This window comes from Thamnophis sirtalis, unplaced genomic scaffold (assembly GCF_051295495.1).
Source record: "Thamnophis sirtalis isolate CommonGarterSnake01/CBP01778 unplaced genomic scaffold, rThaSir2_p1.2 scaffold_5, whole genome shotgun sequence".
Classification (NCBI taxonomy): domain Eukaryota; kingdom Metazoa; phylum Chordata; class Lepidosauria; order Squamata; family Natricidae; genus Thamnophis; species Thamnophis sirtalis.
The window spans coordinates 54,806,715-54,877,965 of NW_028261385.1; the positions used below are offsets into that span (position 1 = coordinate 54,806,715).

General features: G+C 44.1%; 2 protein-coding genes across 2 annotated transcripts in view; both read right to left on the reverse strand.

Annotated features, from left to right (window-relative positions):
* Positions 1–8,781: 8,781 nt before the first annotated feature.
* Positions 8,782–32,811, reverse strand: LOC148045376 (maestro heat-like repeat family member 5). The gene is made up of 21 exons (XM_087715093.1): positions 32,758–32,811; positions 30,609–30,716; positions 28,522–28,638; positions 27,924–28,046; positions 27,220–27,369; positions 26,236–26,355; positions 24,373–24,452; positions 22,953–23,088; positions 21,519–21,614; positions 21,263–21,367; positions 20,610–20,745; positions 19,654–19,760; positions 19,180–19,329; positions 18,498–18,652; positions 16,373–16,520; positions 15,835–16,016; positions 15,463–15,600; positions 14,670–14,784; positions 11,058–11,201; positions 10,313–10,489; positions 8,782–8,977 (listed from the first exon to the last, which is right to left on the reverse strand). The coding sequence occupies exons 1-21, from the start codon at positions 32,809–32,811 to the stop codon at positions 8,822–8,824; spliced, it is 2,697 nt and encodes an 898-aa protein (XP_087571219.1). The 3' UTR covers positions 8,782–8,821.
* Positions 32,812–52,359: 19,548 nt separating this feature from the next.
* LOC148045377 (maestro heat-like repeat family member 5) overlaps positions 52,360–71,251 on the reverse strand; it is a 24,017-nt gene continuing 5,125 nt past the window's right edge. The window contains exons 5-21 of the mRNA XM_087715094.1: positions 70,785–70,934; positions 69,801–69,920; positions 67,931–68,010; positions 66,515–66,650; positions 65,083–65,178; positions 64,827–64,931; positions 64,174–64,309; positions 63,218–63,324; positions 62,744–62,893; positions 62,061–62,215; positions 59,936–60,083; positions 59,398–59,579; positions 59,026–59,163; positions 58,231–58,345; positions 54,636–54,779; positions 53,891–54,067; positions 52,360–52,555 (exon numbers count right to left, since the gene is read on the reverse strand). Of these exons, the coding sequence (XP_087571220.1) occupies positions 52,400–52,555; positions 53,891–54,067; positions 54,636–54,779; positions 58,231–58,345; positions 59,026–59,163; positions 59,398–59,579; positions 59,936–60,083; positions 62,061–62,215; positions 62,744–62,893; positions 63,218–63,324; positions 64,174–64,309; positions 64,827–64,931; positions 65,083–65,178; positions 66,515–66,650; positions 67,931–68,010; positions 69,801–69,920; positions 70,785–70,934 (2,295 nt within the window). The 3' untranslated portion in view covers positions 52,360–52,399. The remainder of the gene's footprint in view (positions 52,556–53,890; positions 54,068–54,635; positions 54,780–58,230; positions 58,346–59,025; positions 59,164–59,397; positions 59,580–59,935; positions 60,084–62,060; positions 62,216–62,743; positions 62,894–63,217; positions 63,325–64,173; positions 64,310–64,826; positions 64,932–65,082; positions 65,179–66,514; positions 66,651–67,930; positions 68,011–69,800; positions 69,921–70,784; positions 70,935–71,251) is intronic.

A 71,251-nucleotide genomic window follows, 5' to 3' on the forward strand; every position in this document is an offset into this window, starting at 1 on the left:
GACAGATTAACAGCCAGGTTAAAATGATGCACGATTCCACCCGGGGAGAAGCCTTAACTCCTTCGTATCTCAGTTTGCCTGGTTGTAAAAGTTAATGTTTTATGGGCAGAGATGCGGCGGAGCTGTGTGTGACCCTTGCAGAGTTGACCTTTGCAATGCTGATTCCCGAAGCAAAGATAAAATGCACACCGGGACTAAAACACGAGACTATTATCGGGCGATGTTTGCAGGTAAGCTTGGAGTTCCTATGTGGAAAGACAAAACACAGGGTCATTCTCAACTTATGACCCTCATGGAGGCTATGGTTGCAAGTTGTGAAGGCCCTAGAGAAGCTTGGCTTTTTGCGGCGGTCGGTAAGTGAACACAGTCGGTAAGTGAAGCAATGGTTTACAACGGGCCAGTTTTGCAGGGAAATGAAAATAAATGCTGGTTTTGGGTATGTGCATCAAAAATATAGAATCAGGTGGAAGAAGGCGGGGCTTAGCAGTGAGAAGACGGAGTTTCAGGCTATTCCTGAAATTCCTCTATTCCGAAGGATTTTTGGACGGGTTCTTTGAACTCTAGCTGTCCCGGAGATGACAGTGAAGGTGAGGAGAGACCCAGGACCTCAGAGACACCCGCAAAGTCTCTGCGGGGGGGGGGGTATTTACTCCTCGTGCCAATTCCTTTCTGGATTAGCTGCGTGCTAACTGAAACTGCAGGTTGCCCCTAAGAATGGCAGAAGTGATGTCATCTGGTAAGCTGATTTTATTATTCAAGAGAAACTGTCCGCGCTAAAAGCCTAAACTAATTGAAACCATAAAATAGAAGAATCTAGCGGCAAATTGGTCTTTTTTTAATGGATTTATGGCTGGTGGCTACTTTATTTCTTAAATGCTTCAAGGAATGCTTCGGCAACCCCCCTCACTGACTCTTTTTAAGTGGATCGTAAAGTCAACTTTCTACTAATTATCCTGTCACGATCTGACATCTTTACTACCTGGCTGTGTTTACGATCAGATAAGATTGCACAGTTTTCAGCGTGTTTATATTTGGAATTTCTAACTGCGACACATCATGGCGTCTGAAGCCTCATTTCAGATTCTTTCTTCCGCATGTCAAGAGCTTTTTGACTCTTTTCAGAAATTGGAAAGAAAATTGGATCATATGATTTTAAAATATGAAGGAAAAACTGAGATTGTTGAATGTTTGAATGTTCCTGAAATACAAATGGAAAATGTGAGAAATGGCGTCTGGTCTATCTCAGAGGAAGAAAGGAGGGGGGGGAGCCATAAGGAAGATTCATTTAAAGAGACAGAGTGCAGGAGAAATGGAAACTCCACCCTGGAGAATTAAAGTCAATCTGAAAAATTTTACAAGCCCGGGACAACATTATTATTTCATCACTGACATTCAGAGCCAAAAGGTGCGAAGATATTTTTGTCTGGACTTGCTTATAAAAACATTTGGTAAATTTATTCAACGAATGGCAACTGGATTAAGAATATTTTGCTGTTGGAGGGACACAGGCTGACAGATGCAAGAATATAATTTAAAATTAGCTAAATCTGATTATTTTAATTTGTAATAGATATAGCTGAATAATAATTGATATTGATGGTAATGTATATAATGTGGAATTGGCTGATAGATTGAAGAAATCTAGCTAATCTAATTGCTCTCTTTGTAACAGATATAGCTGAATAATAATTGATATTGATAGTAATGTATGTAATGTGGAGTCGATATGATAAATAACAATTGGATATGAGAAAACATTTTTGGATTATACATAAAGAGTATTAATTACAATAACTACCACTATTATAAAAACTAAATAAAATACATACAATCAAATGTTAATCAACACTGGGAAAATGTTATGATATATGATATAACTATATATTATGGATGTTCAGCTAAAATAGGATATGAGGATTTGATGTAAATAGAGGACTTTATAAGTAGTAAATGAAATGTCAGCATGTGTTATGGATTAATTTTTTGGTATAGCTAAGGATGAAGGATGTTTAAATAAATATAGGCAATTAAAACTGGAGGTATAATGATGTTAATATGGTAAACATTTGAGTTAAGATATTTGAATTAATATGAATTAATGGAAGAGAAGCACCAAAGCATGTTGTAACCAGCTGATATACTTCTTTTTTTTTAAATAGATACCTGTGTTTTGTTCTTTTTCCCTGCCTGTCATGTTTGTTTTGTTTTTTTTTGTCCTATTTTTTTTTTTTTGCCTTTTCTTTTTGATTTTTTCTTTTCCCACTGGTGTGGGCAGGTATTGTTCAAGATTATTACTTGTATTAATACTTTTAAATAATAATTACAGTCAAATGAAAATGGATATATAATAATGCTTAAGTTAATATGAGTTATGTTTGTTGACCGTGGAGGATCTGTAATCGATTGATACATTTTCTACAGATGTAAAGAAAGATGCTGTACTTGTTTCAATTAAAATTAAAAAACATTTATTTAAAAAAAATAGAATCAGGTGACCACGGAACGTTGCAAATGGTCGTAAACCGAAATATGTGGTAAATACTTTTGAGGGGGTCCGTTGTAACTTTGAATGGTCACTCAGCGAGTCAAGCTGTAGGAAGCTGTACAACACTGATGATGTACTTGGGTCATGAAAAGTGTGAAACTAAAGAACCAAGTCCAGGGAGAACCAAGGGCCCCATCTTCTTCTTCCTAGCATATTCCCAGAGGTGCAGGGTCCGGTTTTGGGATCATTGAGGGCCACTTTGCTCCGTCACCTGCATCGCCTAGGAGAAGGCCTGCAACTTCCATATCTTTGTTGATGACCTCTTGCCATCCCTGTTTTGGATGCCCACAAGGTCACCAGTCATTGACTTCTAGTCGGTAGGCAGCCTTGGCCATGGTGGAAGATGCTGCTCTCGGGATGTGTCCTTATCAGCAGAGTCGGACTTCTCTCATCTTCTCTGTAATTGGTGCCACACCAAAATGTGGTCAAATGGTGTCATGTGTGATGTGGTCAGGAAGGGAAGTGCCCTATATTCAATGGAGCCTTCACATTTCCATGGTATGGAGAGAGCTTTTGCTCCCTCCTGTTGCTGCCCAGCATTCAGGGGCCCTACAGTGCAACAGGAGGATGGTTCTCTTGTAGGTCTTAGATTCAAGATGGGTTGGCATCCATCTGTCACATAACACATCAGTGAGGTCTCGCCAACTCATCCAGGCTGCACTCATCCTTGCTCGCGCCTTGTCATTTATGTCCCCTTTTGTTGTGGGGCACCAGTGAAACTGGCAGCAGTCGGACAGTGAGGAGGTTGTGGAAAAACATGGGCCAGTCCTGGGGACTGAGGGAAGTTCACTGAAGCATTGGAGGTAGAGAAGGAGCTAGACAGCAGTGAGGCAGAGGAACAGCTGGAACCTGTTCCCAGTGTGTGCGTGCGCAGAGATGCCAGAAGACAAGAACTACTAAGAAAACAGGGTGAACTTGGGAGTAAAGCCACATCTTGGAGGTGATTGGCAAATATTTTCATGTGTAATTTTCTATAAAATTCATCTTGGTTGTCATTAAGAGCATAAATTGCTACTAAAAGTATTTTCTTATTATTGCCCATAATTTCCACCATCAAAATTCTTCCATCATCATCTGTGTAGATTTGTTCTGCTGGGATTGTATCTTTGATATACAAAACCACTCCTCTTTTCTTACATCTTGGCAACGCAGTAAATATTTTCCCTAATTTTGGCTGCACCAGTATTTGTTCATGTTGCTTTTTAATATGTACTTCTTGTAGGCAGATTTTGTCCAATTTTAATTTCTCTATGGAATGTTTTCCTTCTTTTAATAGCCAAATTAAGTCCATTTATATTAATTGTAATCAATTTTTTCTCTTCCATATTTATACTTTATAAGAAGGATTTACTGCTCTAGTAGATCTCGGTTCTTGTTGTTCTCTAAGGTCAATGCTGCCTACCGCACCTTCTTCTTTCTGTACTCCTCTTGGAGTACAATTAGTGGTTTTTCTTTTTCTGTCTCCTCATCTTTCCCTCTCAAATGTTCTGCATAGAATAGTTCTGCTATCACAGTTGAATCTATTCTATATCTTCGTCCTTGCCATACAAACATGAGACCTTCTGATATCAGCCATCTATAATTAACAACTTTTTAAAGTAAAATTTTAGTCACAAATTGGGGGGGGGGGGCAAGGATAGTTGATGCGCCAAATATAGCCTCTCAACTATCAAACGACAACCCGGCCTTCACGTGGTGCCCCCTGTTCCCACCAATCGGGCTCTGTCGACCCTTGGGACTGGCGTCCCCTTGGGTATATCCAGCCGAAACAGCTTCCATGGATCGCCATAAATTTCCATGGAAGTCGCCTATACCCACGTTGGGTGAAGAGGCGTCTAGTGAGTGAGTGAGTGAGTGAGTCACAAATTGGTATTCTATTCTCTTTCACTCTTCTTGGTACTTGTTTCAAAACCGCAATCTCCTTATTTTTTATTCCAGTCTTTTGTCTCTTGCCTTCTCTAATATTTGTCTTAATTGCTTTCTTAGTAAACCTTATATGAACTTCTCTTGGGAGATTGTTTCTCACTGCATATAGTCTCAAAACAACTTGTCTATACCATCCATCATCTTCTCTTGGGTTATCTCCAAGATGTCTGCCAGAATTTCTATCATTATTTCTGCCAGATTTTCTCCCTTTTCTTCTAAATCTGAAATAAAATCTGAAATCTGAGATAAAATTCTGATCCATTGATCTCCCATCCCAGTATTCCACTGTTATCTTTTTCAACCACACTGAATCTGGTATCAATATTTCCAATTTTCTTATCTCTTTCCTCATCTTTTTCTTCAGTTTTTTGAAGTCTGTCCTCATATTTCATCATCATTTGGTGAATATTCTCAATTTTCCCATCTCCATTCCCTGCTTTTTGTTTGATGTTTTCTCTTCTTTGTTCTATATTTTCTATTCTCTTTTCAATGTTATCTGTTCTCTTTTCTATCTTCTCTGGTCTTACTTGTATTTTTTGTATTCCTTGCATAATCATCTGCAGTATCACTTCCTTGTCTTTTTCCTGTTGCAACATTGTGTGTATTGATCTTTGTCCTCTGGATGATGAAGAAGAGGAAGTTGGTATTGCAGAGCCAGTGGCCGTTATCTTTTAACTCATTTCAAAACAGTTGATATACTATATGGTAGTTGAAAAATACAAAGTCTTCAGGTTCTTCTATACCTTAATCTACTTATATAGAGGACAGTTATAATCCCAAGTGACCCTAATAAGAAGAGAGAGAAAAAAGGAAGTGTTAAGGTTGTGGTTAAATAGAAACCAATCAACATTTCCCAAACTCATTGGTAGCCTCACATTGCAATGAAGAACATGCATTCAATTTTGCAGCTACTAAGATTGTTGGCCGAGCATGTACAAAAACAGCCAGGGAAATGTTTGAAGCCCAGAAAACGGGCCCCTTGTCAGTCAACAGCCAATCAGGTACCTATGAGTTACTAATCTCTCTGCCAGGTCCTGTTTCCATGATGTTCCTTTGTGGTCTTTCACAACATAGGAATTATCTTCACGCTTCCTCCCTTTTCCCAAAGACCAGCTGAAAGGGAGATGCCCAGAGAGTCCTTGGTTGCCCCCTCCCCTCTTTGGAAGAGCTTTATAGCTCCTGTTGCCTTAAGAAAGTTCCAAACATCCTTAAAAATCCATCTCCTCCTGGGCACCCATTTTTTGGAACTATTACCATCTGGCAGACGGTACAGGACAATAAAAATAAGGGCAAGTAGACTGAAAAAGAGCTTCCATCCCAGAGCAGTAACTATCTTAAATTCTACTGTAGAGGGCAACACAAATGCAATATTAGGAGTTTCCAATTTCATTGTATAGAATGTACAGTTGTATACAATTGCATAGTGTTATTTTTCATATATAATATACACTGCAGAAGGCACACCTTTGTGGTATGGGGTGCCAAGACAATAAAGTAAAGGATTAAACTATTTAACTATGACAGTTTGGTCACGGAGGTGTTCCGGATGGCATTGGAGAGGAAATGGGTAATAATGTGATCTGGCTTCATCCGATGGCCGCACTGCCAGACGAGTACTTTCATGGACTCAGCTGCAGCCTGAGCCACGGAGGCTTCACAATCCTCTTGCAGATCCTGGAGACCTGGAAGGAATCCAGAAAAGAAATGATTTCCAGGATCCACCTTGAGAACCAACTCTGATCAGCGACAGAGCTTCTGGAGAGAAAGTCTCCGCTTCAAGTGAGGGAACTTTGAAACTCACCCAGGAAAACTTCTTCGATTTGTTTGGAAGTCACCACATTCTGTTTCATGTATTCTGCACAGCAGCCTAGACATATGCAAAGAAAAGGTTGGTGGAGTTGGCAGAAATGGCTAAATCAACTGATTCAAGAAAGAAAATGCAGAATTCTTTTGTTTATATTTGGAAGACTTGCTTTGGGACTTTATGGGATGGTCCCAGGAATTGGGTCTATCTAGAGATCAGATGGAAAGAATTTCATATGACTCATATTTATGATGGTTGCAGAGTTTTTTGGGGGGGGGTTGTCACCTGATCACTTTTTGCAACCTTCGGGCGAGCAAACTCCGGAAGGAAGCCCAATTCACTTAACAAACACGTGACTCACTTAACAACCACAGTGATACCCTTAAGAAACGGGGCCGTGTGTGTGTGAGAGAGAGAGAGAGAGAGAGAATGGTCAGCATGTCTGGCCTTAGGAAGCCCGCCTGCCCTGGTTTTTCCTCCCCTCATTCCAGAGTTTGCATTCGGAGTTACCAATTAAGAGGGCAGCTGCCTCTCGGGATGAAGAATTCCGGCTCTTCAGGAATTTCAGCATCTGCTTCAACATTACCGGCAATTTTTCCTTGCATCGATTGATCTGAGGAACACATGGCCACAAACAAGGCAATGAACTCTGTAGCTTCCTCTTTTTTTCTTTCTACAGTTTCTAATCCTCATGTCCTCAACAACAATGTCTTCCATAACATATTAAATTTTATTATACTGTATCGTATTGTATTGTATTTTAAACTATAAGATTGTTATACTATACTATATTTTATTATACTAAATAATATTATTATACTATATTGGATTTTGTTAGGCATATAATCTAACGGTTGGGTTGTTAATATATGAATCATGTAACAATGCTGTACCTGTTTCTTTAAATAATGGTGTAAATGTGATTGGTTGCTGTTTCCTCAAGCGGCCATAAGATGGAGCCAGAATCACTGTTAGATGCTGATCTGATCTGAGTGTTTGGAAGCTGGCTGTTAGAAGTGTCGTATAGTGATCAGCGTGAGCTATTGTAAGTTTTGCAACTGGGGAGCTTACCTAACAGACTTGACTGGACTGGACTAGACTGGACTATTATACAATGCAATACAATATAATATATATTACATTATATAGTATAGTATATCGTAAGTATTAGTATAATACAGTTTTATATTGTATTATATTATACACACACACAAACACACACACACACAGACACATACACACACAAACACATTTATGTTATTAAAGACAGTTTTATCCAAGTAAAAACCATAAAGGAAAATAAAGAAAAATAGTAGATAGTGAAAAAAAAATAGAAAAAGAAAAGGGAAAGAAAGATGATAAGGAAATGGCTTCTGATCTTATTAATGCATTTATGTTTTGCCCTCTTTACATCGTAATTTCCCTTTTCCACAAACTACCATTTCTGATCCTCAAACGCACAAATCAGTAAGGTTTATAGTCCTCATGGTGGCATGGAACCTCTGGTGTTCCCAAGGGAGCAACAACCCAAGAAGAATCCCTCTAGCCAGTTTAGTCTAGTGGTTGAGGCATCAGGCAAACAAATCAGGAGCCTGTGAGTTCTAGTCCCACCTTTCTCATGAAAGCCTCCTGGATGACTTGGGGAGTTCTAGTCCTGCCCTTAGGCATGAAAGCTGGCTGGGTGACTTTGGTCCAGTCCCTCTCCCTCAGGGCAGCCCACCTCCCAGGGTTGTTGGGAAGGAAATTAGAGGATGGGGAGGGGGAGGAGAAGCATTAGGGACGTCCACCATCTTGAATGATTTATCTAAAGAAGAAAGGCAGGAGAAAAAGAAAATATATTATACTCTAATCCGGAAGAAAAGGAACCAGCTAGGCTCCTACTTACCACCTCCGAGCAGATGCTGGAATACATGCTCTGGAGACTGGTGTAAATCTCGTAGTCAAACAAAGTCTCTGGAACCTCCTCCCACTTCATAAAGGAGATGCAGGAGATCAGGGTGTTCCTGGAGATCTGGGCCAAGGGAGGAAAGGAGGCGTCAGAGGAGCCGGTTCTGAGGTTGTCCATCTTCTGCAGAGAAAGCCCAGCCTCCTCCTTGCTCAGGGGTGGGAAAGGGGATGAGCCACCCCAGGAGGAAGCTATGGCAGGGCAAGGGGCCCCCCGAAGACCAGAGTTCCCCACAATTCAACCCTGATCATATTATATTGGTACCAGGGAAACCATCAAGAAGAAAACAACCCCCTAATCCAAGAATGACCCAACAGAAAACCTACACCCACATCAAAATGATCCAGCATTAAGCAGAGATCAAACCCTCCCCTCCAACCTACTGATGCTGTCACCTAGTTGGGTCCGGAACGGCCTGCTAGAAAACAACCAGGTTCAGAGAGCACCAAGGACCTCACAACTTCAGGTTTGCAGAATTTCTTTGCCTTTTCCAGAGGGTCCACATGATGCAACCACATTGCTCTGAGTAAAGATGGGGGTACAGCGTGGTCTCATGGAGAAGGGAGCATGAAGAGAGCAGGAACTTAGTTGACCCCGCCCTTCAACTCACCTCTCGGGTCCAACTATTAGCCAACTGGATTATGAGAGGAATCAGGTTGTGCAGGATGGATTTGGTCAGATTCCCCTCTGCCCTCTTGACCCCTTTTAAGACCAGGCCAAAAAGGGTGATGGAGGTGTTGCGCAACTCGGTGTCCTCCTACAAGGAAGAGAAATGTGTCAGTCCCTCCAATAGCATTTAGGAAGTGGGAGGTGTTGTGAGAACCTAGAAGAACAAACTGCAACACACACTTGAGAGACCGCCTCCTGCCAATTACCTCCTCGAGACCTATTAGATCTCATAGATTAGGCCTCCTCCGAGTGCCATCTGCCAGCCAGTGCCGGCTGGCCACTACGCGGAGGAGAGCCTTTTCTGTAGCAGCTCTGACCCTTTGGAACGATCTCCCTGTGGAGATTCGTACCCTCACCACCCTTCAGAACTTCCACGCAGCCCTCAAGAGCTGGCTATCCCGTCAGGCCTGGGGGTAAAGATTATAATTCGCCCCCACCCGAATGCTGAATGAATGTTGTTTATTCTTTTAATTATGTGTTATGTTATATGTTATTGTATGTATCCCTCCCATATAAGTTGTTAGCCGCCCTGAGTCCCCTCAGGGAAAAGGGCGGCCTATAAATAAACTTATTCTTATTCTAATTCTAACAGTCAGCTGAGCAAAATCTGAGAGCAGAAATTTCAGGCGAGAAAACGTCTCACATTTGATTCTCCTTTGTTTCCTTAAAGAGAAAGGCAGGGAGGGATCCACTAAACCTACAATAAAAGCCTTCGTAACTCCCATCCTCTTCATCTGATCTGCCTCAGTTTCCCACTCACGAGACAAAGCAAGGGGAGTCTGGCAACTGTTTCTCTAGACAAGGCCATGCCAATGGTTGGCCATGGGTGTAAAAGGCTTGCAGACCAACCTCTATGGTGTGATCGAGGGGTTCCCATCTTTGCAGCTTTCAGATGTGAGGACTCCAACTCCAGTATGCTGGCTGGAGAATTCTGGGAATTGAAGTCCTCACCTCTCCAAGTTGCCAAGAGGGAGAAATACTGATGGAGACCAGAGTTTCCCAATCTGAGCAGCTTTCAGATGTGGGGACTTCAACCTTCTCAGGCCAGCAGAGTTGAAATCCACACACCTTAAAGTGTCTGAGATCAAGCAACACCAATCGGGATTTTTAATAAATATGGAGGGTGATTGATGGTGGTTTGGTGAAGCTGAAGAGAGTGGCAACCTTCATTCTCTTCCACCTCATCTGGCACTTCTCCAGCTCTCTGGAAGGGCTCAATGATAATCTGCAAGCTCACACACTCTTTTAGATGAGAACAACACAGTTGTTGCTGAACTATTTCTAAGACTTTTTGATAAAATTAGAATTCTTCAGATGGTACCCAGGCGATCTTTGTGGAAGAAAAAGAGAGAAGGGAGGGAGGGTGGGAGAGGAAGAGAGAGAGGGGGTGGTGGATTAGTTTGTTGTGATTTGGTTGACGTACATCAGCAAAATAATTCCCCAGGACCGGAATAAGGTTGACAGCTTTCCATCCATAGGTTTGAGCATTCAGATGCCGGAAAAGGAACTGAAGCGTCCGGAGTGATTCTTTTGCTACAGACTTGTCTGGGTGACAAGCACAGTTGACCACAGGGACTAGCACCGGCTCTAACATCGTATTCTGCAGGAAGGAGGGAAAAGAGGGAACGATTAAACATGGTCACTGGAGTTCTCTGAGTCTAGGAATGACAAACACAGAGAAGCCCACAGAACATAGAATAACAGGGTTGAAAAGGAACTTGGAGGTCATCTAGTCCAACCCCCTGCTCAAGCAGGAGACCCTACACTATTCTGGACAAATGGTTGTCCAGTCTCTTCTTGAAAGCCTCCAGTATTGGAGCACCCACAACTTCTGGAGGCAAGTCGTTCCACTGGTTAATTGTCCTTATTGTCAGGAAATTTCTCCTTAGTTCTAGGTTGCTTCTCTCCTTCATTGGTTTCCATCCATTGCTTCTTGTTCTGCTTTGGATGTCCTCCAAGAGGATCTGTCTCCAAATTGATCCTTCAGATCTTCCAGGGATGCCTCCATCTTTGTAGAAGAGAGGCCACTGTAGCTGAGGGCATCCTCTTTCTGGTGGTTGTCTTCTTCTCCTCCTTCTACCCTTCCTAACCTTGTAGAATTCCTAGAGAGTGAGGTCACACCTGCTGCTCCCTTGAAAGTCCCTCCCTTCCTACCCCCCATCTCTTACCTCAAAGGGGTGCTGGAGAAGATACCCCAGACCACGAACAGCAAATATTTGGATGAGGGGATATGGCTCAGCCATCCATTTTTGGAGGACCCTGAGGATGTCCTTCATGATGAACAAGTGTCCAAGCTCCGGGTGAGAGAGAAGCTGGGGAAGAAGAGTGGAGTGATGGATTATTAACCAAGCAAAGGAAGAGAACTTTCCTCAGAGCCTCTATGAAGAGATGCCACATTCAGCCATTATGGGGAGAGGAAAAGAAAAGACAGTCCTCATATAGTGATGGCGGAAAGTCACCATGGCACTGATAAAAGGGACAACTCCATTTTTCAGACTCATGACCATTGATCACAGTCACCTGATCAAAAATTGGGTACTTGACGGTCCGTATTTATGACGGTCACAGTGTTTCTTTTTTTTTCTTTTTTTCTTTTTTTTAATTTTTAAACAAACAAAATAAACATATAACATAAAACCACCCTCCAGTCACATACAGTATGTCAATTGGTCACAAAACTCCTGTGCCTCCTCACCATAGTCTTCACTTACAATTTATATAGAATCTCATATTATCAATCTAATATATATGTATACAATTATTATAATTATTTAACATTTATTTGGCTATAGTTATTATTACTTCTTTATGTGAGATATTCTAAATTTAGAATAGATTTATATTATGACATTTCATTACATCATCCTAAAACCATCCAGTAATATTACATCTTTACATTGTATTCTATATAAAATTATTGATCTGTGGTTACAAAACTTTCATGCATCCTCTCCATAGTCCTCACTTACAATTTATATAGAATTTCATTATTAATCATTTATTTGACTATAACTATTATTCATTTTATGCGTAATATTCTAACTAAATTAGTTTTTATTATAGCACTTCATTACATCATCCTGTATCCTTCCAATAGTTGTGAAATCTTATATCTCTTGCCATTTGTAGTATTTGTGTTCTAATTGCTTTCTTGGTAGATCTTATATGGACTTCTCTTGGCAACTTGTTTTTCATTGCATATCTTGTAAAGACTTGAAACCCCTCGTCTGTTCCTTGCATCAACTTCACTTTGGTTATTACCGATGCTTCTGCCAAAATTTCTAACATTAGAGCTGCCCAATTTTTTTCCTTTTTTCTTCTATATTTTGGAAATCTGATCTATCAATCTCCCATAACAATATTCCACTCTTGTCTTTTCCAACCTCAATCTCCTGTCAATATCACCAATTTTCTTATCTCTTTGTTCATCTTTTTCTTCAATTCTTCTGTTCTTTGTTCAATATTCTGCATTCTCTTTCTTTTCTTTTTCGTGTTGCAACATTCCTCCAGATAGTATACACTGCCACTATATAGAATCCAAGGCTTTTTGATTAAGTTCCAAACAAGTTCACTGCAATTCTTCTATCTTTCAAGGCTTTCTTTTTACTGATAGTACCCCGGAGGAGCACCTGTATAAACAATCCATGCTCATCTGCAGTGACGTGCGGTGAAGGATACCGTTGGTGAGGCAAGAGCGGTGAGTCCCTCCCCAGCCAGCCAGCACTCACCCCCACCCGACCTGTTTCCTGCTTGGCCGGCCGGCTGGCCGGCACAAAGACAAACCGCTCTTCTCATCCCAGCCAGCCAGCCACCCGACCTGCTCCCAAGAATGTCAGCGGGGACGGAGGAGGTGAGGGGCGAGGCGGCAGAGCGCGGCAGCGGCGAGAAGCAAAAATATTTAAAACTCTTTCCTTTCTCTCAGGAGACTGGGGAGGCTCTGCCTCCCTTGCCTCTAGTGACTGCACGTCCCTGCTCATCTGTCTATCATTTTCAATAAAGAAGCTCAGAGACCTTGAAATGTAAATCAAATGTGCAAAGAAAAAAAAAGAAAAACAATGTTTCCAAGCCTCCAAGCCTCTAAGTGGCAGTGTAACTTCTTTTCTTCTACTTTTACTCCCCTCTTTATATTCCAAACTTCAGGAGAAAAAGAAAAGTTTTTAAAAAGAATATGCACTAGAGAATTGAAAAAAGAAAAAGAAAGAAAGTAGTAGAAGAAGAAAAAATCCAGTCCAGTTTAAAAAGTAAGAAGCGTTTGAAAAAAATTCCATCAATAAAAAGATTAAAGAACAGAGGGTGTGGGGCTAGCTGCCAGGACGAATGGCTGCTTGAATGGAGAGCTCCATGAAGAGCAGCTGGATCTGGCATCCGGAGGGGTTTCTGGAAAGACTTTTGTAAACCGAAGATTTCCTGTAGGGAAGACTGAAGAGAAGGTTGGTTTGGCACGACCATAGCAGTGGTGGGTTTCAAAAATTGTTCGAACCTACTCTGTGGGTGTGGCCTCCTTTGTGGGAGTGGCTTGCCGCCCATGTGACCAGATGGGAGTGGCTTGCTGCCCATGCGACCGAATATGAAGATGCCGACGACACTTGTCAGAACCACCTTAAATTACCTCACACACAGAACTGGCATGCATAAGAATGTGATGTAAACCTGTTTTTTAAAAGGCATCTTTGGTTTGGGTTAAAAGAACTTCAACACATGCAATAAGCGAGAAGCTGCAGGAGTCGCGAGTGGCTTAACAGATTCCTGATCTTGGAGGAAGGTATTTTTATTCCAAAACAGCTCAAGAGATTAAGATTAAGGAGTAGGGTGGTTGTTTTTTTAATCCCCCCCCCCTTATTGTTTTCTTATAATATATGAATCTGTTGATATATAGACTATATCACCCCTTAATACTCCTTAAAATTGATTATTGAGTAGAGGAAGAGGGAAAAGGAGAGGGAAAGTGAGGAGAGGGAGAGGAAGGAAGGAAGGAAGGAAGGAAGGAAGGAAGGAAGGAAGGAAGGAAGGAAGGAAGGAAGGACTGGAGAAAGTTACGAGGGAGAGAAGAAATCGTATCTTTGTGATGTCAGCTTCACATGCTAACGGTCGCAGTGTTTTGAGGTTACGTGATCCGTTTTGTGACCGCCTGATAAGCCAAGTCAATGGGGAAACCAGATTCACTTAACCGTGTGACTAACTTAACAACGGCAGCAATTCACTTAACAACTGTGGCAAAGGAAGTGGTAAAATGGGACAAAACCTGCTTAGGGACTGAGCAACAGAAATTTGTGGCTCAGTTGTGGTCATAAGTCGCTCAGTTGTGGCTCAGTTGTGGTCATAAGTCAAGGACAACCTGTAGAAGAAAATCACTGAAATATCTGGTTTATCCTAAGTTTATGACCACGGCATTGGCTTGAGGGTTTCTGCGATCACTTAGTGACCAGTGGAGGTTCTATGACGGTCTTATGTCGAAGACTACAGAATGGCAATACAAAACTGTCTATAATGCAAAGAGGAAACGGAATTTGGGGTCATTGAATCTTCCTCCCTCCCTCCCTCCCTCCCTCCTTCTCTCCAATTCCATCGATTAACAGAGTAAGAGGAGACCTTGGAAGTCTTCTAGTCCAACCCCTTGACCAAGCAGGAGACCATCTACTATGTCAGACAAACAGCTGTCCAGTCTCTTCTTCAAAGCCTCCAGTGATGGAGCCCCCACAACTTCAACTTCCTAATCATAAAGTCCCCCTGAATCCTGCACAACTTTCCTGGAGTTCCACAATGTTGTGGTGCATCCTCACCTCCGAGAAGAACACCATGCCAATTGTCTTCTCCCTTAAGTCGGGATGGTGCAGGTAGGTGTTGGCATGTCTGAACATCATCTTCATCTCCACTTTATTGTATGCAAAGAGTTTCCTAAAGATCAAATAGGGAGAAATCAGATAAGATCTGCTGGTGAGTGAGGAGAAAATCACCAAGCTAGAGAAATGATTATCTGAATTATGGATAAATGAATTACTCAATGAATTAGTCCATTTACAGAATTTCTCACCCTCCCTCTCTTTTTCTGTCTTTCTCTCCCTCCTCCTCCCTCTCCTTCCGTCCCTCCCTCTACATCTCATTCTCTCTCTCCTTCTGTCTCCCTCTGACACTCCCTCTCTTTCTCTGTCTTTTTCTTCTTCCCTCCTCTTCCTCTCTCCCTCTCCTTTCTTTGTCTCCCTATCTCTCCCCCTCCGCCTCCCTCTCTTTCGCTCTCTCCCTTCCCTTCCTCTCCTCTATCTCCCCTTCCCTCTCTCTATATTTCCTCCCACTCAACCACCCTTTCTTTCTCTTTCTCTCTGTGCCTCTTCTTCGTCCTCTCCTTCTGACCACCCTTCCTCTCTCTTTCACTCTCTTTCTCCCTTCCTCTCTCCTTTTCCTCTATCTAACCCTCCCTCTTCCTCTCTTTCTCTCTCCCTCCCCCTTCCCTCCCTCTTCCCCCTCTCCCTCACTTTCTCTCTCTCTGCCTCTTCTTCCTCTTCTCCCTCAGCCCTCCCCTCCCTCTCTCACCCACTGCCACTCAAGGCCAAGTTCTTTGGACTCTGAAGTTCTTACCGGACCAGGTGGAAAATGGCCTCAAACAGACTATCTGGGCTCAAGAGCATCTTCCAGCATCCCAGCGTCGTCAAATCTTCATACTCCTCATTGTATCCGGCAGACAGGATGAGGTTTTTGATCGCCTCCACTGCCGTGCTAAATCAAAGGAAGGGAGAAGAGTCGGTGCCAATGCTTCAGCTGATGCCCCCTGCAAAGGCCATGCTTCCCCTGACCCCAACCGGCCTCCCGCTGCCCTCAGGAGAGCTCCAGCTTTCACTTGGCGGCTTGTGCAACAACCACAAAACACAATAGCAAATCAGCCTCCCTTTATTTCTTCCCCTTTCAGTTATATCCAGTTGGATCCAGATTGGTCCCAGGAGATTTCCTTACTTCAAGAGGTTGATCTGTTCTGAACGGTCCATGACTCTGCTGGACCTCCCGGATCCACTCTTGCTGGCTCCCAGGAGGAAGTACAGCTGCGTGACCAGGGCGAGGAGCAGGTTGGAGAATTTGTTGGGGAGGAGCTCAGCAGCGTTCGGGAGGGACAGGAGGAAAGAGAGGGCATTGGTGGCCTAGAAATGGAATGAAGGGAGAGTCACCTTGGGCTCCCCAGTTTACTTAGATTCATCACCTTCTTCCTCTTCCCCAGAATCCCTTGCAGGGTGGACTCTGGCCAACTGAACGGAGCTGAGGGTTTACTGGCCAGATGCCCTTTCTGTTGCCAATGAGGAGTTTTGTTCGACAGATACATTCTCATTGAGCCCAGGAAGAGAAACATCTGCCTCCACCTAAAAAGGAGGAGGGGCTTATGCCAAATGACGCTCCAATTTTAGCCCCAGCAGTTTTCCCACTGCCTCCCTCTCCCCTTCCCTTAGGTGTTCCCCACCTCTAGATCCAAGGGAAAGAGAGCCACCAGTGGAGGGCTTACAGCAATGGGCATGAAGGACTTGCTATTCCTCCTTGAGAGGGCATCGGTGCTGGGGTCTTGGTCTTCCAGCCTTTTCATGAGGGGCTTCATGATCTTCAGATTGGCATAAGGGTCTTCAGCCAGCGCCTCCCAAATCTCCCTGGCATTTCTGCGGAGGGGGAGAAACCGATTGGGAGGGAATCAGATCCTTTCCCCATTTCGGAAGAGACGGCCAGCCAGAGAGATGACCCCCCACCCCCAAACAGAAGGAAGGATTGGAAAACCGAAGTCCAAATGAATGGCTCTCATGCCAGAAAAATATATATACACAGGTAGTTCTCGACTTACAACCATTTCTCCAGGAGCCATTCAAAGAAACAACGTCATTGAAAAAAGTGACTTATTCCCAGTTTTCACACTTTCCAGCATCCTTAGGATCATCTGACCAAAATTCAGACTCCTGGACAACTGGTTCAAATTTATGACCATCCCAAAGTCAAGTGATCACATTTTGTGACCTTCTAATAAGCACATTGAATAGTCAGATTCACTTAACGACCATGTTTCCCTCTTGACAACTGCAGTGATTCATTTAACGAATGTGACAAGAAAAGTCATAAAATATCTTTCAAAGTTCATTCCCATCTCGACCCTCATCTGATGTGACCTCCCACAAGAAGACTTCATCTGTGACACACCCATGGCCCATCAAAACATCCATCAAGACCCTTACCTGACACGACCTTTACTGACCTCCCCATCACAAGACCCATTACAAGATCCCCACCTGACACGACCCTCAATCTGAGGTGACCTCCCCATCACAAGACCCTCACTTGATATGATCCACACCTGACATGACCTCTCCATCACAAGACCTTCCCTTGATATGACCCTCACCTGGTCCATCAGAAGACCCATCAGAAGATCCTCACCTGACATGACCCTCAATCTGAGGTGATCTCCCCATCACAAGGCCCTCACTTGATATGACTCTCACCTGACATGACTTCCACATCACAAGACCCATCACAAGATCCCCACCTGACATAACCCTCAATCTCCACATCACAAGACCCTCACTTGATATGACTCTCGCCTGGTCCATCAGAAGACCCATCACAAGATCCTCACTTGATATGGTCCACACCTGACATGACCTCCACATCACAAGACCCATCACAAGATCCCCACCTGCATAACCCTCAATTTGTGGTGACCTCCCCATCACAAGACCCTCACTTGATATGACTCTCGCCTGGTCCATCAGAAGACCCATTACAAGTTCCTCACCTGACATAACCCTCAATATGAGGTGATCTCCCCATCACAAGACCCTCACTTGATATGACTCTCACCTGGTCCATCAGAAGACCCATCAGAAGACCCTCACTTGATATGACCCTGACCTGAGACAACCCACACCTGATGTGACCTTTCCATCACAAGACCTACTGACCACACCAAGCCCTTACAGGCAGAAGATCATCAGCACTAGCGTTCCTTAAACTCCATTGAAGATGTTACCTTGCCTGGTAACAAAACATTTGGAAACCAACGCAGAAGCTTAGAGAACCAACTTCCACCCTCTTCCGCCACCTGAGCTCATTTCATTTCATTTCATTTATTAAATTTCTATGCCGCCCAATCCCGAAGGACTCCGGGCGGCTTACAGAAATGAAAAAAATTAAAAAGAATTATTAAAAACAATTGGGCACAACAAGGTTAAAAAGGGAAACTCAACAAACACCCAATCAGGAGGGGGCTGGACCTCAATCATGGGGTCAACAGCCCCAAGCCTGCCGGAAAAGCCAGGTTTTAATGGCTTTGCGAAAGGCCATGAGAGTGGGCAGGGCCCAGATCTCAGGGAGCAGCTCATGCCATAGGGCCGGAGCGGCAACAGAAAAGGCCCTACTCCTAGGCGCCACCAGCTGGCATTGTCCCGCTGACGGCACCCAGAGAAGGTTCACTTGTGCGATCTTATTGGTCTGAGGGAGGTATGTGGCAGAAGACAGTCTCGCAGATACCCGGGTCGTAGGACATATAGGGCTTCAAAGGCAACAGGGATTCACCCCATTGTAAAGGATTGAGAGACTCTGAGGAATCCAAGACAACAGGATGCCCATCTCCTTGAAGTTCTTCTTACCCATCACAGCCAACGGAGGATTCCAGCAATATGTCCACAACTTGGTTGACCCTCTTGGAGGCCAAGTGACATACGGCCTTGAGGGCGAGGGCTTTGGTTGCTGGGTGGGTAATATTCGGGAGACGCTGGTAGATCTCCTTCAAGATCATGGGTAGCTATGGCAAAAGAGAGATTGGAGGATGAGATTCAGTGTTGGTCTCCATTGGAGATGCAGTAGGGATGATAACTTCCACTCATTGGGGAAAATAAATTGGCCCCCACAATGTCAAAGTTTGCCCTACGTTTTTTTTAAAAAACTCCTGATTTGTCCAGCTGCCTGTGATATTTTATTTATTGGTATATTTTAGGAGATTTATATTGCCGCCTATTCGCACATGACGACTCAAGGCGGCTGACAAAGCCATAAAAACATCTGGAGCCTTCACCACTGCCACATTGGCTCACCAAATGTTATTTTTCATGAAAAAAATGGCTCCTTTGTTTTGCCCTTACCTTCTTCTGGGAGGTTTGGACAACTTTCTCAACAGCCCTAGGATCGCTCAGTGGCCTCCTATCCAGCCTTAGCCTTCTTAAAACCAGAAGAAGTGTCATCACTGAGCCAAAAAGGTCTCAGCCATTCTCATCTTTGTTTTCTACAAAATCTCCTACATCCCTTTTGCTCCAAACCCTGCAATGTCCTTACTTCCTTCATTTCCTCCTCATCACCAAACTCCAATAGGATGGCGTTGAGGAGCAGCCCCGCAGAGTGTGAGATGTCCACGTGTGTCAAAGCCCCCAGGGTTTCCAAGAGCAGCTGCGTTAGCTGCAATGGGCTGAGATGCTTCCCAAAAGCCTATCGGAGAGAAGGAAAGGAGACCATGCAGAGATGCCTTGAGCTTTGACGCCCTTCTCTTGAGACTTTGACCCAGATTGGGGGACAGCACATCGTGTAGAGATGCAGCCTTATTCCATGTCCTCCATCAGGTGGGATTCGGATGGAGTCAAAGAAGCCAACATGGCAGCTACCCTTTCTTCCTCCTAGGCATTGGGGGGAGGGGTACCCAAAGCCCAATCTTGGGAGAATGCCATCCCCACTGTGAGATTGACTCCTTTGAGGCTCTCCGGGTCAGGAGGAGGAGGAAAAGGAAGCCAGGCCAAAGGCTGATCCAAAACATACCTTCGCCATTTTGGAGATGTTGTTGTGGAAGATCCCAGAGCCCGAAACAAGGAATTCCTCCCTCTGCAAATGTACAATGTTCTTCTGTTTCTTGTCCATTTCTTTTGCTTGGGAGGGAGGGGAAGAAACCGCAAGGTCAGATTTTGGCCTTCGGAACCTGGGAACTTCCTTCGTCTGATGGTCATTTTAATCATAGCAAGAGAAGAGAAGATCTGGAGCTCAGGGTCGACCTGAGGGGTCCCTGGTGCTCTCTGACCTGGGGGGGTTTCCTTGCAGGTGTTTCATTGCCCAACTAGGGAACATCATCAGGGGGGATGACCATCAATACTTATGGAAGCACAGAGAAAAGATCCCTCCCTTCAAGTACTGATGACGTTACCTAGTTGGGTCATGAAATGTCAAGAAGAAAACCACCAAGCTCAGAGAGCACCAAGGACCCCGCTGTCCTTCTCCTCCTCTTCCTCCTCCTCTAACTCTTTTCCCTCTCTCTTCGCTACTTTCTCATTACCTCCTCTTCCCTTCCCTCTTGATTTCCTCCCCCACTCCCTCCTCCTCCTCCCCTTCCTCATCTTCCTCTCCCTCTCTTCCTCTCTCTTCCCTCCCTTCTCATCTCCTCCTCCACTTGCTGCTCCTCTTCCTCCTCCTTCTCCTCCCTGTCTTCCTTTCTCCCTCTCCTCCCCCTCCTTGCTCCCTGCCCCTCTCTTCATCGTTCCTTCTCTCTCCCCCCTCCTCTTCCTCCTCCCTAGCTGACTCACAACGTGAGAATCGCCTTCTTAAAAGGACCCCTGGCCCTGAAAAATGCCAATATCAACTGCCAATTCCAGGCATCTCTGCCAAGCCCAACGACCCAACGTTTCTTGGCTAAGCCACAGACTGTGCCACCCAATGCTCTCCTGGGCAGGGAGCATCCCTGGTCTTCTTGCAGCAAGTCAACCCTTGGAGTCCAAAGTTCTCACCCATTTTGCTCATGAGGAGGTGGTGCAGGTGGTAGGCAACCTCTGCGGATATCCGGCCAATTTCTGGTCTGCTGTCGCCAATGTGCAGGGCCAGCAAAGCCACCAGTTGTCCCAGCAAAGAAAAGTCACCTGTGGTCTAAAGAAAGGAAGGGGAAAGGAGGGGAAAGAGGAGAGAGAAGGGGAGGGGGCTCATGAAGCTTTCAGCCGGCTGAAATCAGGGAATAAGAACCACAGAACCACAGAATCTTAGATACACAGAATGATAGAATCATAGAATTATCAAATATTTGAATATAAGAATCTTTGAATCACAGAACCTGAGAATTACAGAATCTCAGAATCTTTGAATCACAGAACCTGAGAATTTTAGAATCTCAGAATCTTTGAATCACAGAACCTGAGAATTTCAGAATTTCAGAATCTTTGAATCACAGAACCTGAGAATTACAGAATCTCAGTATCACAGCATGACAGAACCGCAGTGGCTGGAAGGAACCGTGGAGGTCTTCTCCTCCAATCCTCTGCTCAAGCAGGACTCCTTGTATCCTCCTGGTCACATCCCAAAGGTGCTTTTCCCAAAAGGCAGCTGGACTTTCTTGGGGGGTTTCCTTTCTTTGAAAACATTTTGCTTCTCATCCCAAAGGGAGACTTACATCGAAATTGACATTTTCTAAAACGAACTTGAAGAGGTGCTTGATGGCCTTGAGGGCCCTCCATCTCTCGTGGCTCTTGGGAGAATCGATCCAGGGATTTGTGTGCTGCCAGGGGAAACGAAGGAGAGGGAGGAAAGGAGGAATGGGTCATTCCCAGTTGGAAGAGCCACAGACTCCACAGGGGGACAGAAGGGCCAAATCCAGCCTGAACATCTGGCTGACCGGGCGACCCACCCCAAGAAAGATCTCTCTTTACCATCAGGATCTCCTGCAGGGCATCCAAATTGGGAGCTTCAGACAGCAATCCGGTCAGCATGTTGTTGCAGGCAGTGGCTATTTGATGATAGAAATCCTAAAAAAAAGGAGAAAATGTCAGAAGGAATGAGGGGCGTTAAGGAAGGAACGGCTCCTGAAAGAGGCAGAAATCCAGAGGTGATGTCCCCTTTATGACTGGGGCACTGCAGCTCCCAACCTTCCTGAGCCAGCCATGGAATTCTGGGAGTTGAAGTCCAGAGGTCTGCAGTAAATGGAGTGGCTGACCTTGCAGGGCCGTTTTTTCTTCCTTAACAGTTCTGGGAGATTCAAATACAAGCAGTCCTCATCTTACGACCACAATTGAGACCAAAATTTCCATTGCTAAGTGAGACATTAGTGAATTTTGCCCCCATTTTATGAACTTTCTTGCCACAGGGGTTAAATGTATCACTTTGGTTGTTAAGTTGGTCACACAGTTGTTAAGTGAATCCAACTTCCCTATTTACTAGTCAGAAGGTCACAGTAGGGGTGTCATGTGACCCTATAATACTCCGACTATCATAAATCTGATTCGGTTGCTAAGCATGTGAATTCTGAGGGTTATCTGAGACTACCTAGGAATCAGTGGTGGGTTTCAAAAAATTTTCGAACCTACTCTGTGGGTGTGGCCTCCTTTGTGGGAGTGGCTTGCCAGCCATGTGACCTGGTGGAAGTAGCTTGCTGACCAGGTGTTTTCTCTCTCTCTCTCTCTCTCTCTCTCTCTCTTTCTCTCTCTCCTTCCTTTTGTCTCTCTGTCCCCTTTTCCTTTTTTCTTTCATCTCTCTCACTTTTTCTTTCTTTTTTTCTTTATTTATTTCTTCCTTTCTTTCTCTTTCTGTGTGTGTGTGTGTGTGTGTGTGTCAGTGTTGGATTTCAAAATTTTTTGGAACCTCTTCTGTAGGTGTGGCCTGCTTTCTGGGTCCAATGGTGGAACCTCTTCTAAACGTTTCAGTGGATTTGACGAACCAGTTCTACCGAACTGGTGCAAACTGGTAGGAACCCACCTCTGCTAGGAATCATAGCTAGTGCCTGCAGACCATGGTTGCTCTGCCCCACCATGGCCCTTCTTTTGTTGTGGGGCAAAGGGAGGAGATGGGAATTGATCTTGAGAAGATCCTTCAACCAGAAGATAAAAGAGAAGTGGAGGAAGAGAGAAATGATGGGGAGGAAAAACCCCTGGAAATGTTTAGGGCTTCAAAATAGGGACTCCTGGGATCCAGAAACGTAGAACGAGAAGGGGAAGCAGACTTTCAAGACCAAAGAGGAAGGGACAAGCCAAGGGGACCTTTGGCTCGAGGGATGGATCCAGGGCTGTTGAGGAGATCAGGAATCCTGTTCACTGCATCCTTGTTTCCAGGTGGATCCCCTATTGCTTTGCTCCATCTGGACTGCTCACCTGAGAGTGAGATGATGGGGGTTGGCTATCTGTTTTCATTGTGGCTACTTTGAGAGCTGGCAATGAAAACACCTTCCGGATGCTTTGGTTGACCACTTCAGACCTCACCTCAGAGTTCAAGGAGGGCTTCATACGGCTGATTAAAGACAAGAAAAGAGGAGGGAGGTGTGAGGAGATCCTAGACTCAGGGGGCTAAAAGGGACCTTGGATGTCTTCTACTCCAACTCTTGCTTAATGGTCCTTAAACCATCCCAGTCAGATGCTTGTCCTCTCTTTTTCTGAAAACCTCGAGTGATGGAGAGCACACAACATCTGGAAGCAAACCCTTCCACTGATTGATTGTTCTCAGTGTAAAGAATCTTCTATCTATCTATCTATCTATCTATCTATCTATCTATCTATCTATCTATCTATCTATCCATCCATCCATCCATCCATCCATCCATCCATCCATCCATCCATCCCTCTCCATCCATCCATCCATCCATCCATCCATCCATCCATCCATCCATCCATCCATCCTTCCACCCACCCACCCACCACAGCCCTGATGTGTCCTCCTATGGAAAGTTATCACCCCGCCCTCTCCCAGAAAAATGAAATATCCTAGGAAATATTGAAAAGTCAGAATATTTCCCTGGATGTGAAAAGGAAGAGAGAATAGCTCCCTGCAGCTTCCTGCCCCCACCCCCTTTATCAATGGGCCATTAAGATGACCAAGCTACTCCCTTTACATAATAAAGAATCCTCCCCTTCAGCTCCAAGTGATGGGATTAAGGCATGATGATACTGGCCCTTTACCCAATTCACCCAATGGCATCTGAGAACTCAACCAAATCTGGATTCAAAACGCAGCCTAGAGAGGTGCCCCTGCATGGCCCCATGGGAGTCTGACAACCAATCAGAATACATTTGTTACACAGGAACAGGAAACAGAGGTGGGACTGAACAGGTTATAAAAAGCCTAGCAAGCCCCTCCCTCAGCCCTTCTCTTCTTCTCCACCAACATTGAAGCACGTTATCACCTTTTCTGTTCAGGACTCAAGCCATGTGCTCCTGTCCACCATTAAAACCATCTTTCCAAGCAGCCTCCATGTCTCCAATGTCTTATTCCTCACTTGGAGCCGAAACCAGAAGGACATTTCTTCCAGCAAATCAATGAAATGGAGTTTGAACTCCTGCTCTCCTGGATCTATCTATCTATCTATCCTTCCCTCCCCCTCCCTCCCTCTCTCTCTCCATCCATCGAACCATCAATCCACCCACCCACCAGAACCCTGATGTGTTCCTCAATGAAATGGAGTTTGACCCACCCCCCATGCTCTAGAGCACGGGGACTTTCCACGGAAATCCCATCACTTGGTGCAACTCCAAGTTCCTCCTCAGCTGGGGGAAAGATGAGGGTGGTGCAGGTACATACCTCATGCAGGTGATGGTGACGATGGCTTGATGGAGAATTGTGACAGACAAGGGTATCAGGGGCTCATCTTCAATGACTTCCTGAAAGGAGAAGGAAAGACGTGTAAGAAAGCTCCTGAGATGTGGCCACCATCCAGCTGGCACTATTCCCATCTCTACGCCTTTCCTGGTTGACATGGGAAGTCCTCAACTTACAACTGGTCACTTAGCCACCATTTAAAATTATGACGGATCTCTGCAGGATCCCTCTTAGAACTAAGGGGAAATTTTCATTTCCAAATAGCCATTTGTCTGAAGTGGTATAGGGTTTCCTGGCTGGACTAGAGGACCTCCAAGGTCTCTTCCAACTTTGTTCTTCTAATTCTAACACCCAAGGACTACTTATGACCCAGATTTGAAGTTCTGAGAGGCTCTTCTTCCTCAGGGATCATAGGATCATATTTTGGTCGCTTGGGAACCAGCCTGCATTGATGGCAGTTTGCAGTGTCTCCTGACCATGGTTTAAGTCAGGGATGTGTAACTAGGGCTTCACTACGACCTGTGAACTTCAACTCTCAGGACCCCTAAAGGCCAGAGAATTCTGGGAATTAAATCCACCGCTCTTAATGTTATACACTTCCACCCTCTGCCATTCTGGACATTGGCTGTGTAGTTTCTTCTAGAAAGTTTCAATGCATTTTTTTTCTTCCCCTAATTTCCCATTTCTATTTTTCATTCTACTTTATATATTAAATATTTGTCTATCTGTCTGTCTCTCTCTCTTTCTCTCTCGCTCACCATCCATATCTATCTATCTATCTATCTATCTATCTATCTATCTATCTATCTATCTATCTATCTATCTATCTATCTATCTATCTATCTGTTGTGACCCAGCTGGAGCCGTTGGAGCTGCCACCAGACTCTGACAGCGAGGGGCCCGATGAGTCGGCTCTGGAGGATGTGGAGGACCCTGGACAGGGTTCCAACTCCAAGCAGGGCATAGAGAAGCTGATTGGCCACCAGGCGCCTGAGCCTTGGACCAGTGGGGAGGAAACAAGGGAGAGTGAGCCTGAGGTCAGCAGTGAGTTGTTCCTGGATGCTTGGCACTGAAGAGCTACTAGGCGCCAGGAACAGTTGCGCAGTTACAGGAGGTAATTGCACTCCTCTCCAGACTATAGGCTCCTCTCCGGACTATAAAAAGGACTGCTTGTACACACGACCCTCTTGCAGAAGTTAACGCATTGATTAAAAGTTGGAGAACTTTTGTAACTAGATTGGCAGGCTGGATTGCTGCCGAGGCTTGTCTGAGTTGCTGCCAAGGTCCTTATCTGTTGTTATGCTTGGCTTTCAGCCACCGAGGTTTTGGTGTCTTGCTAATAAAGTACATTCCATTTAAATTTGTCTTGGCATTCGTTACTGGATGGAGGAGGGGGTCAGAACTCTATCTATCTATCTATCTATCTATCTATCTATCTATCTATCTATCTATCTATCTATCTATCTATCTATCTATCTATCATCTATCTATCTATCTATCATCATCATCATCATCATCTATTTTTCTGTCAGTCAGTCAGTCAGTCAGTCTGTCTGTCTGTCTGTCTGTCTGTCTGTCTGTCTGTCTATGGATATAAAAATAAATACTAATAATAAAAACAAAGGAGTTGCCAAATTCACTTAACAACCGTGTGACTAATTTAACGGCAGTGATTCAGCTAACAACGGTGGAAAGAGAAGTCATACAATGGGGCAGAATTCAGTTAACAGCTGTCCCACTTAGCAACAGAATCGTTTGGGGCCCAATTGATTAGAACTAAATTCAGTTCAAATTCTCTTTCAAACTTAAATGCGCCAGGAGCACCTGCCCCCCGTCCCCACTTACGATGATCTTGGTGACCAATTCCTGTTTCTGGGGCAGATGGAGGTCTTGCCTCCTGCTGAGGGCAGCCGCTTTGGTGACCATGATGATGGACCTCATGAAGGCTTTCTTCAGGCCTTCGTCCTGGGAAACCCAAATGGGAAGAGGGTGAGGTGAGAAGACACCAGAGGGAAGAGGGTGCATCTATTTATTTCAACCTTTACATAGCTGACAGTTTTTTCTTGAACTCCGGGGGGCTCCCAATCAAAATACCCCCTGGACATTCTGGATTCTAGTCCCGCCTTAGGCATGAGAGGCAGCTGAGAGACTTAGGGCCAATCACCAAGAGATGGAGAGTTCTAGTCCCGCCTTAGGCCTGAGAGGCAGCTGAAAGACTTAGGGCCAATCACCAAGAGATGGAGAGTTCTAGTCCCGCCTTAGGCATGAGAGGCAGCTGAAAGACTTTGGGCCAATCACCAAGAGATGGAGAGTTCTAGTCCCACTATAGCCATGAAAGTCAACTGTCTGAGCCAATCACCAGGAGACTGTGAGTTCTAGTCCCACCTTCAGCATGAGAGCCAGCTGGGTGAGTCCACATCTGGCCCAGTTCTTCTCTTTCAATCCAACACACATCACAGGGTTGTTGTGGTTGTGTGAAAAGGAAGAAAGAGGATAATGCGCTGCCTTGAGTGTAATGAATGTGATATGACCATAGATAAAGAAACCCCTAGCATTTCATCATCTCCAGGGCAATTGGAACAGGAAGCAGATCTGAATGGGAGGCATAACTGGGAGCTGGAGGTCACTTGTTTTAAACTAGATTCTCCCCAGCAACCTCTAAGAACTGCAGTCAGGTTGTCCTTGTTCACCAAAAGGGGATATTTGTAGCTCAGGGTTGAACTGTGGAGCCCTTGGTGCTCCCTGAGCTTGGTTGGTTTTTACAGACGTTTCTTATATTTTTTCACCATCAACTGAAATCCAGAGAAATTCCAGTGGAAACCAGACTACCTTGTTCATAGTGGAGTACTGGACAAGCATTTCGGACACGATGGGTTGGATGAAATCACCCAGGTCTTCAGGGGAGGCTCCCTGGGCTGCTTGTCCATAGCAGAGGATTAATGTTGTCCTAATCCTTCTGTCAGACACATATTGTGGGTCCTGCCAGGACAAAAACGAGGGGGTCAAACTCTCTTCCAAAGCACCAGAAGACAAGACAAGAAGCCATGGATGGAAACAGATGGAGATTCTTAGTCATCCAGGTCATGGTTGTCCCAAAGGGGCTTTTTCCAAAGGCAATTGGACTTCTTTTTTTCCTTGAAGAGGTTTCGCTTCTCATCCAAGAGGCTTCTTCAGTTCTGACTTTGGTCAAAACAGAAGAAGCTTCCTGCATGAGAAGCGAAATGTCTTCAAGGACAAACAAAGTCCAAGCCCTTTGAAAAAGCACCTTTGAGTCTACTTGAGACGTTTGTTGGACAATTCATGATCTTCTCTAGACTTATAAAATGGTCCTCCAGGAGATGGAGGTGGAGAATTTCCAGCCCCACCTACAATCTCAGCGCTGGTCTCAGGTCTTTGAGATCTATGACTAGCCTGAAGAGACCAGATCGCCTGGAGCATCCATCCTTCTAAACATCTAGGACTTTCCTTCCCAGAATCCCCCAGCCTTCTTCTCTACTGAGTTTTGGACCTTGGAACCCCATCCCTTGTCTTACCTCATGGGAGTCTTCCAAGAGAGATGGTCTCTTGGGCTGTGCGATGTTACCGACCTCCCTGAGAACCAAGAGAATTTCGGGAAGATGATGGTGTGCAGCTAGGTGGATGCTCTCCGAGATTCCCTAGGCAAAGCAATGCTTGTGAATTAGGATATTTGCATTTTCTTTTTTTAATCATCCTCTTCCTCCTCCTCCTCCTCCTCCTCCTCCTCCTCTTTGCAAGCCCCAGGCCCTTCTACCACTGATGAAATTACCTAACTGGGTAATAAAATGTCTGCAAGAAAGCAATCAAGCACACAGAGCACCAAGGACCCCACAGACTTCTTCCTCCTACTCCAAAAACCCCACAGTTCTCCTCCTCCTCCCCTCCTTCCTTTTCTTCCTCTCCTCCCCTCCTCCTTCCTCCGCCCACTCCTTCTCCTCTCCTATTCTCTTCTCCTCCCTTCACCTCCCCTCTTCAAATCCTGTTCCCTTCTAGAACTGATGAAATGAGTTGGGTCGCAAAAGGTTTACATTTCTTGTAACCAAGCTCAGAGAGCACCAAGGACCCCACAAAGTTGCAGGTCTCAGCCCCCACAGGAAGCCCACTCCCACTCACCTCTCTGTCTGTCTCGTCTTCAAGTGAGATTGCCAGAAGCTTCTTGAGGTGATCTTTTACAAGGTCCTTCTGCTTGGTATTCCTCAATTTGAAGCCATAATATTTGTACAGGTTTATCTGAAGGTTGGAAAAAGAGTTTGTGAGTCTGAGGGAGCTCCACCCATCATCCAGGAAAAGGAAGAACAGGACAAAGGATGATCAGAAAAGGAGCAAGTGTGGTCAAGCACAGGGCCATTTCCAACTAAGCATGGCTTACCCGCCATGGCCCACTCAGTAGGGAACAAGAGTTGCACTAATAGCAGTGTTCCAATATCTCAGGGTGGCCGCAAAGAAGTGGGAGTCAACCTATTCTCCAAGGGACCAGAAGTCAGGACGAGAAGCAACGGATGGAAACTTATCAAGGAGAGAACCAACCTAGAACTAAGTAGAAACTTCTTAGTGGAAGATCTTAGTAGAAGATCTCCGAGGTCCCTTCCAACTCCCTTATTATGTAATTCTGTGACTAATCAAGGAGAACTAAGGAGGAACTTCCTAACAATGAAGACAATTAATGACTGGAACAGTTTGCCTCCAGAAGTTGTGGGTGCTTCTTCACTAGAGATTTTTAAGAAGAGATTGGACAACATTTGCCTTAAAGGGTATAGGGTTTCCTCCTTGAGCAGAAAGTTGGACTAGAAGACCTCCGAGGTCCCTTCCAACTCTCTTATTATGTTAGTCTGTGACTAATCAAGGAGAGAACCAACCTAGAACTAAGGAGGAACTTTCTAACAGTGAGAACAATTAACCAGTAGAACAGTTTGCCTCCAGAGGTTGTAGGTGCTGCATCACTTGAGGCTTTTAAGTTGAGATTGGACAACCATTTGCCTGAAATGGTAAAGGGTTTTCTGCTTGAGCAAGGGGTTGGACTAGAAGATCTCCAAGGCCCCCTTCCAAGTCTGTAATTCTAATATTCATTTGTCTGTCTAATATCGAAGCATCAAAGAAAGGATGCATAAGCATCAAAGAAAGGATGCCAAAGGAGAGACAAAATGAAACGACAAACGTTAAAATGACTTTTAACATTATTGGAAAACATTTGAATTGTTGAATTAACCCACAGCCAGTTGGCCGTGACTAGTGGGCAGTGTAGAGTTGGCTACAGGAATTTGTCCTCTTTTTTTAAACAATTTTTATTTGTTTCTGAACAAGGACAAACAAACACAAAAATAAAAATAAAAAAGCCATCTTCCATTACAAATTGTAGAAAGTGTGTCAGTTGGTTACGGTACTTCCATGCATCTCTTCCATAGTCATCACCTGCTTTTCATATCAAATCACATATTTTAAATTCACCTATATTCATGTATATTGCAATTATTATATCTCAACATTAATTTGACTATAATTGTTTTTACGTCCTTTTATATATAATATTCAAAATCTAGAATAGGATTATATGATAATATTCCATTAAATCATCCTAAAATCATCCAATCGCAATACATCTTTATAACATATTCTAGATAAAGCTTTTAAACCTCCTCTCATAATCTCCATATATTGTTTATATAAAATATCATATTATCAAACTAATATATCTATAAAGATAATAAATGAACCTGTTTGAAGTTTATTAAAATAGCCTTGAACCCTACAGTGGCAGTATCTGAAAAATTGAAAGAATGGCCCAGCAGAAAAAAAGAAACTGTAATATTGCAAATGATTATGTTTGAAATTCAAAATCTATTAGTTGTGACAGAGAGAATTGAAGAGATTGGAGAATATGGAATACAAAACAGAAAAATCTGATGGAGAAACTGAGGATGTTTAGCAAATGAAGAAAGTGAAGGACAGAATTTGAAAGATGGAAGGACAAAATGAGCAAAGAGATAAGAAAACTGTGGATACTGACAACAAAGTGAGCGGGGTTGGCAATGGCAAGAGCGGAATATGGAAAGGGGAGATGGATGGATTGGAACTCTACCCTAGATTTCAAAGCACAGAAGAGGAAAAGAGATAAAAATTGATGGAGATAAGCAAGTTGTCCTCTTCTGACCTTTGTCTAAGACAACTGGCGCCCTAAAAGGGGAAAAGCTCAGCATATTTACCTTCTCTTTAGACAAGAAGTAGGAAGTGCTTTGTTGCCTTGAAAGCTTCTGGCTGATGGGCTGCCATCCACTCATTTTCCCCCTGGTGACTTTGTGGTCTGCAGGAATCTGCTTTGACAACAACGACAACAAGGACAACAAAAAAGAAGTTGTGAGGAAGTGAAGGAGCAGAGGAAGGAAGAGGTTTTTCTGTGTTTCCAAGGGGAGGGTTGGTCTCCCTTCTGCCTCAGGGTGCATCGGATCATTGATTCGACTTTTCTAGCTGGGACAGACACGAAGCCCCTAAGAAGGACCATCCGGATTGCATCAGCTGGAGCCAAGAGAGCTTTTGAGAGGAACAGAAGGAAAAGCTCTGCCACAAATGGTGAGATGAAGTGTCTGGATTTTTTTCCTCCGATTGGAATGGCCAGGAAGCAACCAGTCTCCAGAGGTTGGTAGTCCTTGATTTATCAACATCTACAACCTGTGAAATTGCTTCGTCGACTGATGACCCACCTTGGGGGAGGGGGAAACAGGGTCAGAGCTAGCACGCAAAAAAGTGAGGTCAGAGTTGGCTCCATTTGGATGGGATGGATATGAAGCTCCTAATAAATAACTGGATTTCTTTTGAAGGTTGGGTTGAGGCTCATGATTAATTCGGGCATCCCTCACATAGGGAACATTGTCAGTAGTACAAGGGAGTACAAGGTTTTCAGAGTGGAGGAGAAGAAGGGTTTTCTTGCAGATATTTCATGGCCCAACTAGAAAACATAATCAGAACTAGAGGGGAGTGAAGTTTGCTCTCTGTTTATACACAGTAGCTTGCCCCAAATAAGCAGGGAGCAAACATCACACTCACCAGCACTGATGATGTAGTTGCGTCATGAAATCTGTGTAACTAAAGAACCAAGTCCAGGGAGCACCAAGGGCCCCATCTTCTTCTTCCTAGCGTATTCCCACAGGTGCAGGGTCCAGTTTTGGATCATTGAGGGCCACTTAGCTCTGTCACCTGCATCACCTGGGAGAAGGCCTGCAGCTTCCATATTTTTGTTGATGGCCTCTTGCCATCCTTATTTTGGATGCCCACAAGGTCACCAGTCACTGACTTCTAGTTTGTTGGCAGCCTTGGCCACAGTGGAAGGTGCTGCTCTCGGGACGTGTCCTTATCAGCAGAGTCAGACTTCTCTCATCTTCTCTGTAATTGGTGCCACACCAAAATGTGGTCAAATGGTGTCATGTGTGATGTGGTCAGAAAGGGAGGTGCCCGATATCCAAGGGATCATTTGCATTTCCATGGCATGGAGAGAGACTTTGCTCCCTCCTGTTGCTGCCCAGCATTCAGGGCCATACAGTGCAACAGGAGGATGGTTCTCTTGTAGATCTTAGATTCAAGACGGGTTGGCATCTGTGTGTCCAGTAACACATCAGTGAGTTCTTGCCAATGCATCCAGACTGCACTCATCCTTGCTTGCACCTTGCCATTAATGTTCCCTTTTGTTGTGGCCCTCCAGTGGAGCTGGCAATAGGGTGGGACAATGAGAAGGTTGGAGAAGAATATGGGTCAGTCCTGGGGACTGAGGGAAGCTCAGACGAGGGCTTAGGCATTCAGTTGGTTGGCTGTTTCAAGAGTGGGAAGTTCTGTTTGTGACTATAAGAGACTCCGTGCCAAGTGTTGCCTTGCCCTGTGTTTGGAAACTGATTATCTGGCAGCTCTCCAAGCGAGATAAGGTTCGTGTAGATAAATATTCCTCTGAAAGACTGTTTGCCAAGCCTGGCTGACTCTCAATGAAAGGAATTCACAGTTGTGACCAAGACTCTACTTCTTGCTTTTTAAGGAAGCCTGGGTCAGAAGACCTTTGCCTTGGAGGTGGGATCCCAGATATGCAAAAATCTCCACCTTCTTTGGGTTTTCTCCATGGATTGGGAGCGTTCCAGGGCTGGTGACAGACTCTAAGGATCGCATTGTCCTGATGTTCAGGAGAAGTCTGAAATGGTTGAGGCGATCATTCCATGGTCCTTCCATGCTCCTCCCACCAAGGGCCCCATCGTACAGCCACTTCTCCAGAACCACCTTTGTCTACTTTGGGGGTCAGTTATCTCCATCGTGGCAGCAGTGGCTTCCGCAATCTCTCCACAAAGGACTTCCGGGACCCCAGTGACCCCTGCTTACCTGGAGAGGATGAAGATGTTCCAAGATGGTATCCAAAATTTCTGCCTCCTCCATCGAGTCCAATATTTCTTTCTTCTGTCTGCATTTGAACCACCGCTTTCTTGCCCATAAATATTGGAAATGTTCATCCGAGAGTTCTGGGAAGGAGACACAGGATGAGATCGAGGGGCAATTGGGCAGGAGGAGCCTTCTTGAAGGGAAGAGGTTCAGGTTTAGGTTTATTAGATTTATATGCCGCCCTTCTCCCAAGGACTCAGGGCGGCGTACAACATTAAAAGAAACACATAATACCAAAGTTAAAACAATTTTAAATAGAATATCCCAAACCCAATTAAAATTGACAATGACATTTTTTTTTAAAAAAATTGAATTAAAATTAACAGTGATCAATAATTTATCTTGTTTTGTTCAGGAGAGGTTGGCTTGCTGGAAAAGCCAACTTTTTAGGGCGCGTCGGAAGAACTGGAGGTCGGGGATTATACGAAGCTCCGGGGGCAGCTCATTCCAGAGGAAAGGCGCTCCACAGAGAAGACTCTCCTCCTGGAGGTCACTAGCCGACACTCTGGCTGATGGCACCCTGAGGAGGCCAACTCTGTGGGATCGCAATGGACGGTGGGAGGCTACCGGTGGCAGTAGGTGGTCTCTAGGTATCCTGAGCCTAAGCCATGGAGCGCTTTAAAGGTCATAATTAGTACCCTGAATCGCACCTGTAAGACAAGCGGCAACCAGTGCAGTCTGCCTAAAAGGGGTGTAATATGGGAGCACCTAGGTGCCCCCATGATAATCCGCGGAGCCGCATTCTGGACCAGTTGAAGCTTCCGGGTGCTCTTCAAGGGCAGCCCCATGTAGAGAGCGTTATAGTAGTCCAAGCGAGAAAGGACGAGGGCACGAGTGACTGTGCACAAAGCCTCCCGATCCAGGAAGGGGCGCAACTCTCAAGAGCTGAGAGGGTCTCCGCCATTTCTTCCCTGCCTGATGAAGGACAGTGGCAGGATTTGGGTTTCGCTCATGTAGAGGAAAGAAGGGCGGTGTGCGTGTGTGTGTGTGTGTGTGTGTGTGTGTGTGTGTGTGTGTGTGTGTGTGAGAGAGAGAGAGAGAGAGAGAGAGAGAGAGAGAGACATGAGAGGAGTCTTCCAGTATTTGAGCGGCTGGAACAAAGAGGACGGGGTCCACATATTTTCCAAAGCACCTGAAGGCAGAAAAAGGAGCAATGGATGGAAACTAATCAAGGGAGAGAAGAAACTTGGAATTAAGGAGAAACTTCCTAACAGTGAGGACAGCCAACCAGTAGAACAGCCTGCCACCAGAAGTTGTGGGTGCTTCATCACTGGAGGCTTTTGAGAAGAGACTGGACAGTCACTTGTCTGTTATGGTGTAGGGACTCCCGCTTGAGCAGGAGGTTGGACTTGAAGACCTTCAAGGTCCCTTCTGGCTCTGTTCTGATAGATGGATGGATGGATGGATGGATTGATTGATTGATTGATTGATTGGTTGATAGGGTGGGATGGGCTGATGTGATAGGAGAAGGTTGGTTCCAGAAGTAGCCCAGCCCTGTAGCATAGATACCTGGATATAAAGATAGGATGGCATCTTGGGAGCGTTTTCTCCCCTGGTCAAGGCTGCTGCTCCGACCCTTTTCCCACTCAGGCCCTCTTGGGAGGGAAGGAGGCTCCTTCTGGCCATGCTTGACCTCCATCTGAGCACCCTTCGGAGGGGTCTTCACAGTTCCTTTCTTGGCCAAATCAGGCAGCCCCAGTGATGGAAGCTGCACTTTCTTCCTGGGCTCCTTTGGAGCTGGAGAAGATTTCATCACAGGCAGGACCTGTGTGGCTCGCTGAGCAGCTGAAGAAGTGGATGGGTGGGAGCCCGAGAATTGGGCTCTCTGGTCCGACCGCTGCGGGTCATTATTAGTGATCTGAGGACGGGCCTTCTGGCTGTCCTTCTTCAGGCAGGGCAACTTGTTCAGCCTGTGAGACATCCTGCCGTAAAGAATGATTGCTAGACCTGGAAACAGATCCTATCAACAAAAGAGAAAGTTTGTAACTCCAAAGTGTTCATTGGTGGTTCTGTCTGTCTATCTGTCTGTCTGTCTGTCTGTCTGTCTCTATCTATCTATCTATCTATCTATCTATCTATCTATCTATCTATCTATCTATCTATCTATCTATCTATCTATCTATCTCCTATCTACCTATCTACATGTTCTTCCCTGGTCAACTCAGAAAGCTCCGACTGCCCAAGGAGCTTCTGATTCTACAGAGGAATTCTTGTCCTTTTTACCTCTACAACTGTCTGTTTTGGCACCGCAACCAAACTAAAACTCCTCTAGAGAGAGAAGACGGAGAGTGAGCGACAGGCAGCAGAGAGAAAGCAGAGCTGCTTAACTCAAGGCTCCAAAGCTCTCCTCTCCTCCCTTGGGCCTTTCCCAGTCTGCCCTCAGGGGCCATGACATCACTGCATCCTTTATGTCTCATGGGGACAGCTGAGGCCATGACTCCAGGGGCCTCCCACTCCCCCAGGTGACAGGGGTGGGATATGGAGGGTCCCCTTGATCACATTGGTCATATCATGTGGAGCAAAGCCAGGAGTCTCCTATGGAATGACCCAATGGGAGGGAGGGAGGGAGGCTCTCCACCTGCTGGATCTCCAAAAACCCCAACCAAGATTATGGCTGATCCACTTTATTCTTACATGGTACATGATATATGATGCAGGATACAGGATTCATGATATATGATATATGACATTATGTGATGTGATGTTACATTATCTTATATGATATTTTGTCGTCTGGCTTATAACAGTTTGTTTCATGACAGTTCAAGTCTACAACGGCACTGAACAAAGTGACTTATGACTGTTTTTCACACTTATGACCGTTACGGCATCTCCACAGTCATATGATCAAAATTCAGATGCTTGGTAACTGACTCACATTTATGACGGTCGCGCTGTCCCAGGAGGGACGTGATCCCATTTTGTGACCTTCTCACCAGCAAAGTCGATGGGGAAGCTGGATTCATTTCACAACCACGTGACTAACTTACAGAACAGAACAGAATAAAGCTGGAAGGGACCTTGGAGGTCCTCTAGTCCAGCCCCTGATCAAGCAGGAGAAGCTACACTATTTCCTGATAAGGGGCTCTCTAGTTTCTTCTTGAAAGCCTCCAGTGATGGAGCTCCCACGATTCCTGAAGGCAGCTATTCCAGGGGTTAATTTTCCTCACTGTCCGGAAGTTTCTCCTTAATTCCACTCTAGGGATTCACTTAACAAAGGTGGCAAGAAAGGTTGTAAAATGGGGCAACACTCACTTAACAATCGTCTCGCTTAGCAACAAAAGTTTTGGACCCGACTGGGGTCGCAGGTCAAAGATTCCCTGTATTTTAGTTTCCTTGCAGACCTTCCAGAATCTCTTCTTTGTGAGATGGACAACTAGTTAACTTAGATGAAGAAAGAAATAAAATTGTTGTGAAGTTTTTTGTCATTCAATGCAGCTTCTGGTTCCAGAGCGGAGTTTGCTTCAGTGGCTTTAGACACCAGCAGCTTTTCCATTTCGGAGTTTCTTGACCTCTTCCGCTTTGAACGACCTTCGTGGCTTCAGATCTCCCTGGAATCAGTTTTGCACCTAACAATTCCTTCTTTCTTATGGGGTTACAGGGCATATCAAGGCATCTGCGGTTTCTCCAGAGATTTGAGCTGCCCTTCACTTGCTGGACGTTTCCTGGATTGGACAAAAACAGTTTCATTACTGAAAAAGACTTTATGCACGAAATAAAAGATAATAAGTCAAACAACAATATGAGATGATGTTACATTCAGAGTCCCAATGTCTGTTAAAGAAATACCTTATTAAAAATGGATATCTTCAATGCTCTCGCTGAACACAGTTATCTGCTGTTATCATGAGTCACAGCTATTGTCTTAATCAGAATAAACTTTGAACTGAACGGAATTCTCCAATTATTTCAAAACAACTGACTTGAAAGGGACTTTGTAGGTCTTCTAGTCCAACCCCTAGCTCAGGCAGGTGACCTTATATCACTTCAGACAAATGGTTGTCCAACCTCTTCTTTAAAACTTCCAGAGTTGGAGCAACCACAAGTTATGAAGACTGGTTGTCCCACTGCTTGATTGTTCTGACTCTCTGGGTATTTCTCCTTAATTGCAGCTTGCTTCTCTCCTTCATTAGTTTCCATCCATTTAAGAAGAGACTAGACAGTCACTTCTCTGAAATGGTACAGCTCCGTGATGGTAAACCTATGGCCCACGTGCCAGAGGTGTCATGCAGAGCCCAAGCTGTCTCCTCAGTTCAGCTCCGGCACCGCTCGCCGCCCGTTGGCCAACTGGTGTTCAGGTCCCTGCCGCACATGTGCAGGAGATGGGGTGCATTGGGGGGGGCACGTATGCAAGCACAGGAAGCGTGCCTCTTGCTGTGGGATCGCATGGACATTGCATTTAGAGGGTTTGGGTGCACATGTGCGCATTCATGCCAATTCACACGCACATTGGGCACTCAGTCCGGAAAAGGTTAGCCATCACTGGTATAGGTCCTCCTGCTTGACCAGGGGGCTGGACTAGAAGACCCCCAAGGTCCTCTTCTCTTCTCTTCCATTTCCATTTCCATCTCCATCTCCATCTCCATCTCCATCTCCATCTCCATCTCCATCTCCATCTCCATCTCCATCTCCATTCTTATTCTTATTCTTATTCTTATTCTTATTCTTATTCTTATTCTTATTCTTATTCTTATTCTTATTCTTATTCTTATTCTTATTCTTATTCTTATTCTTATTCTTATTCTTATTCTTATTCTTATTCTTATTCTTATTCTTATTCTTATTCTTATTCTATTCTTTCTATTCTATTCCATTTCTATTTCTATGCTATGTTATGTTATTTCTTTTTCTATTCTCTTCTATTCTATTTGAATTCTATTCTATGCTATTCTATTTCTATTCTATTCTATTCTAATTTCTATGTCTATGTCTGTAGTGATTAGGATCCCGAGGCTGAAGATGAAAGAATGTAATCCACCCACGGATAGCTAAACCAACAAAAGTTTATTGAACAAAGCATTCCATAGATAGCAGAATCAACAGCAAAATTATTAATCATGAAATATCATTCTTATAGTGTTTGCAGCTTCTTTAGTTCTACCTACTTTGCGTGTTATATCATTATTGGCTAACAAGTCTCCAAGGCACAACAATTGGTTAGGCCTTACATCATTGGTGTTCGTGAGAATGTGCATGTTGTTGCAGCTGAATGAATCAAGTGTTATCATTCAAATGAATAAAATGTTGCAAGTTATACTTTGTTTCATCATCCCGTGTCCTTCATGCCTGGGAACACGCTGCAAGCAAAGAATAGCTGACAAGCAAATATTTCCGCAGATTGCCGCACTTTGTACTTACACGTGTAACCTCAGTTCTAAGGACCATCCAGATGATTCACTGTAAAAACCCTACATATGTCTATTCCATTCTATTCCTATTCCTATTCCATGGTATGCTATGCTATGCTGTTCTTTGTTTCTTTTTCCTGCCTTCAGACACTTTGGAGAATAGCTTGACTCCCTTTTCTTTGGGACAGCCCCTGAGATATTGGAAGACTGCTTTCATGTCACCACTGGTCCGTCTTTTCATTAAACTAACATCTTAAAAACCATATTCTGTGTTAAGGTTGTGGGTAAATAGAAAGCCAATCAACATTACCCAAACACACCACTCAACCAATGGGAAGGCACCACATAAGTATGAAGCATAGAATAATCTGAAGCATATATTCTGGTAGAGAGAAGTTCCCTGAAGATGGGCTCCAGCAGGCGTCCTCAGAAGACTGGACTTTCTGGTTTTTTCTTTGAAGACATTTTGCTTCTCATTCAAGAAGTTTCTTCAGTTCTCTTGGAGGTGAAGCGAAACATTTTCAAAGAAAAACCAAGAGAGTCCTGTTGCCTCTTGAAAAAGCACCTTTGGGAAGAAGGCGGGGCTTAGCAGTGAGAAGACGGAGTTTCAGGCCATTCCTGAAATTCCCCTATTCCGGAAGAATTGGACGGGTCGTTTTCGATCCTAGCTGTCCTGGAGGGACAGTGAAGGCTTGGGGAGATCCAGTGACCTCAGAGACGTTTGCAGGTCTCGGGGGCGGGGGGGGGGGGGGCTCAGAACTTAACCCCTTTTGCCAACCCTTTCTGGATTAGCTGTATGCTAACCGAAACTGCAGGTAGCCCCTAAGAATGGTAGAAGTGATTCCAACTGGTAAGCTGATTTTATTACTCAAAGAGAGATGGTCCGCATTAAAATCTAAGCTAATTGAAACCAAAGAACAGAAGAATCTAGCGGCGAATTGGTTTTTTTTAATGGATTTATGGCTGGTGGTTACCCTATTTCTTTAATGTTTTGAATGCTGTTTACGTGGATAAAGGAAAGTTTACTTTACTTCAACACTCCCGCAGGCTCTCTCTTTAAGTGGGCTGTAAACCAATTTACTTTAATTTGGCTTCTTATAACTTGACACTTTTACTGCTTGGCTGTGTTGGTCTAAGATCAGATAAGACTGCATAGCTCTCAGCGTGTCCTTACTTGCGAATATTTTCTGCATCACATCATGGCGTCTGTACTTGCTTCAAGTGATTCATTTCAAGTGATTTTTTCCGCTTTTCAAAAGTTGTTTGATACGTATGAAAAATTTTCAGAAAAATCTGAAAAAAAACTGGACTATCTCTTGTCTTTAACATCAAAATATGAAAGAAAGAGTGAGAGCGTTGAATGTTTGAGTGCTCCTGAAATTCAAATGAAGAATGTCAGAAAGGAAGTCTCTCAACTTGCTGACACGTCGGGCGTCTGGTCTATTTCGGAGGCAGAAAGGGAAAGAGATACAACGCGTGAAAGAGGGGCGGCTATACAAAAAATTTATCTTAAAAGACAGATTGCAGGAGGAATGAGAAGCATAAAAGAATCAATACTTTATGAAACATTATTTGCAGAATTTTTGATACCACCCTTGAAAATCAAAAACAAATTGAGTGGAACAAGCCAAGGACAACGTTATTACACCAAAGGCACCCTAAGCAAAAAGGTGCGAAGATACTTCTGTTTGGACTTGCTTATAAAAACGTTTGGGGAATTTGTTTTAAGAATGGTGATAGGGCTAAGGAAGTTTTGCTATTGGAGAGACATAGGCTGATAGATTGAAGAATACAATTGAAAATTAGCTAAATCTAATTACTCTTATTTGTAATAGATATAGCTGAATAATAATTGATATTGATAGTAATGTATATAATGTGGAGTTGATATGATAAATAATAATTGGATATGAGAAAGGAAGGTTGGAAATATTTTTGGACTATATACAAAGGTTATTAATCACAATAATTATCACTATTAAAAAATAAAATAAAATATATACAGTTAGATGTTAATTAATATGGGGAAAATGTTATGATATATGATATAACTACATAAAGAAGGGAGAATGATAATAAACTATACTGCATGGAAGATGGACTTTTTGGTACTAAATATTATGGATGTTCAGCTAAAATAAGATACGAGGATTTGATGTTAATCGAGGATTCTACAAGCAAGTAAATGAAATGTCAGCAGGTCTTATGGATTAATTCTTTGGCATAGTTAAGGTTGAAGGATGTTTAAATAACTGTAGTCAACTAAAAGTGGAAGTATGATGATGTTAATATGGTAAACATTTGAGTTAAGATATTTGAATTAATATGAATTAATGGAAGAGATGCACCAAAACATGTTGTAACCAGCTGAAATACTTTTTTATATATAATATATACCTGTGTTCTTTTTTTGTTTTGTTTTTGTTTTTTGTTTTTGTTTTTGTTTTTTCTTCCCTACCTTTTCTTTGTTCTTTTTGTCTCCCCCCCCCCTCTTTTTTGATTTTTTCTTTTCCCACTGGTGTGGGCATGTATTGTTTAAGATTATTATCTTTATTAATATTTTTAAATAATAATTACAGTCAAATGAAAATGGATATATGATGATGGTGATATGTATGAATATTTGAGTTAAAATGTTCGAGTTGACATGAATTATGTTTGTTGACTGTGGAGGATTATTAGTTTATTTGTGACCGACTGACACACTTTCTATAGCATGTAAAGAAAGATTTTGTACTTGTTTTAAATTAAAAACTAAAATTTTTTCTTAATTAAAAAAAAAAAGCACCTTTGGGACAACCAGGACCTGAATGACGGAGAAGCTTCATAGACATTATCCTGGGACTCATATATTTGCCTTCATCCAATCAACGTTAATTTTATATATATATATAATTTTTTTATTTTTTATTTTCAAAACAGACACAACACAAAGAATCCTCCTTCTTTACGTCCTCTAGAATGTAGCATTTGTCCCTGGAGGCTGAAGATGAGTGAAAGGAAACCAATCCACGGATAGCAGAATCAACAGCAGTTTATTGAGAATCAACAGCAACTTCATTGAGCATCAGACAGGATTTTTATAGTTTCTTAGTTTCTCAGTTCTTACCTACTTTACGTGTTATTCCATTATTGGTTAACAATTCTCCATGGTACAGTAATTGGTTAGTAATTACATCATTGGTGTTCATGAGAATATGCATGTTTTCACACACAATGAAAGACTCAAATATTATACATTCAAAGCAGCAAATGTTACAGGTTATACATTGTTTCATCCTGTGTCCTTGTACATGCTTGGGAACACTGCAAGCAAAGAATTGCTGACGCTTGCAATTACGTGTAACCGCAGTTCCAAAAACCATCCAGATGAACATTGTAATAACCCTACAGTAGAAAGTGTATCAGTTGGTTACAAAAGACTTTCGTGCATCTCTTCCACAGTCATCAACCATAATTCATATTAAGTATTTTAACTCAGATATATTTACACATGTTACATCATCATACCTCCATTTTCATTTGACTATAGTTGTTTAAACGTCCTTCATCATAAAATATATCAAGATTTAAAACATAACCACATACTGGCCTTTCATTTCATTTGCTATTTCTAATATCTTCCAATAACACTGAATCCTTATGGCTTATTCTGGCTAAACATCCATAATATTTAATAACAAAAATTTCTAATCCTCCTTTCCAAATCATTGTTTACAATTTACAACCACTTTCCTTATGTTGTACCCATGTATATATGTATATACGTTGTTATCATTTTTATTTGACTGTGTCCTTTATCATAACATTTGCCCCCTAATAAACAAAACTTAACTAAATTTAACTTAGTTCTTTTTTATTGACCTTAATCTTTCTTTCATAGGTACCATTCAATATTCATATCCAATTATTACTTATAGCAAAACGTATGTCTTGTGTGGCCCAGCAGGAGCCGTTGAAGCTGCCACCAGACTCCGACAGCGAGGGGCCCTATGAGTTGGCTCTGGAGGATGTGGAAGAGCCTGGACAGGGTTCCGACTCTGAGTACGGCGCAGAGAGGCTGGTTGGCCACAGGAGGCGCCTGAGCCTTGGACCAGTGGGGAGTAGACAAGGGAGAGTGAGCCGGATGCCAGTAGTGAGTTGTTCCTGGATGCCTGGCACCGAAGAGCTAATAGGTGTCAGGGACAGTTGCGCAAGTACAGGAGGTAAGTCTGGGTGACTTTTGTGAATCACCAGAAGACCCTGAGTTCTAATCCAGCCTTAGGAATTAAAGTGGGATTTGGACCGATCATCGTGGGATTGGAAGTTCTAGTCCCACCTATGTAAGAAAGTTCATTGGGTAATTTTAGGTCAATCACCAGGATACCACAAATTCTAGTTCCGCCTTAAGTATGAAAGCTAACCTGGCAACTTTGGCTAAACTCTGAGAGACAATGAGTTCTAGTCTCGCCTTAGGAATTAAAGTGGGTTTCGCGACTTTTGAGCTGATCTCCAGTACTTTGTGGGTTCTGCCTTATGTAAGAAAGTCTGCTAGGTGACTTTGGGCCAATCACCAGGAGCTGGTGAGTTCTAGTCCCGCCTTTGGCATGAAAATCAGCTGGATGATAGGGGGCCAATTACCAGGAGATGGAGAGTTCTAGTCCTGCCTTTGGCATGAAAATCAGCTGGGTGATTTGGGGCCAATCATCAGGAGACGGAGAGTTCTAGTCCCGCCTTAGGCATGGAAGCCGGCTGGATGATTTTGGGCCAATCACCAGGAGACAGAGAGTTCTAGTCCCGCCTTAGGCATGAAAGAAGCTGGGTGACTGGCCAGTCTATCTCCCTCAGTCCAACCCACCTCACATGGTTGTTGTTGAAGAGAAAACAGGGGAAAGAAGAGTTAGGCATCTTTGCCACCTTGAATATGTAATATAGATGCTCCTTGACTTAGGATCACCACTGAGCCCAAGATTTCCATCCTTAAGTGAGTCATTCGTTAAGTGAGTTCTGGCCACAGTTGTTACGTGAATCCCTCAAGTTGTTAAGTGAATCTGGCTTCCCCATTGTACTTTGCTCGTCGCAAAAGGGGATCCCCATGACCCAGCGACTGTCGTAAAGAGGAGTCCGTTGCCCAGCATCCGAATTTTGATCACGTGACCACGGGGATGCCGCAAAGGTCGTAACTGTGGGATGCGTTCCTAAACTATTCAGTGCCATTGTAACTTTGAACGGTCGCTAAATGAACTGTCGTAAGTCGAGGACTGCTTGCAAAGGTGGGATAACTAATCAAATAAATGAAGAATGTTCCATGGACCATTTCTAGATCTGATGCCAAAAATCTAGTTCAGTGTTTTTTTTTCAACTTCAGCCCCTTTAGGAGGGGTGGACTTCAACTCCTAGAATTCCCCAGCCAGCTAGCTAGGCCAAGGTAGAAAAAACACTGACAGATTAACAGCCAGGTTAAAATGATGCACGATTCCACCCGGGGAGAAGCCTTAACTCCTTCGTATCTCAGTTTGCCTGGTTGTAAAAGTTAATGTTTTATGGGCAGAGATGCGGCGGAGCTGTGTGTGACCCTTGCAGAGTTGACCTTTGCAATGCTGATTCCCGAAGCAAAGATAAAATGCACACCGGGACTAAAACACGAGACTATTATCGGGCGATGTTTGCAGGTAAGCTTGGAGTTCCTATGTGGAAAGACAAAACACAGGGTCATTCTCAACTTATGACCCTCATGGAGGCTATGGTTGCAAGTTGTGAAGGCCCTAGAGAAGCTTGGCTTTTTGCGGCGGTCGGTAAGTGAACACAGTCGGTAAGTGAAGCAATGGTTTACAACGGGCCAGTTTTGCAGGGAAATGAAAATAAATGCTGGTTTTGGGTATGTGCATCAAAAATATAGAATCAGGTGGAAGAAGGCGGGGCTTAGCAGTGAGAAGACGGAGTTTCAGGCTATTCCTGAAATTCCTCTATTCCGAAGGATTTTTGGACGGGTTCTTTGAACTCTAGCTGTCCCGGAGATGACAGTGAAGGTGAGGAGAGACCCAGGACCTCAGAGACACCCGCAAAGTCTCTGCGGGGGGGGGGTATTTACTCCTCGTGCCAATTCCTTTCTGGATTAGCTGCGTGCTAACTGAAACTGCAGGTTGCCCCTAAGAATGGCAGAAGTGATGTCATCTGGTAAGCTGATTTTATTATTCAAGAGAAACTGTCCGCGCTAAAAGCCTAAACTAATTGAAACCATAAAATAGAAGAATCTAGCGGCAAATTGGTCTTTTTTTAATGGATTTATGGCTGGTGGCTACTTTATTTCTTAAATGCTTCAAGGAATGCTTCGGCAACCCCCCTCACTGACTCTTTTTAAGTGGATCGTAAAGTCAACTTTCTACTAATTATCCTGTCACGATCTGACATCTTTACTACCTGGCTGTGTTTACGATCAGATAAGATTGCACAGTTTTCAGCGTGTTTATATTTGGAATTTCTAACTGCGACACATCATGGCGTCTGAAGCCTCATTTCAGATTCTTTCTTCCGCATGTCAAGAGCTTTTTGACTCTTTTCAGAAATTGGAAAGAAAATTGGATCATATGATTTTAAAATATGAAGGAAAAACTGAGATTGTTGAATGTTTGAATGTTCCTGAAATACAAATGGAAAATGTGAGAAATGGCGTCTGGTCTATCTCAGAGGAAGAAAGGAGGGGGGGGAGCCATAAGGAAGATTCATTTAAAGAGACAGAGTGCAGGAGAAATGGAAACTCCACCCTGGAGAATTAAAGTCAATCTGAAAAATTTTACAAGCCCGGGACAACATTATTATTTCATCACTGACATTCAGAGCCAAAAGGTGCGAAGATATTTTTGTCTGGACTTGCTTATAAAAACATTTGGTAAATTTATTCAACGAATGGCAACTGGATTAAGAATATTTTGCTGTTGGAGGGACACAGGCTGACAGATGCAAGAATATAATTTAAAATTAGCTAAATCTGATTATTTTAATTTGTAATAGATATAGCTGAATAATAATTGATATTGATGGTAATGTATATAATGTGGAATTGGCTGATAGATTGAAGAAATCTAGCTAATCTAATTGCTCTCTTTGTAACAGATATAGCTGAATAATAATTGATATTGATAGTAATGTATGTAATGTGGAGTCGATATGAAAATAACAATTGGATATGAGAAAACATTTTTGGATTATACATAAAGAGTATTAATTACAATAACTACCACTATTATAAAAACTAAATAAAATACATACAATCAAATGTTAATCAACACTGGGAAAATGTTATGATATATGATATAACTATATATTATGGATGTTCAGCTAAAATAGGATATGAGGATTTGATGTAAATAGAGGACTTTATAAGTAGTAAATGAAATGTCAGCATGTGTTATGGATTAATTTTTTGGTATAGCTAAGGATGAAGGATGTTTAAATAAATATAGGCAATTAAAACTGGAGGTATAATGATAATATGGTAAACATTTGAGTTAAGATATTTGAATTAATATGAATTAATGGAAGAGAAGCACCAAAGCATGTTGTAACCAGCTGATATACTTCTTTTTTTTTAAATAGATACCTGTGTTTTGTTCTTTTTCCCTGCCTGTCATGTTTGTTTTGTTTTTTTTTTGTCCTATTTTTTTTTTTGCCTTTTCTTTTTGATTTTTTCTTTTCCCACTGGTGTGGGCAGGTATTGTTCAAGATTATTACTTGTATTAATACTTTTAAATAATAATTACAGTCAAATGAAAATGGATATATAATAATGCTTAAGTTAATATGAGTTATGTTTGTTGACCGTGGAGGATCTGTAATCGATTGATACATTTTCTACAGATGTAAAGAAAGATGCTGTACTTGTTTCAATTAAAATTAAAAAACATTTATTTAAAAAAAATAGAATCAGGTGACCACGGAACGTTGCAAATGGTCGTAAACCGAAATATGTGGTAAATACTTTTGAGGGGGTCCGTTGTAACTTTGAATGGTCACTCAGCGAGTCAAGCTGTAGGAAGCTGTACAACACTGATGATGTACTTGGGTCATGAAAAGTGTGAAACTAAAGAACCAAGTCCAGGGAGAACCAAGGGCCCCATCTTCTTCTTCCTAGCATATTCCCAGAGGTGCAGGGTCCGGTTTTGGGATCATTGAGGGCCACTTTGCTCCGTCACCTGCATCGCCTAGGAGAAGGCCTGCAACTTCCATATCTTTGTTGATGACCTCTTGCCATCCCTGTTTTGGATGCCCACAAGGTCACCAGTCATTGACTTCTAGTTGGTAGGCAGCCTTGGCCATGGTGGAAGATGCTGCTCTCGGGATGTGTCCTTATCAGCAGAGTCGGACTTCTCTCATCTTCTCTGTAATTGGTGCCACACCAAAATGTGGTCAAATGGTGTCATGTGTGATGTGGTCAGGAAGGGAAGTGCCCTATATTCAATGGAGCCTTCACATTTCCATGGTATGGAGAGAGCTTTTGCTCCCTCCTGTTGCTGCCCAGCATTCAGGGGCCCTACAGTGCAACAGGAGGATGGTTCTCTTGTAGGTCTTAGATTCAAGATGGGTTGGCATCCATCTGTCACATAACACATCAGTGAGGTCTCGCCAACTCATCCAGGCTGCACTCATCCTTGCTCGCGCCTTGTCATTTATGTCCCCTTTTGTTGTGGGGCACCAGTGAAACTGGCAGCAGTCGGACAGTGAGGAGGTTGTGGAAAAACATGGGCCAGTCCTGGGGACTGAGGGAAGTTCACTGAAGCATTGGAGGTAGAGAAGGAGCTAGACAGCAGTGAGGCAGAGGAACAGCTGGAACCTGTTCCCAGTGTGTGCGTGCGCAGAGATGCCAGAAGACAAGAACTACTAAGAAAACAGGGTGAACTTGGGAGTAAAGCCACATCTTGGAGGTGATTGGCAAATATTTTCATGTGTAATTTTCTATAAAATTCATCTTGGTTGTCATTAAGAGCATAAATTGCTACTAAAAGTATTTTCTTATTATTGCCCATAATTTCCACCATCAAAATTCTTCCATCATCATCTGTGTAGATTTGTTCTGCTGGGATTGTATCTTTGATATACAAAACCACTCCTCTTTTCTTACATCTTGGCAACGCAGTAAATATTTTCCCTAATTTTGGCTGCACCAGTATTTGTTCATGTTGCTTTTTAATATGTACTTCTTGTAGGCAGATTTTGTCCAATTTTAATTTCTCTATGGAATGTTTTCCTTCTTTTAATAGCCAAATTAAGTCCATTTATATTAATTGTAATCAATTTTTTCTCTTCCATATTTATACTTTATAAGAAGGATTTACTGCTCTAGTAGATCTCGGTTCTTGTTGTTCTCTAAGGTCAATGCTGCCTACCGCACCTTCTTCTTTCTGTACTCCTCTTGGAGTACAATTAGTGGTTTTTCTTTTTCTGTCTCCTCATCTTTCCCTCTCAAATGTTCTGCATAGAATAGTTCTGCTATCACAGTTGAATCTATTCTATATCTTCGTCCTTGCCATACAAACATGAGACCTTCTGATATCAGCCATCTATAATTAACAACTTTTTAAAGTAAAATTTTAGTCACAAATTGGGGGGGGGGGGCAAGGATAGTTGATGCGCCAAATATAGCCTCTCAACTATCAAACGACAACCCGGCCTTCACGTGGTGCCCCCTGTTCCCACCAATCGGGCTCTGTCGACCCTTGGGACTGGCGTCCCCTTGGGTATATCCAGCCGAAACAGCTTCCATGGATCGCCATAAATTTCCATGGAAGTCGCCTATACCCACGTTGGGTGAAGAGGCGTCGAGTGAGTGAGTGAGTGAGTGAGTCACAAATTGGTATTCTATTCTCTTTCACTCTTCTTGGTACTTGTTTCAAAACCGCAATCTCCTTATTTTTTATTCCAGTCTTTTGTCTCTTGCCTTCTCTAATATTTGTCTTAATTGCTTTCTTAGTAAACCTTATATGAACTTCTCTTGGGAGATTGTTTCTCACTGCATATAGTCTCAAAACAACTTGTCTATACCATCCATCATCTTCTCTTGGGTTATCTCCAAGATGTCTGCCAGAATTTCTATCATTATTTCTGCCAGATTTTCTCCCTTTTCTTCTAAATCTGAAATAAAATCTGAAATCTGAGATAAAATTCTGATCCATTGATCTCCCATCCCAGTATTCCACTGTTATCTTTTTCAACCACACTGAATCTGGTATCAATATTTCCAATTTTCTTATCTCTTTCCTCATCTTTTTCTTCAGTTTTTTGAAGTCTGTCCTCATATTTCATCATCATTTGGTGAATATTCTCAATTTTCCCATCTCCATTCCCTGCTTTTTGTTTGATGTTTTCTCTTCTTTGTTCTATATTTTCTATTCTCTTTTCAATGTTATCTGTTCTCTTTTCTATCTTCTCTGGTCTTACTTGTATTTTTTGTATTCCTTGCATAATCATCTGCAGTATCACTTCCTTGTCTTTTTCCTGTTGCAACATTGTGTGTATTGATCTTTGTCCTCTGGATGATGAAGAAGAGGAAGTTGGTATTGCAGAGCCAGTGGCCGTTATCTTTTAACTCATTTCAAAACAGTTGATATACTATATGGTAGTTGAAAAATACAAAGTCTTCAGGTTCTTCTATACCTTAATCTACTTATATAGAGGACAGTTATAATCCCAAGTGACCCTAATAAGAAGAGAGAGAAAAAAGGAAGTGTTAAGGTTGTGGTTAAATAGAAACCAATCAACATTTCCCAAACTCATTGGTAGCCTCACATTGCAATGAAGAACATGCATTCAATTTTGCAGCTACTAAGATTGTTGGCCGAGCATGTACAAAAACAGCCAGGGAAATGTTTGAAGCCCAGAAAACGGGCCCCTTGTCAGTCAACAGCCAATCAGGTACCTATGAGTTACTAATCTCTCTGCCAGGTCCTGTTTCCATGATGTTCCTTTGTGGTCTTTCACAACATAGGAATTATCTTCACGCTTCCTCCCTTTTCCCAAAGACCAGCTGAAAGGGAGATGCCCAGAGAGTCCTTGGTTGCCCCCTCCCCTCTTTGGAAGAGCTTTATAGCTCCTGTTGCCTTAAGAAAGTTCCAAACATCCTTAAAAATCCATCTCCTCCTGGGCACCCATTTTTTGGAACTATTACCATCTGGCAGACGGTACAGGACAATAAAAATAAGGGCAAGTAGACTGAAAAAGAGCTTCCATCCCAGAGCAGTAACTATCTTAAATTCTACTGTAGAGGGCAACACAAATGCAATATTAGGAGTTTCCAATTTCATTGTATAGAATGTACAGTTGTATACAATTGCATAGTGTTATTTTTCATATATAATATACACTGCAGAAGGCACACCTTTGTGGTATGGGGTGCCAAGACAATAAAGTAAAGGATTAAACTATTTAACTATGACAGTTTGGTCACGGAGGTGTTCCGGATGGCATTGGAGAGGAAATGGGTAATAATGTGATCTGGCTTCATCCGATGGCCGCACTGCCAGACGAGTACTTTCATGGACTCAGCTGCAGCCTGAGCCACGGAGGCTTCACAATCCTCTTGCAGATCCTGGAGACCTGGAAGGAATCCAGAAAAGAAATGATTTCCAGGATCCACCTTGAGAACCAACTCTGATCAGCGACAGAGCTTCTGGAGAGAAAGTCTCCGCTTCAAGTGAGGGAACTTTGAAACTCACCCAGGAAAACTTCTTCGATTTGTTTGGAAGTCACCACATTCTGTTTCATGTATTCTGCACAGCAGCCTAGACATATGCAAAGAAAAGGTTGGTGGAGTTGGCAGAAATGGCTAAATCAACTGATTCAAGAAAGAAAATGCAGAATTCTTTTGTTTATATTTGGAAGACTTGCTTTGGGACTTTATGGGATGGTCCCAGGAATTGGGTCTATCTAGAGATCAGATGGAAAGAATTTCATATGACTCATATTTATGATGGTTGCAGAGTTTTTTTGGGGGGGGGTTGTCACCTGATCACTTTTTGCAACCTTCGGGCGAGCAAACTCCGGAAGGAAGCCCAATTCACTTAACAAACACGTGACTCACTTAACAACCACAGTGATACCCTTAAGAAACGGGGCCGTGTGTGTGTGTGTGTGAGAGAGAGAGAGAGAATGGTCAGCATGTCTGGCCTTAGGAAGCCCGCCTGCCCTGGTTTTTCCTCCCCTCATTCCAGAGTTTGCATTCGGAGTTACCAATTAAGAGGGCAGCTGCCTCTCGGGATGAAGAATTCCGGCTCTTCAGGAATTTCAGCATCTGCTTCAACATTACCGGCAATTTTTCCTTGCATCGATTGATCTGAGGAACACATGGCCACAAACAAGGCAATGAACTCTGTAGCTTCCTCTTTTTTTCTTTCTACAGTTTCTAATCCTCATGTCCTCAACAACAATGTCTTCCATAACATATTAAATTTTATTATACTGTATCGTATTGTATTGTATTTTAAACTATAAGATTGTTATACTATACTATATTTTATTATACTAAATAATATTATTATACTATATTGGATTTTGTTAGGCATATAATCTAACGGTTGGGTTGTTAATATATGAATCATGTAACAATGCTGTACCTGTTTCTTTAAATAATGGTGTAAATGTGATTGGTTGCTGTTTCCTCAAGCGGCCATAAGATGGAGCCAGAATCACTGTTAGATGCTGATCTGATCTGAGTGTTTGGAAGCTGGCTGTTAGAAGTGTCGTATAGTGATCAGCGTGAGCTATTGTAAGTTTTGCAACTGGGGAGCTTACCTAACAGACTTGACTGGACTGGACTAGACTGGACTATTATACAATGCAATACAATATAATATATATTACATTATATAGTATAGTATATCGTAAGTATTAGTATAATACAGTTTTATATTGTATTATATTATACACACACACAAACACACACACACACAGACACATACACACACAAACACATTTATGTTATTAAAGACAGTTTTATCCAAGTAAAAACCATAAAGGAAAATAAAGAAAAATAGTAGATAGTGAAAAAAAAATAGAAAAAGAAAAGGGAAAGAAAGATGATAAGGAAATGGCTTCTGATCTTATTAATGCATTTATGTTTTGCCCTCTTTACATCGTAATTTCCCTTTTCCACAAACTACCATTTCTGATCCTCAAACGCACAAATCAGTAAGGTTTATAGTCCTCATGGTGGCATGGAACCTCTGGTGTTCCCAAGGGAGCAACAACCCAAGAAGAATCCCTCTAGCCAGTTTAGTCTAGTGGTTGAGGCATCAGGCAAACAAATCAGGAGCCTGTGAGTTCTAGTCCCACCTTTCTCATGAAAGCCTCCTGGATGACTTGGGGAGTTCTAGTCCTGCCCTTAGGCATGAAAGCTGGCTGGGTGACTTTGGTCCAGTCCCTCTCCCTCAGGGCAGCCCACCTCCCAGGGTTGTTGGGAAGGAAATTAGAGGATGGGGAGGGGGAGGAGAAGCATTAGGGACGTCCACCATCTTGAATGATTTATCTAAAGAAGAAAGGCAGGAGAAAAAGAAAATATATTATACTCTAATCCGGAAGAAAAGGAACCAGCTAGGCTCCTACTTACCACCTCCGAGCAGATGCTGGAATACATGCTCTGGAGACTGGTGTAAATCTCGTAGTCAAACAAAGTCTCTGGAACCTCCTCCCACTTCATAAAGGAGATGCAGGAGATCAGGGTGTTCCTGGAGATCTGGGCCAAGGGAGGAAAGGAGGCGTCAGAGGAGCCGGTTCTGAGGTTGTCCATCTTCTGCAGAGAAAGCCCAGCCTCCTCCTTGCTCAGGGGTGGGAAAGGAGATGAGCCACCCCAGGAGGAAGCTATGGCAGGGCAAGGGGGCCCCCGAAGACCAGAGTTCCCCACAATTCAACCCTGATCATATTATATTGGTACCAGGGAAACCATCAAGAAGAAAACAACCCCCTAATCCAAGAATGACCCAACAGAAAACCTACACCCACATCAAAATGATCCAGCATTAAGCAGAGATCAAACCCTCCCCTCCAACCTACTGATGCTGTCACCTAGTTGGGTCCGGAACGGCCTGCTAGAAAACAACCAGGTTCAGAGAGCACCAAGGACCTCACAACTTCAGGTTTGCAGAATTTCTTTGCCTTTTCCAGAGGGTCCACATGATGCAACCACATTGCTCTGAGTAAAGATGGGGGTACAGCGTGGTCTCATGGAGAAGGGAGCATGAAGAGAGCAGGAACTTAGTTGACCCCGCCCTTCAACTCACCTCTCGGGTCCAACTATTAGCCAACTGGATTATGAGAGGAATCAGGTTGTGCAGGATGGATTTGGTCAGATTCCCCTCTGCCCTCTTGACCCCTTTTAAGACCAGGCCAAAAAGGGTGATGGAGGTGTTGCGCAACTCGGTGTCCTCCTACAAGGAAGAGAAATGTGTCAGTCCCTCCAATAGCATTTAGGAAGTGGGAGGTGTTGTGAGAACCTAGAAGAACAAACTGCAACACACACTTGAGAGACCGCCTCCTGCCAATTACCTCCTCGAGACCTATTAGATCTCATAGATTAGGCCTCCTCCGAGTGCCATCTGCCAGCCAGTGCCGGCTGGCCACTACGCGGAGGAGAGCCTTTTCTGTAGCAGCTCTGACCCTTTGGAACGATCTCCCTGTGGAGATTCGTACCCTCACCACCCTTCAGAACTTCCACGCAGCCCTCAAGAGCTGGCTATCCCGTCAGGCCTGGGGGTAAAGATTATAATTCGCCCCCACCCGAATGCTGAATGAATGTTGTTTATTCTTTTAATTATGTGTTATGTTATATGTTATTGTATGTATCCCTCCCATATAAGTTGTTAGCCGCCCTGAGTCCCCTCAGGGAAAAGGGCGGCCTATAAATAAACTTATTCTTATTCTAATTCTAACAGTCAGCTGAGCAAAATCTGAGAGCAGAAATTTCAGGCGAGAAAACGTCTCACATTTGATTCTCCTTTGTTTCCTTAAAGAGAAAGGCAGGGAGGGATCCACTAAACCTACAATAAAAGCCTTCGTAACTCCCATCCTCTTCATCTGATCTGCCTCAGTTTCCCACTCACGAGACAAAGCAAGGGGAGTCTGGCAACTGTTTCTCTAGACAAGGCCATGCCAATGGTTGGCCATGGGTGTAAAAGGCTTGCAGACCAACCTCTATGGTGTGATCGAGGGGTTCCCATCTTTGCAGCTTTCAGATGTGAGGACTCCAACTCCAGTATGCTGGCTGGAGAATTCTGGGAATTGAAGTCCTCACCTCTCCAAGTTGCCAAGAGGGAGAAATACTGATGGAGACCAGAGTTTCCCAATCTGAGCAGCTTTCAGATGTGGGGACTTCAACCTTCTCAGGCCAGCAGAGTTGAAATCCACACACCTTAAAGTGTCTGAGATCAAGCAACACCAATCGGGATTTTTAATAAATATGGAGGGTGATTGATGGTGGTTTGGTGAAGCTGAAGAGAGTGGCAACCTTCATTCTCTTCCACCTCATCTGGCACTTCTCCAGCTCTCTGGAAGGGCTCAATGATAATCTGCAAGCTCACACACTCTTTTAGATGAGAACAACACAGTTGTTGCTGAACTATTTCTAAGACTTTTTGATAAAATTAGAATTCTTCAGATGGTACCCAGGCGATCTTTGTGGAAGAAAAAGAGAGAAGGGAGGGAGGGTGGGAGAGGAAGAGAGAGAGGGGGTGGTGGATTAGTTTGTTGTGATTTGGTTGACGTACATCAGCAAAATAATTCCCCAGGACCGGAATAAGGTTGACAGCTTTCCATCCATAGGTTTGAGCATTCAGATGCCGGAAAAGGAACTGAAGCGTCCGGAGTGATTCTTTTGCTACAGACTTGTCTGGGTGACAAGCACAGTTGACCACAGGGACTAGCACCGGCTCTAACATCGTATTCTGCAGGAAGGAGGGAAAAGAGGGAACGATTAAACATGGTCACTGGAGTTCTCTGAGTCTAGGAATGACAAACACAGAGAAGCCCACAGAACATAGAATAACAGGGTTGAAAAGGAACTTGGAGGTCATCTAGTCCAACCCCCTGCTCAAGCAGGAGACCCTACACTATTCTGGACAAATGGTTGTCCAGTCTCTTCTTGAAAGCCTCCAGTATTGGAGCACCCACAACTTCTGGAGGCAAGTCGTTCCACTGGTTAATTGTCCTTATTGTCAGGAAATTTCTCCTTAGTTCTAGGTTGCTTCTCTCCTTCATTGGTTTCCATCCATTGCTTCTTGTTCTGCTTTGGATGTCCTCCAAGAGGATCTGTCTCCAAATTGATCCTTCAGATCTTCCAGGGATGCCTCCATCTTTGTAGAAGAGAGGCCACTGTAGCTGAGGGCATCCTCTTTCTGGTGGTTGTCTTCTTCTCCTCCTTCTACCCTTCCTAACCTTGTAGAATTCCTAGAGAGTGAGGTCACACCTGCTGCTCCCTTGAAAGTCCCTCCCTTCCTACCCCCCATCTCTTACCTCAAAGGGGTGCTGGAGAAGATACCCCAGACCACGAACAGCAAATATTTGGATGAGGGGATATGGCTCAGCCATCCATTTTTGGAGGACCCTGAGGATGTCCTTCATGATGAACAAGTGTCCAAGCTCCGGGTGAGAGAGAAGCTGGGGAAGAAGAGTGGAGTGATGGATTATTAACCAAGCAAAGGAAGAGAACTTTCCTCAGAGCCTCTATGAAGAGATGCCACATTCAGCCATTATGGGGAGAGGAAAAGAAAAGACAGTCCTCATATAGTGATGGCGGAAAGTCACCATGGCACTGATAAAAGGGACAACTCCATTTTTCAGACTCATGACCATTGATCACAGTCACCTGATCAAAAATTGGGTACTTGACGGTCCGTATTTATGACGGTCACAGTGTTTCTTTTTTTTTCTTTTTTTCTTTTTTTTAATTTTTAAACAAACAAAATAAACATATAACATAAAACCACCCTCCAGTCACATACAGTATGTCAATTGGTCACAAAACTCCTGTGCCTCCTCACCATAGTCTTCACTTACAATTTATATAGAATCTCATATTATCAATCTAATATATATGTATACAATTATTATAATTATTTAACATTTATTTGGCTATAGTTATTATTACTTCTTTATGTGAGATATTCTAAATTTAGAATAGATTTATATTATGACATTTCATTACATCATCCTAAAACCATCCAGTAATATTACATCTTTACATTGTATTCTATATAAAATTATTGATCTGTGGTTACAAAACTTTCATGCATCCTCTCCATAGTCCTCACTTACAATTTATATAGAATTTCATTATTAATCATTTATTTGACTATAACTATTATTCATTTTATGCGTAATATTCTAACTAAATTAGTTTTTATTATAGCACTTCATTACATCATCCTGTATCCTTCCAATAGTTGTGAAATCTTATATCTCTTGCCATTTGTAGTATTTGTGTTCTAATTGCTTTCTTGGTAGATCTTATATGGACTTCTCTTGGCAACTTGTTTTTCATTGCATATCTTGTAAAGACTTGAAACCCCTCGTCTGTTCCTTGCATCAACTTCACTTTGGTTATTACCGATGCTTCTGCCAAAATTTCTAACATTAGAGCTGCCCAATTTTTTTCCTTTTTTCTTCTATATTTTGGAAATCTGATCTATCAATCTCCCATAACAATATTCCACTCTTGTCTTTTCCAACCTCAATCTCCTGTCAATATCACCAATTTTCTTATCTCTTTGTTCATCTTTTTCTTCAATTCTTCTGTTCTTTGTTCAATATTCTGCATTCTCTTTCTTTTCTTTTTCGTGTTGCAACATTCCTCCAGATAGTATACACTGCCACTATATAGAATCCAAGGCTTTTTGATTAAGTTCCAAACAAGTTCACTGCAATTCTTCTATCTTTCAAGGCTTTCTTTTTACTGATAGTACCCCGGAGGAGCACCTGTATAAACAATCCATGCTCATCTGCAGTGACGTGCGGTGAAGGATACCGTTGGTGAGGCAAGAGCGGTGAGTCCCTCCCCAGCCAGCCAGCACTCACCCCCACCCGACCTGTTTCCTGCTTGGCCGGCCGGCTGGCCGGCACAAAGACAAACCGCTCTTCTCATCCCAGCCAGCCAGCCACCCGACCTGCTCCCAAGAATGTCAGCGGGGACGGAGGAGGTGAGGGGCGAGGCGGCAGAGCGCGGCAGCGGCAAGAAGCAAAAATATTTAAAACTCTTTCCTTTCTCTCAGGAGACTGGGGAGGCTCTGCCTCCCTTGCCTCTAGTGACTGCACGTCCCTGCTCATCTGTCTATCATTTTCAATAAAGAAGCTCAGAGACCTTGAAATGTAAATCAAATGTGCAAAGAAAAAAAAAGAAAAACAATGTTTCCAAGCCTCCAAGCCTCTAAGTGGCAGTGTAACTTCTTTTCTTCTACTTTTACTCCCCTCTTTATATTCCAAACTTCAGGAGAAAAAGAAAAGTTTTTAAAAAGAATATGCACTAGAGAATTGAAAAAAGAAAAAGAAAGAAAGTAGTAGAAGAAGAAAAAATCCAGTCCAGTTTAAAAAGTAAGAAGCGTTTGAAAAAAATTCCATCAATAAAAAGATTAAAGAACAGAGGGTGTGGGGCTAGCTGCCAGGACGAATGGCTGCTTGAATGGAGAGCTCCATGAAGAGCAGCTGGATCTGGCATCCGGAGGGGTTTCTGGAAAGACTTTTGTAAACCGAAGATTTCCTGTAGGGAAGACTGAAGAGAAGGTTGGTTTGGCACGACCATAGCAGTGGTGGGTTTCAAAAATTGTTCGAACCTACTCTGTGGGTGTGGCCTCCTTTGTGGGAGTGGCTTGCCGCCCATGTGACCAGATGGGAGTGGCTTGCTGCCCATGCGACCGAATATGAAGATGCCGACGACACTTGTCAGAACCACCTTAAATTACCTCACACACAGAACTGGCATGCATAAGAATGTGATGTAAACCTGTTTTTTAAAAGGCATCTTTGGTTTGGGTTAAAAGAACTTCAACACATGCAATAAGCGAGAAGCTGCAGGAGTCGCGAGTGGCTTAACAGATTCCTGATCTTGGAGGAAGGTATTTTTATTCCAAAACAGCTCAAGAGATTAAGATTAAGGAGTAGGGTGGTTGTTTTTTTAATCCCCCCCCCTTATTGTTTTCTTATAATATATGAATCTGTTGATATATAGACTATATCACCCCTTAATACTCCTTAAAATTGATTATTGAGTAGAGGAAGAGGGAAAAGGAGAGGGAAAGTGAGGAGAGGGAGAGGAAGGAAGGAAGGAAGGAAGGAAGGAAGGAAGGAAGGAAGGAAGGACTGGAGAAAGTTACGAGGGAGAGAAGAAATCGTATCTTTGTGATGTCAGCTTCACATGCTAACGGTCGCAGTGTTTTGAGGTTACGTGATCCGTTTTGTGACCGCCTGATAAGCCAAGTCAATGGGGAAACCAGATTCACTTAACCGTGTGACTAACTTAACAACGGCAGCAATTCACTTAACAACTGTGGCAAAGGAAGTGGTAAAATGGGACAAAACCTGCTTAGGGACTGAGCAACAGAAATTTGTGGCTCAGTTGTGGTCATAAGTCGCTCAGTTGTGGCTCAGTTGTGGTCATAAGTCAAGGACAACCTGTAGAAGAAAATCACTGAAATATCTGGTTTATCCTAAGTTTATGACCACGGCATTGGCTTGAGGGTTTCTGCGATCACTTAGTGACCAGTGGAGGTTCTATGACGGTCTTATGTCGAAGACTACAGAATGGCAATACAAAACTGTCTATAATGCAAAGAGGAAACGGAATTTGGGGTCATTGAATCTTCCTCCCTCCCTCCCTCCCTCCCTCCTTCTCTCCAATTCCATCGATTAACAGAGTAAGAGGAGACCTTGGAAGTCTTCTAGTCCAACCCCTTGACCAAGCAGGAGACCATCTACTATGTCAGACAAACAGCTGTCCAGTCTCTTCTTCAAAGCCTCCAGTGATGGAGCCCCCACAACTTCAACTTCCTAATCATAAAGTCCCCCTGAATCCTGCACAACTTTCCTGGAGTTCCACAATGTTGTGGTGCATCCTCACCTCCGAGAAGAACACCATGCCAATTGTCTTCTCCCTTAAGTCGGGATGGTGCAGGTAGGTGTTGGCATGTCTGAACATCATCTTCATCTCCACTTTATTGTATGCAAAGAGTTTCCTAAAGATCAAATAGGGAGAAATCAGATAAGATCTGCTGGTGAGTGAGGAGAAAATCACCAAGCTAGAGAAATGATTATCTGAATTATGGATAAATGAATTACTCAATGAATTAGTCCATTTACAGAATTTCTCACCCTCCCTCTCTTTTTCTGTCTTTCTCTCCCTCCTCCTCCCTCTCCTTCCGTCCCTCCCTCTACATCTCATTCTCTCTCTCCTTCTGTCTCCCTCTGACACTCCCTCTCTTTCTCTGTCTTTTTCTTCTTCCCTCCTCTTCCTCTCTCCCTCTCCTTTCTTTGTCTCCCTCTCTCTCCCCCTCCGCCTCCCTCTCTTTCGCTCTCTCCCTTCCCTTCCTCTCCTCTATCTCCCCTTCCCTCTCTCTATATTTCCTCCCACTCAACCACCCTTTCTTTCTCTTTCTCTCTGTGCCTCTTCTTCGTCCTCTCCTTCTGACCACCCTTCCTCTCTCTTTCACTCTCTTTCTCCCTTCCTCTCTCCTTTTCCTCTATCTAACCCTCCCTCTTCCTCTCTTTCTCTCTCCCTCCCCCTTCCCTCCCTCTTCCCCCTCTCCCTCACTTTCTCTCTCTCTCTGCCTCTTCTTCCTCTTCTCCCTCAGCCCTCCCCTCCCTCTCTCACCCACTGCCACTCAAGGCCAAGTTCTTTGGACTCTGAAGTTCTTACCGGACCAGGTGGAAAATGGCCTCAAACAGACTATCTGGGCTCAAGAGCATCTTCCAGCATCCCAGCGTCGTCAAATCTTCATACTCCTCATTGTATCCGGCAGACAGGATGAGGTTTTTGATCGCCTCCACTGCCGTGCTAAATCAAAGGAAGGGAGAAGAGTCGGTGCCAATGCTTCAGCTGATGCCCCCTGCAAAGGCCATGCTTCCCCTGACCCCAACCGGCCTCCCGCTGCCCTCAGGAGAGCTCCAGCTTTCACTTGGCGGCTTGTGCAACAACCACAAAACACAATAGCAAATCAGCCTCCCTTTATTTCTTCCCCTTTCAGTTATATCCAGTTGGATCCAGATTGGTCCCAGGAGATTTCCTTACTTCAAGAGGTTGATCTGTTCTGAACGGTCCATGACTCTGCTGGACCTCCCGGATCCACTCTTGCTGGCTCCCAGGAGGAAGTACAGCTGCGTGACCAGGGCGAGGAGCAGGTTGGAGAATTTGTTGGGGAGGAGCTCAGCAGCGTTCGGGAGGGACAGGAGGAAAGAGAGGGCATTGGTGGCCTAGAAATGGAATGAAGGGAGAGTCACCTTGGGCTCCCCAGTTTACTTAGATTCATCACCTTCTTCCTCTTCCCCAGAATCCCTTGCAGGGTGGACTCTGGCCAACTGAACGGAGCTGAGAGTTTACTGGCCAGATGCCCTTTCTGTTGCCAATGAGGAGTTTTGTTCGACAGATACATTCTCATTGAGCCCAGGAAGAGAAACATCTGCCTCCACCTAAAAAGGAGGAGGGGCTTATGCCAAATGACGCTCCAATTTTAGCCCCAGCAGTTTTCCCACTGCCTCCCTCTCCCCTTCCCTTAGGTGTTCCCCACCTCTAGATCCAAGGGAAAGAGAGCCACCAGTGGAGGGCTTACAGCAATGGGCATGAAGGACTTGCTATTCCTCCTTGAGAGGGCATCGGTGCTGGGGTCTTGGTCTTCCAGCCTTTTCATGAGGGGCTTCATGATCTTCAGATTGGCATAAGGGTCTTCAGCCAGCGCCTCCCAAATCTCCCTGGCATTTCTGCGGAGGGGGAGAAACCGATTGGGAGGGAATCAGATCCTTTCCCCATTTCGGAAGAGACGGCCAGCCAGAGAGATGACCCCCCACCCCCAAACAGAAGGAAGGATTGGAAAACCGAAGTCCAAATGAATGGCTCTCATGCCAGAAAAATATATATACACAGGTAGTTCTCGACTTACAACCATTTCTCCAGGAGCCATTCAAAGAAACAACGTCATTGAAAAAAGTGACTTATTCCCAGTTTTCACACTTTCCAGCATCCTTAGGATCATCTGACCAAAATTCAGACTCCTGGACAACTGGTTCAAATTTATGACCATCCCAAAGTCAAGTGATCACATTTTGTGACCTTCTAATAAGCACATTGAATAGTCAGATTCACTTAACGACCATGTTTCCCTCTTGACAACTGCAGTGATTCATTTAACGAATGTGACAAGAAAAGTCATAAAATATCTTTCAAAGTTCATTCCCATCTCGACCCTCATCTGATGTGACCTCCCACAAGAAGACTTCATCTGTGACACACCCATGGCCCATCAAAACATCCATCAAGACCCTTACCTGACACGACCTTTACTGACCTCCCCATCACAAGACCCATTACAAGATCCCCACCTGACACGACCCTCAATCTGAGGTGACCTCCCCATCACAAGACCCTCACTTGATATGATCCACACCTGACATGACCTCTCCATCACAAGACCTTCCCTTGATATGACCCTCACCTGGTCCATCAGAAGACCCATCAGAAGATCCTCACCTGACATGACCCTCAATCTGAGGTGATCTCCCCATCACAAGGCCCTCACTTGATATGACTCTCACCTGACATGACTTCCACATCACAAGACCCATCACAAGATCCCCACCTGACATAACCCTCAATCTCCACATCACAAGACCCTCACTTGATATGACTCTCACCTGGTCCATCAGAAGACCCATCACAAGATCCTCACTTGATATGGTCCACACCTGACATGACCTCCACATCACAAGACCCATCACAAGATCCCCACCTGCATAACCCTCAATTTGTGGTGACCTCCCCATCACAAGACCCTCACTTGATATGACTCTCGCCTGGTCCATCAGAAGACCCATTACAAGTTCCTCACCTGACATAACCCTCAATATGAGGTGATCTCCCCATCACAAGACCCTCACTTGATATGACTCTCACCTGGTCCATCAGAAGACCCATCAGAAGACCCTCACTTGATATGACCCTGACCTGAGACAACCCACACCTGATGTGACCTTTCCATCACAAGACCTACTGACCACACCAAGCCCTTACAGGCAGAAGATCATCAGCACTAGCGTTCCTTAAACTCCATTGAAGATGTTACCTTGCCTGGTAACAAAACATTTGGAAACCAACGCAGAAGCTTAGAGAACCAACTTCCACCCTCTTCCGCCACCTGAGCTCATTTCATTTCATTTCATTTATTAAATTTCTATGCCGCCCAATCCCGAAGGACTCCGGGCGGCTTACAGAAATGAAAAAAATTAAAAAGAATTATTAAAAACAATTGGGCACAACAAGGTTAAAAAGGGAAACTCAACAAACACCCAATCAGGAGGGGGCTGGACCTCAATCATGGGGTCAACAGCCCCAAGCCTGCCGGAAAAGCCAGGTTTTAATGGCTTTGCGAAAGGCCATGAGAGTGGGCAGGGCCCAGATCTCAGGGAGCAGCTCATGCCATAGGGCCGGAGCGGCAACAGAAAAGGCCCTACTCCTAGGCGCCACCAGCTGGCATTGTCCCGCTGACGGCACCCAGAGAAGGTTCACTTGTGCGATCTTATTGGTCTGAGGGAGGTATGTGGCAGAAGACAGTCTCGCAGATACCCGGGTCGTAGGACATATAGGGCTTCAAAGGCAACAGGGATTCACCCCATTGTAAAGGATTGAGAGACTCTGAGGAATCCAAGACAACAGGATGCCCATCTCCTTGAAGTTCTTCTTACCCATCACAGCCAACGGAGGATTCCAGCAATATGTCCACAACTTGGTTGACCCTCTTGGAGGCCAAGTGACATACGGCCTTGAGGGCGAGGGCTTTGGTTGCTGGGTGGGTAATATTCGGGAGACGCTGGTAGATCTCCTTCAAGATCATGGGTAGCTATGGCAAAAGAGAGATTGGAGGATGAGATTCAGTGTTGGTCTCCATTGGAGATGCAGTAGGGATGATAACTTCCACTCATTGGGGAAAATAAATTGGCCCCCACAATGTCAAAGTTTGCCCTACGTTTTTTTTAAAAAAACTCCTGATTTGTCCAGCTGCCTGTGATATTTTATTTATTGGTATATTTTAGGAGATTTATATTGCCGCCTATTCGCACATGACGACTCAAGGCGGCTGACAAAGCCATAAAAACATCTGGAGCCTTCACCACTGCCACATTGGCTCACCAAATGTTATTTTTCATGAAAAAAATGGCTCCTTTGTTTTGCCCTTACCTTCTTCTGGGAGGTTTGGACAACTTTCTCAACAGCCCTAGGATCGCTCAGTGGCCTCCTATCCAGCCTTAGCCTTCTTAAAACCAGAAGAAGTGTCATCACTGAGCCAAAAAGGTCTCAGCCATTCTCATCTTTGTTTTCTACAAAATCTCCTACATCCCTTTTGCTCCAAACCCTGCAATGTCCTTACTTCCTTAATTTCCTCCTCATCACCAAACTCCAATAGGATGGCGTTGAGGAGCAGCCCCGCAGAGTGTGAGATGTCCACGTGTGTCAAAGCCCCCAGGGTTTCCAAGAGCAGCTGCGTTAGCTGCAATGGGCTGAGATGCTTCCCAAAAGCCTATCGGAGAGAAGGAAAGGAGACCATGCAGAGATGCCTTGAGCTTTGACGCCCTTCTCTTGAGACTTTGACCCAGATTGGGGGACAGCACATCGTGTAGAGATGCAGCCTTATTCCATGTCCTCCATCAGGTGGGATTCGGATGGAGTCAAAGAAGCCAACATGGCAGCTACCCTTTCTTCCTCCTAGGCATTGGGGGGAGGGGTACCCAAAGCCCAATCTTGGGAGAATGCCATCCCCACTGTGAGATTGACTCCTTTGAGGCTCTCCGGGTCAGGAGGAGGAGGAAAAGGAAGCCAGGCCAAAGGCTGATCCAAAACATACCTTCGCCATTTTGGAGATGTTGTTGTGGAAGATCCCAGAGCCCGAAACAAGGAATTCCTCCCTCTGCAAATGTACAATGTTCTTCTGTTTCTTGTCCATTTCTTTTGCTTGGGAGGGAGGGGAAGAAACCGCAAGGTCAGATTTTGGCCTTCGGAACCTGGGAACTTCCTTCGTCTGATGGTCATTTTAATCATAGCAAGAGAAGAGAAGATCTGGAGCTCAGGGTCGACCTGAGGGGTCCCTGGTGCTCTCTGACCTGGGGGGGTTTCCTTGCAGGTGTTTCATTGCCCAACTAGGGAACATCATCAGGGGGGATGACCATCAATACTTATGGAAGCACAGAGAAAAGATCCCTCCCTTCAAGTACTGATGACGTTACCTAGTTGGGTCATGAAATGTCAAGAAGAAAACCACCAAGCTCAGAGAGCACCAAGGACCCCGCTGTCCTTCTCCTCCTCTTCCTCCTCCTCTAACTCTTTTCCCTCTCTCTTCGCTACTTTCTCATTACCTCCTCTTCCCTTCCCTCTTGATTTCCTCCCCCACTCCCTCCTCCTCCTCCCCTTCCTCATCTTCCTCTCCCTCTCTTCCTCTCTCTTCCCTCCCTTCTCATCTCCTCCTCCACTTGCTGCTACTCTTCCTCCTCCTTCTCCTCCCTGTCTTCCTTTCTCCCTCTCCTCCCCCTCCTTGCTCCCTGCCCCTCTCTTCATCGTTCCTTCTCTCTCCCCCCTCCTCTTCCTCCTCCCTAGCTGACTCACAACGTGAGAATCGCCTTCTTAAAAGGACCCCTGGCCCTGAAAAATGCCAATATCAACTGCCAATTCCAGGCATCTCTGCCAAGCCCAACGACCCAACGTTTCTTGGCTAAGCCACAGACTGTGCCACCCAATGCTCTCCTGGGCAGGGAGCATCCCTGGTCTTCTTGCAGCAAGTCAACCCTTGGAGTCCAAAGTTCTCACCCATTTTGCTCATGAGGAGGTGGTGCAGGTGGTAGGCAACCTCTGCGGATATCCGGCCAATTTCTGGTCTGCTGTCGCCAATGTGCAGGGCCAGCAAAGCCACCAGTTGTCCCAGCAAAGAAAAGTCACCTGTGGTCTAAAGAAAGGAAGGGGAAAGGAGGGGAAAGAGGAGAGAGAAGGGGAGGGGGCTCATGAAGCTTTCAGCCGGCTGAAATCAGGGAATAAGAACCACAGAACCACAGAATCTTAGATACACAGAATGATAGAATCATAGAATTATCAAATATTTGAATATAAGAATCTTTGAATCACAGAACCTGAGAATTACAGAATCTCAGAATCTTTGAATCACAGAACCTGAGAATTTTAGAATCTCAGAATCTTTGAATCACAGAACCTGAGAATTTCAGAATTTCAGAATCTTTGAATCACAGAACCTGAGAATTACAGAATCTCAGTATCACAGCATGACAGAACCGCAGTGGCTGGAAGGAACCGTGGAGGTCTTCTCCTCCAATCCTCTGCTCAAGCAGGACTCCTTGTATCCTCCTGGTCACATCCCAAAGGTGCTTTTCCCAAAAGGCAGCTGGACTTTCTTGGGGGGTTTCCTTTCTTTGAAAACATTTTGCTTCTCATCCCAAAGGGAGACTTACATCGAAATTGACATTTTCTAAAACGAACTTGAAGAGGTGCTTGATGGCCTTGAGGGCCCTCCATCTCTCGTGGCTCTTGGGAGAATCGATCCAGGGATTTGTGTGCTGCCAGGGGAAACGAAGGAGAGGGAGGAAAGGAGGAATGGGTCATTCCCAGTTGGAAGAGCCACAGACTCCACAGGGGGACAGAAGGGCCAAATCCAGCCTGAACATCTGGCTGACCGGGCGACCCACCCCAAGAAAGATCTCTCTTTACCATCAGGATCTCCTGCAGGGCATCCAAATTGGGAGCTTCAGACAGCAATCCGGTCAGCATGTTGTTGCAGGCAGTGGCTATTTGATGATAGAAATCCTAAAAAAAAGGAGAAAATGTCAGAAGGAATGAGGGGCGTTAAGGAAGGAACGGCTCCTGAAAGAGGCAGAAATCCAGAGGTGATGTCCCCTTTATGACTGGGGCACTGCAGCTCCCAACCTTCCTGAGCCAGCCATGGAATTCTGGGAGTTGAAGTCCAGAGGTCTGCAGTAAATGGAGTGGCTGACCTTGCAGGGCCGTTTTTTCTTCCTTAACAGTTCTGGGAGATTCAAATACAAGCAGTCCTCATCTTACGACCACAATTGAGACCAAAATTTCCATTGCTAAGTGAGACATTAGTGAATTTTGCCCCCATTTTATGAACTTTCTTGCCACAGGGGTTAAATGTATCACTTTGGTTGTTAAGTTGGTCACACAGTTGTTAAGTGAATCCAACTTCCCTATTTACTAGTCAGAAGGTCACAGTAGGGGTGTCATGTGACCCTATAATACTCCGACTATCATAAATCTGATTCGGTTGCTAAGCATGTGAATTCTGAGGGTTATCTGAGACTACCTAGGAATCAGTGGTGGGTTTCAAAAAATTTTCGAACCTACTCTGTGGGTGTGGCCTCCTTTGTGGGAGTGGCTTGCCAGCCATGTGACCTGGTGGAAGTAGCTTGCTGACCAGGTGTTTTCTCTCTCTCTCTCTCTCTCTCTCTCTCTTTCTCTCTCTCCTTCCTTTTGTCTCTCTGTCCCCTTTTCCTTTTTTCTTTCATCTCTCTCACTTTTTCTTTCTTTTTTTCTTTATTTATTTCTTCCTTTCTTTCTCTTTCTGTGTGTGTGTGTGTGTGTGTGTGTCAGTGTTGGATTTCAAAATTTTTTGGAACCTCTTCTGTAGGTGTGGCCTGCTTTCTGGGTCCAATGGTGGAACCTCTTCTAAACGTTTCAGTGGATTTGACGAACCAGTTCTACCGAACTGGTGCAAACTGGTAGGAACCCACCTCTGCTAGGAATCATAGCTAGTGCCTGCAGACCATGGTTGCTCTGCCCCACCATGGCCCTTCTTTTGTTGTGGGGCAAAGGGAGGAGATGGGAATTGATCTTGAGAAGATCCTTCAACCAGAAGATAAAAGAGAAGTGGAGGAAGAGAGAAATGATGGGGAGGAAAAACCCCTGGAAATGTTTAGGGCTTCAAAATAGGGACTCCTGGGATCCAGAAACGTAGAACGAGAAGGGGAAGCAGACTTTCAAGACCAAAGAGGAAGGGACAAGCCAAGGGGACCTTTGGCTCGAGGGATGGATCCAGGGCTGTTGAGGAGATCAGGAATCCTGTTCACTGCATCCTTGTTTCCAGGTGGATCCCCTATTGCTTTGCTCCATCTGGACTGCTCACCTGAGAGTGAGATGATGGGGGTTGGCTATCTGTTTTCATTGTGGCTACTTTGAGAGCTGGCAATGAAAACACCTTCCGGATGCTTTGGTTGACCACTTCAGACCTCACCTCAGAGTTCAAGGAGGGCTTCATACGGCTGATTAAAGACAAGAAAAGAGGAGGGAGGTGTGAGGAGATCCTAGACTCAGGGGGCTAAAAGGGACCTTGGATGTCTTCTACTCCAACTCTTGCTTAATGGTCCTTAAACCATCCCAGTCAGATGCTTGTCCTCTCTTTTTCTGAAAACCTCGAGTGATGGAGAGCACACAACATCTGGAAGCAAACCCTTCCACTGATTGATTGTTCTCAGTGTAAAGAATCTTCTATCTATCTATCTATCTATCTATCTATCTATCTATCTATCTATCTATCTATCTATCTATCTATCTATCTATCTATCTATCTATCCATCCATCCATCCATCCATCCATCCATCCATCCCTCTCCATCCATCCATCCATCCATCCATCCATCCATCCTTCCACCCACCCACCCACCACAGCCCTGATGTGTCCTCCTATGGAAAGTTATCACCCCGCCCTCTCCCAGAAAAATGAAATATCCTAGGAAATATTGAAAAGTCAGAATATTTCCCTGGATGTGAAAAGGAAGAGAGAATAGCTCCCTGCAGCTTCCTGCCCCCACCCCCTTTATCAATGGGCCATTAAGATGACCAAGCTACTCCCTTTACATAATAAAGAATCCTCCCCTTCAGCTCCAAGTGATGGGATTAAGGCATGATGATACTGGCCCTTTACCCAATTCACCCAATGGCATCTGAGAACTCAACCAAATCTGGATTCAAAACGCAGCCTAGAGAGGTGCCCCTGCATGGCCCCATGGGAGTCTGACAACCAATCAGAATACATTTGTTACACAGGAACAGGAAACAGAGGTGGGACTGAACAGGTTATAAAAAGCCTAGCAAGCCCCTCCCTCAGCCCTTCTCTTCTTCTCCACCAACATTGAAGCACGTTATCACCTTTTCTGTTCAGGACTCAAGCCATGTGCTCCTGTCCACCATTAAAACCATCTTTCCAAGCAGCCTCCATGTCTCCAATGTCTTATTCCTCACTTGGAGCCGAAACCAGAAGGACATTTCTTCCAGCAAATCAATGAAATGGAGTTTGAACTCCTGCTCTCCTGGATCTATCTATCTATCTATCCTTCCCTCCCCCTCCCTCCCTCTCTCTCTCCATCCATCGAACCATCAATCCACCCACCCACCAGAACCCTGATGTGTTCCTCAATGAAATGGAGTTTGACCCACCCCCCATGCTCTAGAGCACGGGGACTTTCCACGGAAATCCCATCACTTGGTGCAACTCCAAGTTCCTCCTCAGCTGGGGGAAAGATGAGGGTGGTGCAGGTACATACCTCATGCAGGTGATGGTGACGATGGCTTGATGGAGAATTGTGACAGACAAGGGTATCAGGGGCTCATCTTCAATGACTTCCTGAAAGGAGAAGGAAAGACGTGTAAGAAAGCTCCTGAGATGTGGCCACCATCCAGCTGGCACTATTCCCATCTCTACGCCTTTCCTGGTTGACATGGGAAGTCCTCAACTTACAACTGGTCACTTAGCCACCATTTAAAATTATGACGGATCTCTGCAGGATCCCTCTTAGAACTAAGGGGAAATTTTCATTTCCAAATAGCCATTTGTCTGAAGTGGTATAGGGTTTCCTGGCTGGACTAGAGGACCTCCAAGGTCTCTTCCAACTTTGTTCTTCTAATTCTAACACCCAAGGACTACTTATGACCCAGATTTGAAGTTCTGAGAGGCTCTTCTTCCTCAGGGATCATAGGATCATATTTTGGTCGCTTGGGAACCAGCCTGCATTGATGGCAGTTTGCAGTGTCTCCTGACCATGGTTTAAGTCAGGGATGTGTAACTAGGGCTTCACTACGACCTGTGAACTTCAACTCTCAGGACCCCTAAAGGCCAGAGAATTCTGAGAATTAAATCCACCGCTCTTAATGTTATACACTTCCACCCTCTGCCATTCTGGACATTGGCTGTGTAGTTTCTTCTAGAAAGTTTCAATGCATTTTTTTTCTTCCCCTAATTTCCCATTTCTATTTTTCATTCTACTTTATATATTAAATATTTGTCTATCTGTCTGTCTCTCTCTCTTTCTCTCTCGCTCACCATCCATATCTATCTATCTATCTATCTATCTATCTATCTATCTATCTATCTATCTATCTATCTATCTATCTATCTATCTATCTATCTATCTATCTATCTATCTATCTGTTGTGACCCAGCAGGAGCCGTTGGAGCTGCCACCAGACTCTGACAGCGAGGGGCCCGATGAGTCGGCTCTGGAGGATGTGGAGGACCCTGGACAGGGTTCCAACTCCAAGCAGGGCATAGAGAAGCTGATTGGCCACCAGGCGCCTGAGCCTTGGACCAGTGGGGAGGAAACAAGGGAGAGTAAGCCTGAGGTCAGCAGTGAGTTGTTCCTGGATGCTTGGCACTGAAGAGCTACTAGGCGCCAGGAACAGTTGCGCAGTTACAGGAGGTAATTGCACTCCTCTCCAGACTATAGGCTCCTCTCCGGACTATAAAAAGGACTGCTTGTACACACGACCCTCTTGCAGAAGTTAACGCATTGATTAAAAGTTGGAGAACTTTTGTAACTAGATTGGCAGGCTGGATTGCTGCCGAGGCTTGTCTGAGTTGCTGCCAAGGTCCTTATCTGTTGTTATGCTTGGCTTTCAGCCACCGAGGTTTTGGTGTCTTGCTAATAAAGTACATTCCATTTAAATTTGTCTTGGCATTCGTTACTGGATGGAGGAGGGGGTCAGAACTCTATCTATCTATCTATCTATCTATCTATCTATCTATCTATCTATCTATCTATCTATCATCTATCTATCTATCTATCTATCATCATCATCATCATCATCATCTATTTTTCTGTCAGTCAGTCAGTCAGTCAGTCTGTCTGTCTGTCTGTCTGTCTGTCTGTCTGTCTGTCTATGGATATAAAAATAAATACTAATAATAAAAACAAAGGAGTTGCCAAATTCACTTAACAACCGTGTGACTAATTTAACGGCAGTGATTCAGCTAACAACGGTGGAAAGAGAAGTCATACAATGGGGCAGAATTCAGTTAACAGCTGTCCCACTTAGCAACAGAATCGTTTGGGGCCCAATTGATTAGAACTAAATTCAGTTCAAATTCTCTTTCAAACTTAAATGCGCCAGGAGCACCTGCCCCCCGTCCCCACTTACGATGATCTTGGTGACCAATTCCTGTTTCTGGGGCAGATGGAGGTCTTGCCTCCTGCTGAGGGCAGCCGCTTTGGTGACCATGATGATGGACCTCATGAAGGCTTTCTTCAGGCCTTCGTCCTGGGAAACCCAAATGGGAAGAGGGTGAGGTGAGAAGACACCAGAGGGAAGAGGGTGCATCTATTTATTTCAACCTTTACATAGCTGACAGTTTTTTCTTGAACTCCGGGGGGCTCCCAATCAAAATACCCCCTGGACATTCTGGATTCTAGTCCCGCCTTAGGCATGAGAGGCAGCTGAGAGACTTAGGGCCAATCACCAAGAGATGGAGAGTTCTAGTCCCGCCTTAGGCCTGAGAGGCAGCTGAAAGACTTAGGGCCAATCACCAAGAGATGGAGAGTTCTAGTCCCGCCTTAGGCATGAGAGGCAGCTGAAAGACTTTGGGCCAATCACCAAGAGATGGAGAGTTCTAGTCCCACTATAGCCATGAAAGTCAACTGTCTGAGCCAATCACCAGGAGACTGTGAGTTCTAGTCCCACCTTCAGCATGAGAGCCAGCTGGGTGAGTCCACATCTGGCCCAGTTCTTCTCTTTCAATCCAACACACATCACAGGGTTGTTGTGGTTGTGTGAAAAGGAAGAAAGAGGATAATGCGCTGCCTTGAGTGTAATGAATGTGATATGACCATAGATAAAGAAACCCCTAGCATTTCATCATCTCCAGGGCAATTGGAACAGGAAGCAGATCTGAATGGGAGGCATAACTGGGAGCTGGAGGTCACTTGTTTTAAACTAGATTCTCCCCAGCAACCTCTAAGAACTGCAGTCAGGTTGTCCTTGTTCACCAAAAGGGGATATTTGTAGCTCAGGGTTGAACTGTGGAGCCCTTGGTGCTCCCTGAGCTTGGTTGGTTTTTACAGACGTTTCTTATATTTTTTCACCATCAACTGAAATCCAGAGAAATTCCAGTGGAAACCAGCCTACCTTGTTCATAGTGGAGTACTGGACAAGCATTTCGGACACGATGGGTTGGATGAAATCACCCAGGTCTTCAGGGGAGGCTCCCTGGGCTGCTTGTCCATAGCAGAGGATTAATGTTGTCCTAATCCTTCTGTCAGACACATATTGTGGGTCCTGCCAGGACAAAAACGAGGGGGTCAAACTCTCTTCCAAAGCACCAGAAGACAAGACAAGAAGCCATGGATGGAAACAGATGGAGATTCTTAGTCATCCAGGTCATGGTTGTCCCAAAGGGGCTTTTTCCAAAGGCAATTGGACTTCTTTTTTTCCTTGAAGAGGTTTCGCTTCTCATCCAAGAGGCTTCTTCAGTTCTGACTTTGGTCAAAACAGAAGAAGCTTCCTGCATGAGAAGCGAAATGTCTTCAAGGACAAACAAAGTCCAAGCCCTTTGAAAAAGCACCTTTGAGTCTACTTGAGACGTTTGTTGGACA

Bases quoted from the DNA above. Each gene is read 5' to 3' on its own strand.
- LOC148045376 (XM_087715093.1), bottom strand. From the start codon at position 32,811: ATGGAGGAGGCAGAAATTTTGGATACCATCTTGGAACATCTTCATCCT. The intron at 30,717-32,757 runs GTAAGCAGGGGT...TTGTCAAAGCAG, and splicing joins AACATCTTCATCCTCTCCAG to ATTCCTGCAGACCACAAAGT. The intron at 8,978-10,312 runs GTACGTCAACCA...TCTTCCTTGTAG, and splicing joins TGGGGAATTATTTTGCTGAT to GAGGACACCGAGTTGCGCAA.